We start from the raw sequence: 72,089 nt of genomic DNA, 5'->3' as shown, positions 1-72,089 counted from the left end.
CGTCACAGGCAGCCAAGTTGTTGTTCAAGCCTAATGGGTTTAGAGATGCTCCACTCCTGTTGCCCCTTAGGTAGAGATTGAATAGTTCTAGTTTCCTTCCCCCTTTGTAGTGTAATGATAACCATTGAAGGTCAGATGTTTGAGTGGTCCTTTGGGAAACACTAAGACCTAGTGCTATGCTGATCCATATAAGAAGACCGCCGGACGGGCGTCCTCTAGAACCTTGATGATGTACAGCCGGGACAAAGAAGGTCGAAAAACCCACTCTATGTCTTGGTTCCTGGCACCATGTTTCCTGTAGAAGACAGATGTCGTAAGGTGCCAGGAAGGCATTCCATTCCGGGATATCAAAGTTGCGTGCGAGACCAGCCACATTCCAGCTTAAGATCTTCAGAAAAGGTTCACCAGATATAAAGTTTTTAGGTGAATGGATAAGCAAAGGAGGGTTTACCACAGCCGGTACAGATGGTATTGGAAGAATCTCAGTCTGGAGAAAAACTGAGGTTACAGCTCTGTCAGGCGGGTTAGTCTCCACTAATTTACTTTGAACAGGTGGAGGGGGAATCGAGCATGGTAGAACTGTCCTCACTTCCATTCTATTGCAATCTAAAGTAATTGCTTTAGTCGGCACCATGTCACGGGGCAAGCTGTTCAGAGGGCCGCCTTGGCTAGTTAGAAGGCCGTGAGTTAGATTTCCAACAATGTCTACATCCTGAAGTGTCGTTGCTTTTTCCAGTTGTGGACAGACGGGGGACATAGAGAGTCAATTAACCTCCTCTAGGCCACCAAATCTATTGTAGGTTGAGAGGCCATTCCAGTGTAGGAGAGTATTCTTTTGCCTCATAGGATGGGTATTCCATGGGTGATGCTGCACCAATGACCAGTTATCAGCTTGGGTGTGGGCTTGTCGCGGAGGATAGAAATAAGATAGCGGCCTTGGTATGACTGAGGATTCTTCACTGGTTGGCCAGGAACAGATATGGTGTGCTGTGTGTGGGTCCTCGAAAGTCACAACTACACAGTCCCCTGGCTTTGATTTCTTTGTTGGACCCACCCAGGGTGTTCTGCGGACCATCAATACTCGACTTCTTCTACCATTGGGAATCGGCCTGTTAACGTTAAGCCAATGCATAATTTTATTTTTCAATGACCAGTGGTTTTCGTGTTGGTCAATATCGATCACGGGAACGCCTGTCAACACGACCACGTAGTCATTGGCCTCTGGGGGAAGATCTATGTAACCCCCTCTAAAATTATCTTTTGGACGGGGGCCCTGGGTTTCAACAGGATGAGGTCTAATAGGTACTCCTGGATTTGAATTTGCTTTTTGGAGCTTGGAGTTCCGTATGGGAACCTGTGGTTTAGGGGCCTGAGGTTTAGCGGTTGTGGAAACTTGGTCCACGGCCACAGTCCTCGGTTTAGGAACTGGCCTTGCAGCAACAGGAGCTGGAAGGGGGTGCTGCTCAGCTTGCAAGACGGGAGCTGACGATAGTGGGTCAATTGGGGACAAGCCCTGTTTTTCAAGACTTCTCAGGCCGAGAGTGGCCAGAGCAATAATGCTCTTCTCCATCTCGAGCAGATTGTTTTCTATCCTCGACAGTCTTAAGTCAAGTGGTGAGAGAAGTTTTTTTAATGTTTCCCAGACTTGGTCTATAAATTCCCTATCATTCCTACCTGGGTCCTGTGCCTGCGCACCCTCATCTTCTAGGGTGGTAGTAACTAGACCCTCTCCCTTGCTTTGGCATGGTGGCTGAGTGCTCGAGGAACACTCCAGTAAAACATTACGTGCCGGGGCGTTAGTCATTGTCAGATGGTGAGAGACTGCAACTTTTGCCTTCTTCCGAGAATAGGCTGAGCGTGATTGGCGTTTTCTTTTAGGTTGTGTGCCGCTAACGCAGGGAGAGATTGAGAGTGTTTCGGGAGGTGGATTGAGGGTAGGAGTCTGGGCGTGAGAGGATGCAGGGCAGTTGGTCCCTTCTACAATACGTAATTGCTCCAAGGGCGGAGTGGAGGTAGAAAGGATCGAGGGCTGGTGTACATCGACCTGAGTGATGATACTATTAGGGCGGGCAGGACGCTCTGGAGTAACAGAAGAGGCTATATGGCCTAGGGATGATTTTTTTGAGAGTGCAATTACTTGGGACAACCTTCGTGCAGCTACTAGTTCAAGGGATACCCGGGTTTGAAGTTTAGATATTTCTTCATCAATGGCTATGTTTGTGCGGGTAATGAAGTCGTCCATGGGGCCACAAATTTGTGAACCGCCTTTGGAGGCCTTGCTGCGTGTCACCCTAGTGCTCATAGTGTTTAAGGTGGAAAAAAGGTCGTCACTCAACTTACTAATTAGGATGTTACAGTTTAAGCTAGCCTATATCAGCACGGTAATACAATCAGCAGGTAGGAGGCAATCAGGGGGGTGGGCCACGGCCGTCCGCTGCCGTCCTCGAACGGCCTCAAACGGCCCGCTCTTCGCCCCGTGCTGCGTCCCGCGCTGCGGGAGTGTTGTGTTGTGATATAGTGGGCGTGATAGGCGGGGGGCGGGCCGGCGGGGAGAGCGGACCGGATGGTATGTCCGTGGTCTCGCAGGGACTCCTGGTTGTTGGAGTCCCTGCACACTCGCAGCCCACGCCTAGCCTCACGCCCTTACCTCCGCCTAAAGTGACCAGGTGCCGTTGGTTTGCAGAGTAACGCACTCCTGTGCGAAGCGGCTCCCGCGGAGCGGGAGCGGCGAGCTGTGTGGGCGGATCTGCCCTTAAAGTCCTCAGCGTGTAAGTTGTGCCTCTATCTCCAAGATTGTGAGTCCCAACAGGTGGTGAGGGAAAACGCCTTTTTCTGTCTCAGGCGGGCGGGGGGCGGGCCGGCGGGGAGAGCGGACCGGATGGTATGTCCGTGGTCTCGCAGGGACTACGCCCTTACCTCCGCCTAAAGTGACCAGGTGCCGTTGGTTTACAGAGTAACGCACTCCTGTGCGAAGCGGCTCCCGCGGAGCGGGAGCGGCGAGCTGTGTGGGCGGATCTGCCCTTAAAGTCCTCAGCGTGTAAGTTGTGCCTCTATCTCCAAGATTGTGAGTCCCAACAGGTGGTGAGGGAAAACGCCTTTTTCTGTCTCAGGCGGGCGGGGGGCGGGCCGGCGGGGAGAGCGGACCGGATGGTATGTCCGTGGTCTCGCAGGGACTCCTGGTTGTTGGAGTCCCTGCACACTCGCAGCCCACGCCTAGCCTCACGCCCTTACCTCCGCCTAAAGTGACCAGGTGCCGTTGGTTTGCAGAGTAACGCACTCCTGTGCGAAGCGGCTCCCGCGGAGCGGGAGCGGCGAGCTGTGTGGGCGGATCTGCCCTTAAAGTCCTCAGCGTGTAAGTTGTGCCTCTATCTCCAAGATTGTGAGTCCCAACAGGTGGTGAGGGAAAACGCCTTTTTCTGTCTCAGGCGGGCGGGGGGCGGGCCGGCGGGGAGAGCGGACCGGATGGTATGTCCGTGGTCTCGCAGGGACTCCTGGTTGTTGGAGTCCCTGCACACTCGCAGCCCACGCCTAGCCTCACGCCCTTACCTCCGCCTAAAGTGACCAGGTGCCGTTGGTTTGCAGAGTAACGCACTCCTGTGCGAAGCGGCTCCCGCGGAGCGGGAGCGGCGAGCTGTGTGGGCGGATCTGCCCTTAAAGTCCTCAGCGTGTAAGTTGTGCCTCTATCTCCAAGATTGTGAGAATGAAATACAAAGAACGAAGTGTTTTCCTACTGAAGATAATTGCTGGGCCAGAGTGTGTAATTCTATCCTATGTAGGAGCGTTCTTCTTTTCACAGGTTAATGTTCTGCATTTGATAATGATGAAACAAATGTGTTAACTGAGTAACTACTGCTTGAGAACCAAAAGACTAAATGCTCTGGAGCAGTGAACAACTCTGGGCATCCAAAATAATCTTAACTGTAAATGTGATACCGTGTCTAAAATTTTGATATAAGTCATAAATGAAACAAAATCTTTTATAAAAGGAACCGGTATTTTTCTACTTTGGTGTGGTATCTTTATTTTTGGTGGTAGTTCACTGAGTTGCTGCGGATGAGTTTGTAAGCACTACACAAAAGCCTTGGGGATGTTTTAGCTGTTCCCGCTCTGTGCCAAGCTACCCTATGTAGTCTAGGAATCTAGGTCTAACATACGCTAACAACTTTGAACCACTGCATTTTACGCCACTATACTCTACAACATTCTACTCTATGCCACTGCACTCTATGCCACTGCATTGCTATGTCACTCTACACCATTGCACTCTACATCACTGCGGTCTATACCATTCTATTCTACTCTGCACCACTGTCCTATAAGTCACTGCTCTCTGTGCCACTCTACTCTGCACCGCTCTACTCTGCACCACTTTACTCTGCACCACTCTATGCCTCTACACCACTCTACGCCTCTACACTTTATGCGACTGCACTCTATGCCACTGCACTCTGACACTCTACTCTGCATGACTGGAGTCCATGACACTGCACTCTGCTGCACTGTACGCCACTGCACCACTCTACTCTGTGTCAATGCACTCTACGCCACTCTACTCTGCATCACTCCACTGTATGTCACTGCACTCTACCCTGCACCACTCCACTCTACTTTGCATCCCTCCACTCTACGGTACTCCGTGCCAGTCTACTGTAAGCCACTCAAATATCTCTGCACTCCACGACACTCTACGCTATATCACTGCACTCTATGCCTCTTCAATGTACTCTGAAACAATCTACTCTATGCCACTGCAGTCTACGCGACTCTATTTCACTCTGCGTCACTCCACTCTACGACACACCACACTATGCCACTCTAATCTATACTGTTGCACTCTGTGCCTCTGCACTCTACACCACTTTACTCAAAACCAATACAATGTGCGCCATTGCACTCTATGTCATTCTACTCTGACCACTGCACTGTATGCCACTATACTGTACTCTACACCACTGCACTCTAGACCACTCTACACCATTGTATTCTGTCACTTTACCCTGCACCACTGTACGCCACTGCACTCTACATCAATGCACTCCACATAACTCTACACCAGTGCACTCTACGACACTCTACTCAGCAGCATTGCTCTCTCTGCCACTCATCTCTGTGCCACTTTACTCAATGTTACAGCACTCTACTCTGCACCACTCTATGCCACTGTACTGCACTCTATGCCAATGCACTCTATGCCAATCTACTGTGCACTACTGCTCTCTATGACACTGCACACTATTCCACTTCACTCTGCACCTCTCTACTCTACTCTGTACCTCTCTATTCTATGCCAGTGCACTTTACCCCACCCTACTATGCAGCACTGCACTCTATCCACTCCAGTCTGTGCCTCTCCCCTCCACTCTATGCCACTCCACTCTGTAACACTGCACTTTACACCACTACTCTGACACTCCCCTTTACTCTGCACCACTTCACTGTACTCTTAACCAAACTGCTCTATGCCACTGTACTCTATGCCAGTCTAATCCACTCTGCGCCACTCCACCTACTCTACCTTAGACCACTCTACTTTACACCACTGCACTCTACCCTGCACCACTTCACTCTACTCTGAAACAATCTCCACCATGCCACTGCACTTTATGCCACTCTGCTCCAATGCACTCTACACTGTGCCACTCTACATCTCTGCAGTCTACGCTATGCCACTGTACCTTAAACAACTGCACTTTACGCGAATGCACTCTACATCACTTTACTCAAAATCGATGAACCTTATGCCACGGCACCTAAGCCAACTACTCTGTACCACTGCACCTTGTGCCACCATACTCTACATCTACAACATTCCACTCTATGCGACTGCACTCTATGACACTGCATGTTATTTCACTGTACACCATTGCACTCTATGGCACTTCACTCTGTTACTGCACTCACCACCACTCTATTCTACTCTGTACCCTATGTCACTGCCCCACTCTCCTCTGCATCACTCTACTCTGTATCACTCTAAGACACTGCACTTTATGACCCTGAACTCTACAACCCTGCTTTCTGATAATTTTCTCTGCATGACTGCACTCAGTCACTGCACTCTACTCTGCACCATGCAACTCTACGCCTACTGTACTCTACAACACTGCACTCTACATCACTGTACTCTATGCCACTCTACAACTCTGCTCTCTACCCTGCACTACTCCACTATACCCTGCACCGCTCCACTCTATACTACTCCACTCTACATCACTGAAATCTAGTCTGCACCACTCTACTCTGCTCTAAGTCACTGCACTCTACAGAAATGCACTCTACACTACTTTACTCAAAACCAATGACCTCTACGCCAATCTACTCTGCTCCACTGTACTTTACCCCACTTCACTCTTGGCCACTCTAGTCCACTCTGCTACACTCCACTCTATAACACTTCACTCCAGATGTTCTATTCCATTAAACTCTGCTCCACTGACACTCTACTCCACTCAATGCCACTCAACTTTGCAGCACTCTGCTCCACTCAATCCCATTCTATGAGATTACTCCACTCTACTATACTCTACGCAACTCTCTATATGCCACTCCATGCCACTTTACTCCACTCTACTCTATGACACATTTCTCCACTCCACTCTATCGCACTCCACTCTATGACAATCTACTCCGCTTTAAGCCACTCTACTCTATAACAATCTCTTCAACTCTACATAACACCTTCTACACCACTCCACTCTGCACTACATCACTTCACAACACTCTGTCACTTCATTTTATGACACTTTACTCAACTCCAACAGTGTAATCCACATCATTTAACTCTACGCCCTTCCATTCTGACAGTATATGACACTACTTTCTCAACAACACTGTACGCTACTTCATGTCACTCCACTTCACTCCTCTCCACTCAACTCTGCTGTACGCCACTCCATAACACTCCACTCTACTCCACTTTACGACATTCCACTCCGCTCCAAGCCACTCTTCTTTACCCCACTAAATTGTAGCCATGCTAACCAGCAGCCACTCTGTTGTGCACATTGCTGGAACATATTGGTAAAGCAATTAGCTCTTTCAAAGGCGAGACCTATTGACTTTTCCAATGCTTGTTACTCTGTGTCACGAGGAGTGAGGCCTACAAGCTCACTCACCTTTCTTAAATTTTGCTACTGTGTGCTAACCCACCCTTGGTCTACATCAGTTAGATGTGGAGTGCTGCACAGCACAGGAGTAGTGACTTTGTGCTGGACGTATGTGTGTTGGGAAGGGTACAGGGATACAGTAGTAGAGTGTAGTACTTGAATGGTTAGTGCATATACTGAGTGTATGTATGTTTGTGAGGAATACATCACATGAGAGATGTAGTGCTGTGCAGTGCCTGCGCAATGGAAGCAGGTGCTGGGAGCATGTGTGCTTGCGCAAATTACAATACATGATCGATGTCTCTTACAGCGGCCCCTTGCTAGGAAATTGGAAACTACTTTTCAGACAAAATTGGTAAAATCTATTCTTCCTTTGAGACCCAACCTTCTTTAAATGATTCTTCTCAGGTCTCTATGGGACCTCGTCCAGAGGCTATGTCTCATCTAGGAGCTTTCGAACAATTGTCGGAATCTCAGGTTTTAAAGTCGATGGCGGAGGTTACATCCAGTTCCCCTTCGGACCCCTGCCCCTATATTATTTATTCTTGACTAGCCACTACATTATGTCCTCATTATCCAACTTTTTAATCAATCCCCAAAGGCAACATATCCTATGATTTGGAAGGAAGCAATACTTCTTCCTTTGGCTAAAAAAAATTTGGTATGGACGTATCTTTCCAACTATCAGCCTCCTTATGTGTCTAAAATTATGGAAAATTAGTGAACATCCAACTAACTAACTTTTTTGAAAATAATAAACTGTTGGATCCCTTTCAGACAGGTTTTTGCACCAATAATAGTATGGAGTCCACATTGTTAGCTTTATTAGATGACATCAGGTCAGTAGTTGTCGTCGTCTTGTGTTCTTTTGCTTTTATGATTTTAATGAATCGAATAAAGTGGTTTGACGTCAGCAGGTCAGTAGTTGATCACGGCAAGTCCGCGGCCCTGATCCTACTTGACCTGTCTGCAGCTTTCGATATTGTCTCCCACAGTTTTCTGATTAACATATTGTTATATTCTATTTACACTGCATTAGTTAGTTCCCATGGATGTTACACTGCATTAACTATCTCTCTCTGTGTCAGTGCTGTCATCAGTTCTGTGATGTCATTGTATCTGGTTCCACTTAGAATGTTATGCTTCAACTGGGTGAGCCAACTGTCTCTGAACACAGAAGTGCAGGGCAGATGATCCGCTGTGTAGTCTGTTATCAAATAAACTACTATTTCTGAACTCTTGCTGTGGAGTAGCTTACTACAGAATTTTTGGCGACGTTTTGACTACACAGCAGAACCCACATCTCTTCAATTTTTTTTTCATCTGCATCCAGTATTTTCTACATCAATTCTTCGAAGGAGTTCATCATCCTACATATTTCTCATTAAGTGGCGTTTTCTTCTGTCAAGCTCTACTTGGGTAAAGTAAGTTGCTTATGTATTGTACATTACAAGACTGTCGTCTACTCCTTCAAAATATTTACATTCTACTGTCTACCTTTCAAGAGAAGCTACCTTTCATAACCCCCGCACGTGCCCATTCCATGAGTACCCAACAGCCCTTCCCCGGCCTCCCCTCCCCCTGGATGCCCTTCCTTCCCTTTTGCAACAAAGTCAGCCAACAATATCGGTTATTCGTGGTGGTCGTTGTTGGCTGCAGTTTTATTAATATTAAAAACACATATTAAAAGAACACATACTGGTTATGCAATTTCTCATTTGCGAACTGTACCCATAAATCATACATGTCATATATAACTCATGACATCATCTTGTGAGCACAGGTGTCAGGGTCTTTTGTGTACTCCTCAGTTCGTAAATGGCACTGTGCAGAACCAGTTCCTTGTCAGTCCTTGGTGTTCCCGTGGTTGGTCGCGCACACCTTCTGCGTGTCGTGGAGGGGAGCTTTTCTTTCTGGAGTTAGGTCCTCAGCTCGCTACCATTTGCGCCCTGCCGTCCGTCCGGGTCTGGGCCGCGAGTGCCGTCTCCTCCTGCTACTCCCCTCCTTGGTGCGGCCACGTCACCCTGCCGTGCGGCATCCAAAAGTGAGTGGCCCTCCTCCTACACACCGCCCGCCGGTGTGTTTCCTTAGCTAACCATTGTAGGATTTCCGCAAACGCCCCTGCCATCATCCAGCCCTGCGACTTAGCTGTTCCTCAGGTGTGGGTGGGTGGGACTGCAGTTGATGCGTTGTTGCGCCGCTCTCCCAGCTCCTCGACGAAGTTGTGTCCTTGCTGGGAGAGGCGGCGACTTAAATCCCCTAAGCCCCTCCATAGGGTCTCTGGTGACCCCCCCTGATTGGGGGGTTCAAACGATGCCGGTGTGTCCATAGGTCGCCCGTTCGGGGTGCCCAGGTCAAGGGTCACTTCCGGCCAGAGCGGGCTGGAGCGCCCTCCACTTCCGCTGGTCTTCTTGGCGCTTTAAGGCGCCCAAAACCAGTTTTTTCCACCGGTAGGCACCGCATGGGTTATGGCGCCGGCCTCTAAGCCTCCCCCCCCCCTGCGGGAGGGTGCGGCGGCCTCTGCGATAACCCCCGCACGTGCCCATTCCATGAGTACCCAACAGCCCTTCCCCGGCCTCCCCTCCCCCTGGATGCCCTTCCTTCCCTTTTGCAACAAAGTCAGCCAACAATACCGGTTATTCGTGGTGGTCGTTGTTGGCCGCAGTTTTATTAATATTAAAAACACATATTAAAAGAACACATACTGGTTATGCAATTTCTCATTTGCGAACTGTACCCATAAATCATACATGTCATATATAACTCATGACACCATCTTGTGAGCACAGGTGTCAGGGTCTTTTGTGTACTCCTCAGTTCGTAAATGGCACTGTGCAGAACCAGTTCCTTGTCAGTCCTTGGTGTTCCCGTGGTTGGTCGCGCACGCCTTCTGCGTGTCGTGGAGGGGAGCTTTTCTTTCTGGAGTTAGGTCCCCAGCTCGCTACCATTTGCGCCCTGCCGTCCGCCGGGTCTGGGCCGCGAGTGCCGTCTCCTCCTGCTACTCCCCTCCTTGGTGCGGCCACGTCACCCTGCCGTGCGGCATCCAAAAGTGAGTGGCCCTCCTCCTACACACCGCCCGCCGGTGTGTTTCCTTAGCCAACCATTGTAGGATTTCCGCCACGCCGCAGGGAGGCTCACGTCTTTCTGCGGCTCCCCCCCCCCCCAGCCCCAGGTTCGTGGCTTCCCCTTCTGTTTTTTTTTTTTTTTTTTTTAATCTACAACCTGCCAGCACCATTGCTCCCCACAGGTTGTCTCAGAACACCTTCATCCCTCTGTCAGAGAGGTGCACCCCGTCCTGCCCATAAAGCTCCGGGCGTCCCGGGTGAATGAGGCCGTGCCTGATCGATTCCAGGCCATTGGTGTTGCAAAACTTGTGCATTGCGATGTTTAATTTTTTCCTTGCATTATCCACTGCTTTATTGGAGTCAGCGCCTCTCCAGTGCCTCCTGCTGATCATTTCAGACCAGACCACAGTTGTGGGGCCCAACCATGTCGTCGCCTTGGTGAGATCCCTCTGGATGGCCTGCCCCACCGCCTTGCGCCCGAGCTGCGTTAGGTCGTTGCCGCCGAGGTGAATGATCAGGACGTCCGGATGCCACGCTGAGTCTGCCAAGAGGCTGTCCAGAGTTGGCAGGAGCTGTTCCCATCTCATTCCCGGTTGCCCAATCCAACGGATGTATGTCGCTTTGGGTCTGTTCGCTGCTTTGTGCCCCGACTGCCGCCACCAAGACTCCATTCTGGACACCAATGAATGTCCCACCACCCAAACCAGCCGTGGGAGTCCCCCTGATGAGAGAAAGAATTCAGTTAAGGTGGCTTGCTGCGCACTAGGCTTGTTGTCTGTCGTGTGGGGAAGTGTACGTGGGAGGGGGGTGGCCCCCCCAGCACCCTGCCGTGCGGCATCCCAAAGTGACTGTCCCCCCCCCTCTCTTTTTTTTTTAAATTTTTACACTAGATGTGGTCGTATATATGACTTGTAGGCCCTGGATCGCCATCTGCCCACGGCCTGGATCCTGTCCTCCGGCATGCCATGCTGCAATGCCGTGGTTGCCGCTCCGATTCTGAAGGAGTGCGGGGCAAAAGATGCTGGGTGAAACCCGGCCTTCCTGAGGCCCTGGCGCATCACAGCCGTGAATTGAAACCTGCTCAGGTTCCTGCCATCCTGATGCTTGAAGAGGGGACCCTCGCCCGCCGGGCGGGCCACCATGTATTTGAATAGCCAGCACACTGCACAGAGCCCGGCTTCTGGGATGCAATGCAATCGTATCGTCACCCCTTTTCGAGCCTTATCCGTCTTGGACTGCCTCAATGTGATCTCTACCGCCCTTTCCAATGGTTTGATGTCCCCGGCCTGCAGGCAGTGCTGCACCGGGTCCGTCTTGTTGGGCGCCACTATTTCGCTGATGCGGAAAGCGCCAAAGAAAGCCGTGGTGAATGCAGCCCTAAACAGCAGTAATTCATATTTGTCTAAAATGATTCCCACTAACGCACCCAGTAGCTGGCCCAGCTTACCAAAGTCAATGGGGCGCCTGCTGTCTGTCTTTGTCCCCTCAACTCTCCTCCAACCCTTCAAGGCTGTCTTTAAATATAGCGAGGCCGTGGGATCCTCCCCTGTGTGAAGCTTGGCAAAGTGGGCAATGGCAGATAGGTGGGCCTGTGCCCATGACCTCGTTTTCTTTGCGCTGAATGCCCATTGCACGAACCTCTCTACTGCTGTTCGCGTCCCGCCTTGTCATCAAGTGACTTTATGCCCTCCACTCTCATTACTGTACTTGCGCCTCTCTTGTATCTCCTGGTGGCTTCTGGGGTGAGTGAGTGCCCTACCAGTCTGGATAGGTCTACCCCCCTAGGTCCCACAGGTGTGTCGGGAAAGGGGTCATCTCCTTTTCTGCCCCAGGAGTCAGTTCTCTGAATTGCTACATCCAGGACCGTGATAGTGCATCCGCCGCCGTGTTCTCTGCCCCCGGCACATGACGAGCCTCCAGCTCCAGATTCCCTTCCAGCTGTAATTTAATTAACTGCCTCATTAGCCTCAGTGTGTCAGGGCATCTCGCTGCGCCTCTGTTAATGGCCTGCACTACTCCCTTATTATCTGACCATAGGGTTCGTTTCATGTTTTTTATTTCCTGTTTCCAGATTGTCAGAGCCACTATTATTGGAAACAGCTCCAGGAATGTGATATTCTTGGTGAGCCCCTGCGCATGCCACCTGTTTGGCCACTGGCTCGCACACCAACGTTTCCCTAGGATTGCCCCGAAGCCCAGGCTCCCGGCTGCGTCAGTGAAAAGGGCTATCTGCTTGGCCCTCACCCATCCCTCTCTCCAAATCAACACCCCGTTAAAGTCCTGATGGAACTCGTCCCACATACACAGGTCCTGTTTTACCCCTGAACTCAACCGGATGTGGTAGTGTCTGTGGGTGACACCTGATGTCAGCTGTGTCAAGCGCCTGGAGAATACCCTGGCAGCGGGGATCACCCTCGCTGCAAAGTTCAGTTTCCCGATCACCCCTTGAATGTCACGGAGGGTGGCTTTGTTCCGGCCCCGCAACTTGCCCACATCCTCCCTGAATTCCCTCAACTTGTCTGCGGGCAGCTTGGCTGTCCCTGCGATGGAATCCAGTTCTATGCCTAGAAACGTGAGTCTCGTGGTTGGGCCTGTCGTTTTTTCAGCTGCTAGGGGGACCCCCAGGGACCTGACCAACCCCTCAAAGGCTGCTAGCGTGCTACCACACATGGGGGACCCTGCTGGCCCCTGTGTAAAGGAAGTCATCCAGGTAATGCAGTTTACTGCCTTCTTGATGACAGTCATGGAGGGCCCACTCCAAGAAAGTGGCGAACTGCTCAAAGTATGCGCATAATCTTTGCCCCTCTTGTATTACCGTAAATCAGGGGATTTTGTTGAAAAGTTATACCACTGTTCTCCAAATACTCCCTGATCTGCAAATATTTAGAAAAATTCTCTCTGGAAGCTGGTGTTGTGCCCGTAGTTGTTCAAAAGATTTGAGAGAACCATCAGAATACAGTTTTCCCACCACTCTTATTCCTCTCCCCCTCCAATTATACACCACTGTATCCCATAGATCAACTGGTAACAATATTGACGATACCAATGGTGTGTAACATGAAATTTTCTCGAAGCCAAACATGTCCCTGACTGCTCGCCAGACCTTGTACGCTGCTTCCAGGGTCTTGAACCGCGTTCGCTTGTAATAGCTCCATTCCAGATACAGGAATAAGCAATTTTTTGCTTTTACCCCCAATAGCATTTGATATATCGAGGGGCATTCCGCGAGTTGAGCCGGAGCTGCCCCTGTCAACAAAATGCCCATCCCTTGTAACATACATGCATAATAGTATAGTACAAAATCCGGTACCGACCATCCTCCTCGATTTTTTGGCAATATCATAAAGTGCCTAGCCCGTCGTGCTTTACGCCCTGACCACATGAAACGCATACAGGTTGCTTGAAGTTGTGCCAAGCTAACCTTAGCGACCTCCAAGGGTATGCAATGAAAAAGATATAGAATTTATGGGAGAATCATCATTTTTAATAGATTACATCGCTCCACTAGGGAGAGGTGCAAGCATTCGGCATGATCTAATTGTTTCTTTACTCCGACCAAAAGCTGATCCCAATTTGCTTTGACCAGAGTGGTTGTACATGCTTGAAGTTTAACCCCCAAATATACAACTTCTTGACACAGCCTTGGATCAGCATAATTCGGAATATTTGCACTTAATAACTGAGTTTTGGCAGAATTCAGCTTATAGCCAGATGACCTACCAAAAACTATAGCCAATTGTTCAATTGCCTGCATCGCTATAGCTGGATTTGGCGTGACTACTGCCACGTCGTCTGCGTATGCTAGTACCTTAAATTGGTAGGACTGTATAAGTAAAGGAGGTATAGGCGAACTGGTTTCTAGGATCCTTAAAAAAGGTTCAATGTATAAAGAAAATAAAAGAGGAGAACAAGGGCAACCTTGCCTAGTACTTCTGTAAATTTTTACCTCAGCCGACTCAAGTCCCATAGCATTAATACGAGCAACAGGTCGATGATAAAGTGTCTGCAATGATTTAATGAACTGTGGTCCAAAGCCGCGACTTCTCATAATGTCCCATAGGAAGCCCCATGTAACGCGGTCAAAAGCCTTCTCGGCATCTAATAAAATTAAAGAAAATGGTTCCTGAGTGACTTTCACATAATCAAAAAAAGTAATCACATGATTAACGTGATTTGTTGTACCGCGTTGAGGGATAAACCCATGCTGTGTTGTCGATACTAATCCTGAAATGACTAGGGAGAGTCTATTGGCTAAGATCTTTGAATATATTTTCCCATCTGCATTTAAAAGCGAAATGGACCGATATGATCCAGGCATATTCGCCGGCTTGCCCTTTTTGTGGAACACTACTATAGATGCCTCATTCCATGTTTTAGGGGCTACGCCTTTCTGTGCCGCTAGCATTGTTGACAAGAGATCAGTCTTAAGAGCAGGGAAAAAGGTTTTATATATTTCCAACGGCAGCTTATCTGGCCCCGCCGCCTTCCCCATCGCTACCCATTTACTGCTTTTTCCAGTTCTTCTAGTGAAATGGGAGCCTCAAATAGTTACATCTCATCAGCCAGAAGATCCCGCATACAATGTTGAGTGATCAAAGTGGCAGCCCCTACCTCATCATATACGTCATTTTGGTACAAAGTCTCATAAAACTGTCTAAACACCTCCAAGATTCCCTGATCGTCCTTAACAGAATCACCATTCACATCTAGTACTTCGTCTGTACGCTGGGCTGTCTCCCTTGATCTAACTTTTTGGGCGAGACATCTGCCACTTGCCTCGCCGTACTCATAATGAATTTGCTTCTTAATAAAAAACTTGTTTGCTGCCTCTTTAGACCAGCTCAAGTTTAGCCTTGCCTTAAGCCATGCCAAAGCCATAACCTGGTCCGCAGGGTCTATCCCAGCCTGAATACATTGCATAAGAGCTTCCTCGGCTGTTATCAGCTCCTGATATAATTATTTTGTTTTGGCTGCCTGCTTTTTTTGGTTATATAAACCGAAACTCAGCGCCTCTCCACGAAAAGCGGCCTTGAAGCAGTCCCACACACATCCCACACTACTACTCCCTCGGTTAGTATTAAAAAGGAATTTCATCCATTGTTTCATATGGTCAATAAATTGCTGTTCCAATAATAGTTTATGATCGAAAGAGAAGCCCCTTGGCCGCATAATTGATGCTATACTTGCTATGGACAGAACTACTGGCCCATGGTCCAAGGTGATTCTCGGATATACCTGAATCGTTGCCTGATTTAACAGTGATTGAGAAGTGAAAAAATTATCTAAAGCGTCCGATGGGGAAAAGAAAAAAAAGTGTATCCAGGTGCCCCCCCCCCTTAAAAAGGCCCACTCATCCACTAACCCATGATCGCCCGTTAATTCCTGTAATGCTTTAAACACACGCGGTTTCCTGCCAGTATACCTCAACTGTTCGTTGTTTAGGATATTAGGTGCTAAGTTTATATTCAAATCCCCGCATAGGATCAGTGGTGTGGGCCAAGTTGCTAATTCAACATTCAAAAACTCAAGAGTAGTTGCTTCATCTAAGTTTGCCCCATATACTACACAAATCGTAAATTCAATATGGCCCACAACACATTCTGTGTTTGCCCATCGACCTAGCCCATCAGATAATATCCTACCAGTATTGGCTAAATGTTTTTTTGCCAACAATTGCCACTCCTCTCGCGGCACCCGAGTATTTGGTACAGGTAATTAAGTTAAATCCCAGTTCTTCTAACATTTGTCTCTTTAACCATACTATATGAGTCTCTTGCAGACATACTATATCACATTGAAGAGCTCGTAGTTCCTGTGCGACTTGTCGTTTCTCTAGTGAGTTCAACCCCCTCACATTCAACGTGCCTACCCTAATCCCCCTACCTGCCATCTAGCCATATCTGATTTTCTTCCATTTGTCCACAATTTAATCAGAGAAACATTGCTGACTGCCCCACCAAAAAGACTCTCTCCCCACCTAGATCCATGTATTATTTTCTTTTTCCTGCCCAATTCCCTCCCACAACCCCCCATTCTCGTGCCCACCCCACCCTTCACCATCCCCCCACCCATCCACCACCCACAACGAGGCTTAAGGACCATGTCCTCTACGATGTGGACGTGCCTTCACCCATGCCCCACTGTTTGAATCCCCAGGCCCCCACCCTCTGGCTCTCTCCCACCTCACCCCAATCATAAGCCTTACATCAGGCACTCTATAAATTACAAACTCTGTTCCCCGTCCTTATTTTCATGTGAAACCATCAGGAATCCTATATTGGGTGAATACTCATATCTTTGCATATCTTTGTATATATCATCATCGAGTACTCTCCCTTAAATAAAAAGAAACATAGTAAATAAAAGAAAAAAACATTTTGGAAAACAAAGATAAGTCCTATGGGAGAGAGAGAGAGCCCCTACAATATAGCTGTATCATAACATTACGTTCCCGGTGCGTGTAAAACCCAACAATCCATTTCAAATATTAATACAAACACGTCTGATTTAAAGCCATTTCCATTAACTATTCAGTGTAGTACTCGAGTTTGGACTTTTTGATTGTTTATCAATTTCTTTTAAGTATGCCTGTGCCTCTGAGCAAGAAGTGAAATATCGGGTTTGGCCTCTACAAATCGTCTTCAGTTTAGCCGGATTGAGCAGGAAGCATTGAGCCCCCTTTGCTTGAAAAGGTGCAATTAGCTTCCGCAGTTGCCATCGCTCATGCACCGTCGTAGGGCAAAAGTCAGGGCGCACAAAGAACTCACATCCAGCGCCTTTCCGTTTTCGCTCAGGCCAGGCCAAATCATATAATGCCTCTCTCAATAGGTAGTTATTGAAGCAAATTCAAATTGCCCTGGGATATGCATTCTGATCATTACCACGTTGCCGTATCACAAATGGGATCCTTTGTGCCCTAATGACTTCGATATCCCAGTTCCAAGCATTAAGTTCAGGAAAGGCTTCGTTGAATAGCTGGATGATAAATTTGCGTGGGTCTGAGCCTTCTTTTCCTTCAGCAATACCTAAAATGCGCAAATTATTGCGCCTTGCCCGGTTCTCTAGGTCTGTGAGCTTCCAGTCCACATCTGACTTGGATTTTTGCAGGTTCTCAATAACTGTCTGTTGTTTGGCCAAGGTGTCTTCTGCTGAGGAAACTCGTTCTTCAACTTCTACAACCTGTGTAGTAACCTCCGCACAAGTTTTCACCAGGCGTCTAACTGTATTCTGGAGCTTTCTCACCGCTCCTTGTGTGCGCAGGCCCTCAGCTCTGGTCTCATTCCGATGCGCCATTATACTTTTATAAATCATTACTAGAGTTATTGAGTCCTCCTCAAAATCCTCCTCGTCCAAGTTAAACTGGGCCACTAATAGAAATTGATCATGCCATGAGTTTTCTTCCATCTCTTCCGTCTCTGCGACTCTCCTTACTGTTCCATGGGACAATGAATATCCAAGCTCCTCCTGGTCCTCCCGGTCTTCTTCACCAGGCGTAGCCCCCCAATCACCTGGGTTGCTAAGGCTGTCTTCATTGTTTTCTTTATCAGATGCCGTTGTTAAGTCTGACATAGAATAGAACTTGAAGTCCGAGCCAGTATACTCAGACTCACTACCTATCTCGGTTGCTGGACAATTACTGGATTCTATATTACCGGCTTCTCCTGTTATAACTCCACCATTTACCACTGCGGGCTCACTTAAAGAGTCCTCTCCCCTTGCTCCCCCTGCTTGGTCCATTGGAGCCAACTGCATTGAGTGCTTGGTAGTTGGGTTCGCACTCTCAACTATTGACGGCACATGCTGAGCGACCGCCGTCACTTGAGCATTTTGAGACTCCACAATTACCCCGGGTTTGGCTTTAATTCCTTTTTTAATAAATATTGCTGGAACGACCTGTTGTTTCAATGGAACATCTTGAGGCGGTTGAATTGGACACCCCTTCTGAGCCTGATACACACTCTGCCCTATTGAATTCAACGTATCAGCTGGTTACATTGCATTGCAGCTCCTATCGCCACTAGCAGTACTGTCCGGGGGGAATTTTCCGAAATTATTAGCTTCACCGCCCCCAGCACTATCCTGCACCACTGCCACAGTCACTGCCGCCCCCTCAGCGGGAGTACTCACGGAGGTGGTCGCAGCTGTTCCTCCGCGGTTCCTCGTGGCTCCTCTTCCCTTTGCCATTGTCTACATGATCAAAAATCCGACGGCTGCAAATGTTCAGATCAGACCGCGGACCGCAGAAAACAATTGCGTTGTCCAAACAACTCTCGAGCTCTTCTCCGGACACTCCACAAACCTCCACAGCCAAGTCCAGACACTACTCAACGTGCCGAACCAGGCTCTCTCCGAGCGAAACACAGCCGCACCTTAATGAGCCTGAGCCGCCGCAGCTGCAGCCCGTTGCAAAATTCCAACGAGCCTGTCAGTGTGAGGAGCCAGCCAGCCGACCAACCACCACAGAACGCCACTGCTGAAGGTTGCCAGGAACTGAAATGCACGTTAAACACCCGTGCTCTCCCCTCAGTTTTAGCCACTGCTTTCCATGGGTTAGTATCGCTTTGGGAACGGGAAAAACCAGAGGGGTTATTGAGGGTCTATTGAGGAGTAAAACGGAGCATAGCTTTGAGCACTTCACACGGCCACTGCTGCGGCCGCCATCTTGCCTCTCAGTCATTATTACCTTTCCCCGTTCATGATGATTCCCAGGGTCTTGGCTTACACGAAGCGTTATAAGTCAGACTTGATTCCGATTGCTCCTCTGTGGAGGGCTCAGGCGTGGTTTCCAGTTCTCCTGGAGATGTGTGGTGCGGTGCCGCTCCTTCTTCCCCAGAAGTGGAATCTCTTGCTGGATCCTCTCGTCAATCTGCATCCCCTGATTCTACCAGGCAATCTCCTTCTGCTAGCATGGCGAATTTCGGGGATCGCTGGACAGTCCCAGGCCTTTCACAAGACGCTTCCAAGTTTATCAGTGAAGCCTGGTCATCCAATACTCATAAACGCTACAGAGGATCCTGGAAGCGATGGTGTGACTGGTGTGTTCAACGGAATGTTGATCCCACTTCAGCGGATGTCTCTCTGATCATCAATTTTCTAGCTCCTCTTGCTTCCTCCGGTTTGGCTTATCGGACTGTTAATAACTTCTGTTCCGCCTATTCGGCGGGCCATCTTCATATTGCTGGTAAACCTGCGGGTGAACATCCTCTGATTTCCAAATTACTTAAGGGTATTCGTCTGGCGAAGCCTCCATGTCCTAAGTACGTCTCTTTATGGGATGTTTCCATTGTTTTGAAGTTTTTGGAGGCCTGGCCTTCCAATTCACTGCTATCCCGTAAACAACTGTCAGCCAAACTGACTATGTTATTATGCCTTGTTTCCTGCAAACGGGTGTCTGATGTCCGTGCTTTGGACTTGGCGGGTCACAGTTTTACACCTGAAGGTGTCACTTTTCTTATTTCCAGACGTACCAAAATGAATACTTCTTCGATTACTTATCCTTCCTTTCCTCATCATCCCAACCTTTGCGTTGTTCAATGTGTCAAGTATTATGAAGTAAGTACTGCTCCTTTCCGTTCAGATATGCAGGGTCAACTGTTGATTGCTTTGCAGAAGCCTTTTCGCCCTGTAACCCCAGCTACATTAGCTCGCTGGGTTAGATGGCTCATGTCTTATGGTGTAGTTTGCAGTAGCTCATTTTGACAGCTTGGCCCTGAAGAATGCCGGTGAATTGTCACCTGACGGCAGAAACATGTTGGCCCTAATACTTTCCACGCATACTGTACAGTGATTCTTTCACACTGTTACCACACTGTTTTTAATCTGACGCCTAGGTGAATACCATTAAACATTTTCTTCACCTTGGCGGTCATCTTAATTATCACCACTACACTTTTTGTTTTTTTGCACTGCACTATATCAGCACCACTTGCGGAGAGGACACATGCAATTTCTGAACTATGGCCTAGTGAAATAAAGCCAATACATTAAGGCTTGGATACACAGACCTGGTTCAAGATGTCCTAAATGACGAAGTTCCGCCATATGGGTGGGCTGATATGACTTATACAAGTACCTGACTGTGTCTCACCACAATGTGGTAGTTGATTTTTTGTAGTTCACTTATGGTAGGCTCCACTCAGCCCCTACGAGACCTTAACGTTTTTGTTGTTGTATAAGTATAGTTCAGTAGGGGTACGAACTTGAATGGTCATTAAATATAGTCCCTTAGACCCTCTTTTCACAGTTGTTTTTCCTCATGTCTGAAGCTGCCATTGATGTTTCCATTTTTGGTGCTCATTCGGCACGTGGGGCTATGGCTTCTAAGGCTTTTTCAATGGGTGTTACTTTATTTGACATCATGAAGGCCGCAAATTGGTCTTCTGATTCAGTGTTCAAAACCTTTTATTGCAAACCAATTGATCATATTGCTTCTGTGGTGGTGGATCAGCTTTGAACAAGCATAATCGGAGCCTCCTGTCCTGACATAGAATTCAAAATTTGCGAACATACGTGACAAGAATTTTCAATTCTATTAAGGACAAGGAGGAGAGGATTATCCCACCCGTTGTTATTGTTTTCTGCACATGTTATAATTTTAATGTTGCTATTCGCATATGGATTGTGTTTCTTACACTTCCTTGTTTTTTCTACCCCCCTATTTATGACTTCATTCTCTTTACTGGATGTGTATTACGGCTATATGTCTCTTTTCAGGTTCTGACCCGAAGTAGAGGTTTTCTGTTCCATCTGGCTTATCCTGCCTTTCGATTTTTTTTTTTCTGTTTCCGGAGCTCTTCGTCTGTCCGACTCCTTTGTTCTTTAGCGTGGACTACTGCTGCTGCTGATGGCTTCATGTTCCTGATGTTCAACGTTTCTTTTGGACTTCCTGTTTTAATTTGAACAGTTTTTCCTCACCAAAGAAAGAGGATGTGTTACTCTCTACATGACCTTTTATACTGTGGTCTCTATGGTTGACATGTGATACCCTGGTGTTCATGGGTACTGTTGTTTGTTTTTTATCTACAATTTTCTAATTGGCTGCTGAGCATTTCTACTAAAGAAATGAGAAAGCATAATCCTCGCCTCCTTGTCCTTAATAGAATTGAAAATTCTTGTCACGTATGTTCGCAAATTTTGATTGTCACTCATAATGCCTTGCAAGCACACACATAAACGCACTGAAAACGTGCAAAATGTAACATATAAGCAAACTCAAAATATGACAGATATAATACGGCAAAAAACACAGTTGATGGACAGAATGTAGAACAATGTCATACATTCACCCCAGTACAAGGATCTGGGCCTAAATCCATCGTTTTTTTGCACTCCACACCACCCTGGGTTAGACACTGGCTATATGCAAATAAGCTCTGACCCTGTGCCTCATGGGTAGCTTGACTCCAGTGGTGTGGAGAGCCTGGGACTCACGTCACCCCGAGTGTGCTGGGTATACCCTGTGCCTCATGGGAACAGTCCAGTCCGAACTACCAAGCCATGTCTTTCCCAGACCGGAATCAAGCATCCAAGGACCGGTTTCTGGCTATCAGCCTTCATCAGCCTGGATAGCTTGACTCCAGTGGTGTGGAGAGCCTGGGACTCACGTCTGAGTATACCCAGCACACTCGGGGTGAAAATTGCAAAAAACACAGTTGATGGACAGAATGTAGAACAATGTCATACTTTCACCCCAGTACAAGGATCTGTGCCTAAATCCATCGTTTTTTTGCACTCCACACCACCCTGGGTTAGACACTGGCTATATGCAAATCAGCTCTGACCCTGTGCCTCATGGGAACAGTCCAGTCCGAACTACCAAGCCATGTCTTTCCCAGACCGGAATCAAGCATCCAAGGACCGGTTTCTGGCTATCAGCCTTCATCAGCCTGGATAGCTTGACTCCAGTGGTGTGGAGAGCCTGGGACTCACGTCTGAGTATACCCAGCACACTCAGGGTGAAAATTGCAAAAAACACAGTTGATGGACAGAATGTAGAACAATGTCATACATTCACCCCAGTACAAGGATCTGGGCCTAAATCCATCGTTTTTTTGCACTCCACACCACCCTGGGTCAGACACTGGCTATATGCAAATCAGCTCTGACCCTGTGCCTCATGGGAACAGTCCAGTCCGAACTACCAAGCCATGTCTTTCCCAGACCGGAATCAAGCATCCAAGGACCGGTTTCTGGCTATCAGCCTTCATCAGCCTGGATAGCTTTACTCCAGTGGTGTGGAGAGCCTGGGACTCACGTCTGAGTATACCCAGCACACTCGGGGTGAAAATTGCAAAAAACACAGTTGATGGACAGAATGTAGAACAATGTCATACATTCACCCCAGTACAAGGATCTGGGCCTAAATCCATCTTTTTTTGCACTCCACACCACCCTGGGTTAGACACTGGCTATATGCAAATCAGCTCTGACCCTGTGCCTCATGGGAACAGTCCAGTCCGAACTACCAAGCCATGTCTTTCCCAGACCGGAATCAAGCATCCAAGGACCGGTTTCTGGCTATCAGCCTTCATCAGCCTGGATAGCTTGACTCCAGTGGTGTGGAGAGCCTTGGACTCACGTCTGAGTATACCCAGCACACTCGGGGTGAAAATTGCAAAAAACACAGTTGATGGACCGAATGTAGAACAATGTCATACATTCACCCCAGTACAAGGATCTGGGCCTAAATCCATTGTTTTTTTGCACTCCACACCACCCTGGGTTAGACACTGGCTATATGCAAATCAGCTCTGACCCTGTGCCTCATGGGAACAGTCCAGTCCGAACTACCAAGCCATGTCTTTCCCAGACCGGAATCAAGCATCCAAGGACCGGTTTCTGGCTATCAGCCTTCATCAGCCTGGATAGCTTGACTCCAGTGGTGTGGAGAGCCTGGGACTCACGTCTGAGTATACCCAGCACACTCGGGGTGACGTGAGTCCCAGGCTCTCCACACCACTGGAGCCAAGCTACCCATGAGGCACAGGGTCAGAGCTGATTTGCATATAGCCAGTGTCTATCCCAGGGTGATGTGGAGTTCAAAAAAACGATGGATTTAGGCCCAGATCCTTGTACTGGGGTGAATGTATGACATTGTTCTACATTCTGTCCATCAACTCTGTTTCTTGCAATTTTCACCCCGAGTGTGCTGGGTATGCTCATACGTGAGTCCCAGGCTCTTCACACCACTGGAGTCAAGCTATCCAGGCTGATGAAGGCTGATAGCCAGAAACCGGTCCTCGGATGCTTGATTCCGGTCTGGGAAAGACATGGCTTGGTAGTTCGGACTGGACTGGTCCCATGAGGCACAGGGTCAGAGCTGATTTGCATATAGCCAGTGTCTAACCCAGGGTGGTGTGGAGTGCAAAAAAACGATGGATTTAGGCCCAGATCCTTGTACTGGGGTGAATGTATGACATTGTTCTACAGTCTGTCCATCAACTGTGTTTTTTGCAAGATATAATATGGCAGCAGAAGGGTAAATTGTACTTACGAAAACCAACGTACATTTTAAATTGCTAAGATGTATTTCTAAATAGAGACTTGAACAAGTTCAGAAAAATTTCCAAATAGATTAGACAACCTGTAAACTAATGTCACATTACTTTAAAATTTTCAAGATGCCCCTATTTCGAGTTAAACAAATAGAATTCAATCTGATAAATATTTTGATCCAACATACAAAACAGCTGTGTCTAGTGCTCACAGCAGTCTTACTTTGCCTTTGTTCTGCCTTCTAAACCGCACCATTCAGAAATGGCCGACAAGTCTGCGTGGTCGCTTCCTACAAAACGGTTTCTTTCTTTCTTGTCCGTTTTTCCTTTCAGTGGCGACGAGGGGCTACTGCTGTGTCCTTGGTGTACTGAGACTGGTGTCTTTATTTCCTGGTGGTGGCCAGCTCGGATTTCAAAGGTGGCTGCTTGGAAGTCATGGCGAAGGAGGCTCTGCTGTGGAAGAAACGGATGTCTATCGTCTACGCGGGTGGGGTCTGGGTTGTGGTGAGCTGCTTCGGCTACAAATACATAAAAGATGAGTGGTGGACGAAGAAGGCTATTCCCGTTACAGGTGAGAGTCTAACAGGCAACACTGTGAAAGAAGAGGCAGCGCAAGCACAAGTTGGACACGAAGTGTCGATACAGGAATGAGACACATGATGTTAGATAAAGCTCTTGAAACTTTTTTTACTCTTACACAAACGTGTTCTGATGGGAATATATTTAGCTTTATTTCATAGACTACGTGACCAAATAGAAGTTTGAGCTAAAGTGTTGACTCCATTTTAGGGTTTTTCCGTTAGCTTAAACGAAAAAAAAACGGAGTTTAAGCTCTGCCCAACTCAAAATACCGCACTCTTTTGCAGCACCCCGTTGTAAAATATAGATCTTGTTTTATTTTGGAACCCAAGAGGCTGACAAAACAGCGAAAGCTGTCTCTGAGTCAGAGCCGCAATTTGCAAGGACACACACACCACTGCCTTCTCTTTGTCACTGCACTGCTAGGCAATCTGTTGAGCTGGCACCAGTGGGAAGAATAGCGAGCCTGCACTGGTGAGCAGTGTAAGGACCCGGTACCGGTCGATAGTGCGAGTAGTGTGAAGAGCCTGCATTGTTGCAGGCGTGATGAGCACGCATTGGCTTGCGGTATGAGTAGACCGCGTTGGCTGGCTGTGTAAGGAGTAGACTGTGGTTGGCAGTGGGAGAAGCTGGCATTGATGTCCAATGTAGGAGTGGACACTGGTGGGAAGTGAAAGAAGCTGGCACTGGTGTTTGGTGTGAGTAGCATGAATGGGTGGGCAGAGTAAAGAACAGGAGGGCAGAGTAAGTGCAGGTCTCTGTGGCAGTGGCGTAACGAAAATTGAGGGGGCCCCCCTGCAAAGCACATGGAGGGGCCCCCCCCTGCCCGCGGCGCGGCCCACCATGCCTCCCCGGCGGCGCAGCCCACCATGTACCACTTTGCCCTACCACCCAGAAATGTAGCATATTTTGCTTTGAAACCTCCAACATTTAAATTAAATGCCTCATTGCTGTCAGCACCACCCCTGCTGCTTGGCATCCTATTCCTCACCACCCTTTGCCCAAGCCTTCCATTTTGCCCAAATATGCCAACCTTACGGAGTCGGCTGTCCTATTTTTACACCATGTTGCTGTGTTATGTGACTGCACCCCTTCCTCTCTTGCGGGGTTCCTATGAGTAATAGAAGGCTGGTCCCTCACGCTCTGCAATTAGTGCTCAGTAGCCTAATGTCATTTACATTGCAGTTCCAGGCCCCAGAAATGCACGCCAAAGTAGCTGAAGATTCAACCAGTGCGTGGCTCGCATCTCTCCCAGGATACACACTCCTGGCACCTGCAGCTGACCCGTGATAATTCTTTATTTCCCTTATTTTACATATCACTTGTAGTCAGCTTTTTCAGTAAATAGGCATGCATTAATTGGCCAGATATCCATATTGCGGGAAGGGCAATGACCAGAGTGCTTTTGACTCATGAACATGGCTTTCTGCCAGTACATTAACATTTTTCGTGTGAACCAGCTAGGTTTAAGTGTAGGTCATTGTCTTTCTGTAGTTTTGGCTCCCGGTTATATGCATATTTGGACTTGTTGTCTAAAGGGACCATTGTTTAGAAAATATTTATGAATGAATGAGGTGGTTGTATATCACATCACGATGTATCTACCTCCTCACTGCTTTAAATGAAAAGGCAGTGCCAGGCTCTACGGACAAAAGTTGTTTACCACGGTACGACATGTGGCTAGGAGGTCGTCTTTTTTGGTGAAAACTTGGAGCACTATGATGTAAGTTATTGGGGTCATTTACTTTTAAGAGTCTGACAGCAGTGCAGGGATTTCCATATATTAAAGGGATGTTTGAATTTAGCTTAGTCATGGCATTATATACTCCTCAGAGACTTATAATATATATCCTCATAATGTATGACACATACTTTATCCCATTTCTGCTAATTATAATAATAATAACCTTTTAAGCCTCTGAGGAGTGACACAGGGCATCTTCACGCAGGCACCTCCTGCATCACAAAATGTCAGCACATACAATATCACACCCTTGGACCCCCAAAATTCCCCAAGTCAAACTCTCCCTCCCCCTTTGATGCCTTCATGTGAGCCACTGAGCCATCTCCTGAGATCGGTGGCCCACCCTTCACCCCCTGCAGTATACATCTCTTCTGGATTTCCATCCACACCCATGTCATGGTACCATTGTCTTCCTATTATTTCCTGTCTCCTCCCCTGCAAGCTCCTCGTGCTTAGTTTGAATCACTGTCTCTAAGCGTCCTATCCCTCCCTTGGCTGCCTTGCCTCCTGCCTCTACATCCTTTCCTTCCCCTCCTGTCTCCACAGCTCTATTGTTTCCTGTCATTACTCTCTTTCTGCGACATTTAGTGTTGACTAACATGTCAGAATGACAACCGGTATGCTCGCAACCTGCCTGACTCTCTCTCCTCACCATAATGCACTCGCAGCTGACATTGTTCCACCTACACCTATGCACGTTGTTGAACTTGTATTCTCAATACTGTACCAGTTTTTGCACTTAATTTGTAATGGCTCTATCCCTTTAGGCTACTTGCCTTCAATGCTCTCATTACCCAGCCTGCTGCATAGATGCAGACACCCACTGCCACTAAAAATCTCTACACTGATTATACAGCGCTCTGAAAAGGGCTTGGGTGGACTTTGCGCTATATAAATCCTTAAATATATACGCAAACAAAGAAATACATATATATACATACATAAATACTTCAGAAGTCGACGTAGAAATCCATCATGCTCTGGGTTTCTGACAAGGTAGTAATTAAAACTCTGGCTCGCGTGTTTATTGTGGTGAATCTCCGACTAAAAGAGGTATTTACATGTATGTTCATGGTCTTTTAGAAAACTGAGTGATGCGTGTCGTCGTTCAATCTCGCAATGACCAATAATCAGCTATTACCGGATATTTTGGAAAGCATGGCTTACTTATGCTTTTGGGAGCATCCTTGGTGGTTTTTTTATTTCAAAGTATTTTAATCCACTCTTCCCTTTAAAAATGCGGTCAAATACATGATTGGCACCAGGCTATGGGCAGCCCGGTCTTACTAAAGTGTACAACTATCCACAATGTGATTCTTTATCCGAAATGAGGGGGGTGGGGAGTTAAGGATTATTTGGACCTCCTCCTCGGCCCCTACTTGGCTATGAGTGACAAAACATGTTAGTTATGGCACATTACAAGGTGGCCTAATGCAGCACTGTTTTTTTGTAGCATTTATCCCAACGGGATAAGGTATCACCTTGGAATCAATTCTTCCCCCCCACTCCCTAGGCCTGCCCCCCTCTTGAGAACCTCGTATTTAAAGGAACAGACGTACAGTGTGCGTGCAATGAAGGAAATGTTTCTGGGACAGAACGGGATGGGTGTAGTGATTTCACTCTCTCAAGAAAGAACGTCCGGGTACACAGTGCTGCGGGTTGAGCGCTGAGGCAAGTAGTGTGCGATGTTCTAAGGAAATGTACTGGGTCTTTGTCACACATATCTGCAGTGAGGTAATAAAGGGTATGGCCCCGTCCCCCCCACCCCATATCCCCTTCTCTCCACCTGCCTCCTCCCTCCATGTCACTCGGTAAAGATTTTTGGAATGAGTTACACATGCACAAACACTGCCAACGTCTGTACCCACCTCCATGCCTCTCCCCCTCTCTCAATAAGGCCCCTGACAGCGCCTACACACAGATAGCCTCTCCCTCCTGTCGATGCGCCGTGCCGGCCTCCCAAGGAGAGGGCAGCCTCGCCTATGGCTGTCAGCCTGTTGGAATCCGCTGACAGAACCGGTTCCGAAACTGGGGTCTCCCTCTTCCCCATGCTTGCAGAAGGCATCACAGATCTCTGGAATTCCTTGATGGAAAAACCTCAGTCGGTACACTCATTCTCCTGAGCTGGGCCTGGCACCCTTCCCAGCCTCTCCCCGCCCCGTCACCCACTGCTGCCAAGTCCTCTGCGACTTCCCAATTCTGCCATCGGATTGCACACTGAAAGCCGACAGACGGACAGACAGATGAACAATGTTTTATACTAGTGTGGCCTTCTATACCGCGTTTAGATACAGCGAATCACGGAGACATTTATTTGTGTCTAATTAACATAGACCAATGTAACCTGGCACTTATTTCATTGACCTGCCAGACACTGCCATCAATTTCTCTCTTGTGTGTGCTGTGGGTTAGAGGCCGGTGGGGTGGTGTTTGTTGAAATTAAAACCAGCACTTCGGTTAAAACGTAGGATAAGGATGTTGCACTCTAATAGTTCAATGCAAGCTATACACAGAAGTGCAAACGTCTAATATGCCTCATCATAACTGACGAAGTATGAATCTCATTTTCTTGTACAGTGGAATTGTAATTTGTTATTGATGGCAAAGTTGGACTGTGGAGGCAGGCACTTACTTCGGAGTGTTCGGATTCGGAATCGGAGTCGACACAGACAGTCACAGTAAAGTCCTGAGCGTGGGCGGGCCTGGCTGCTTTGTCTGTTGCTGGAATCGAAGTTCGTTGTTCTTCTCTGTTGTCCCGCACCCCTGATGCCACACGCACCTTACTGAACTGAGTGCTTACTGTTTATTGGCCCGCCGGCTATTGCGCATGAGTGTTGTGCGTGCGTGCCCTGGGGCTGCCTGGCATTGCTCGCCACTCAGCAGCAGCCAGCCCTCGCCCTGCTGCCCACGCCCCCCACGCTGCATGCGCATACGCGGCGGCGGGCAGAACGGAAAGTGAAAGAATAAGTCAGTCAGGCAGGACTACTCAACTCGGACTCTGAGTGAAAGTGAAAGTGTGTGCGCGCCACGCATCCACCCTCCCGCCGCAATTTCATCGATTGGAATCGGGCGGGCTCACTCAGTGTAATAATAACATTAAAGTGCCTCACAGTCCGAGTCCGACACTCACAGGCCACGGCCGCAACCACCCCCCCCCCCCCCCCACCATTTCGGACTTGCTCTCGGGGCCCCGGGCCCCCGCACCATCGAAGACTCGGGCCCCAGCCGGGGCCCGGCACGCACCATTTAGAAGACTCCCAGGGGCCCCGGCCGGGCCGCACCATTTCGAAGAATCCTCTCCCAGGGGCCCTGGCCGTGGCCCGCACCATTTCAAATACTCATAGGTGCCCCTGCCGGCCGGGGCCAGCGCTGCGCACCATTTAGGAGCCACAGCAGTATTGTATTACTTACGTGAGGAGGGGCCCGGCCGGGGCCCCCCGGAGCACGAGGCCCCCCGCAATGCGGGGCCTGCAGGGGCTTGTGTTACGCCCCTGCTCCGTGGGTAGTGTCAAGGGCTTGCACCTGTGCGTAGTGTGAAGTGCTGCAGCATTGAACAGTGGAAAAGGGTGGGACTGGTGGGCAGTTTCTTTACTGTTGGGTGCTTTTATAAGTTGGCACTGGTAAGCGGTGTGTCCGGCTTGCAAAGGTAGTCCGTGTAGATGGTTCTAGGAAATGTAAGAAGCTGGCACCGGTGGGAGGATGTGGGCTGTGGGAGGATCTGGCATTAGAGGACAAATAGGAGCTACCAAGGGTATACAATGTATTGTTTTTTGAGGCAACAAATTCACTACTGATTTTCAAGACATTTGTTATACAAGACAGAAAGCCCATGGGAGACAGGTGACAACAGACCAACACACTCGAAGAAAGCTACAGAAAGAGAAGCCAGATCTCGCCTTTGGCATCACTTTAATATATACTTCACGTTTTGTTGTTGTTTTGTTTTGGAATAACATTCAATTTCCTTGTGTATAATAATAATAAATTCTTTATTCGGTTTTTATCATTGTAAAACCATAAAAGCAACAATATGAAATAACAGCGTAATACATACATTTAAAAAAAAAAAAAATATCTGAAGAAAGGAGATTCACTCAATTTTTTAAAGGTTCTTCCGGTGGCTAATAATACATTTTAAAAAGTTCAATATATGATAACAGGTGCGCTCAGAGTCTAACATCTGTAATGAAATCATAGCCGGACGGCATTGTCTGAAACCCCAAAATTTTAGTAATGGAAATAACCAGATTTTCCTGTGAGGATGGAAATATTTACAGAATAGTATCGTGTGCATGCACGTTTGTGAGGAAATCTCATCGCATGGACATAAAGTCAGTTTTGGTTCCCAATTGTTCGCTTGTGGGAAGGCCACTAATCTGTGAAAAAGATTGAGTCTAAATCTGGTCAGGAGCATCTTGTCATATGAACTAATTTCCAGTGCAAGGTAAGGCTGAATTTGTGGCGTTAACTGTACCATATTTGCGTGTTGCACAGATTGTTTATTTGAAAGCAGAGTAATTCTGAGTGTCTCTAGGTGGCTCATTGCTTTCTGTTTCAGCTCTTTCTTGCTTAGCTCGGTCAGAGTTGCTGGGGTGAGATAAAATCTTTCTAGGCCCATGTCTGTGAAGAACCGTTTGACATAGGTAAGCCAGGCTATTCTGTGCGCGTGGTCCAGTGCCATTGAATCCTCTAGAATGGCCTTGGTCAACATTTTCTTGTCGGATAACCAAATACGCCTCCAGAGTAGCAATGGCTGAACTTTTATTAAGTCCTCTATGTAAGGGATTCCCAGTTCCATATGACATGCATATGTGGATGAACACTTAGGGGCAGATAGAAGATATCTCGTAAACGAGTTCTCAGCTGTTTGGAGAGATCTAATGTCAGCATGTCCCCAGACACCGGCCCCGTATAAAGCGATGGATTGGCATTTTGCAGAATAGATTTTTAGCATCTCGACTGGTGGTCTCCTTCCGAGTCTTTGTGAGAAGTTCATCAGGGCAATAATGGCTCTCCTAAAAAGATGTCTCCTGGACTCAATGGCTGCTTTCCAGTTTAGTCTTTCGTCAATCATTATGCCCAGGTAGGGGTACTGTGGAGTTCTCTCAAGTTTTTGGTTGTTTAAGATGATGTTCTTTGTTCGTTTTCTCCCTCCACCTGCCACCATAACGAAAGTTTTTTTAACATGTATGTGCAAATCTAGTATGCCCATGAATTTGGCGTATTTATCCAGGGATTTCTGGAGTTCTATAGGTGTGCGAGCTAAAATAACTGCGTCATCCGCGTAGAGCAGTGCCGGAATCGTGCGTTGTTTTAGTCTTGGCAGATCCTGCCCCCCGCTCAGCATCTTCTCTTCCAGCCCGTTTGTGTACAGGGAGAAGAGGAAGGGGGCTAGGACGCAGCCCTGCCTGACTCCTCGCTCTACCTTGAATGACGCAGTAAGCTCTCCCTTTGTCCCATAGCGCGCACTCGCAGAAGCGTCCGTATATAATTCCCTTAAAAAGTCCAGGAGTGGGGGATCCACCCCCATATTTCGCAAAAGGGTCCATAGCTTCAAGTGGGAGACGCAATCGAAGGCAGAGGACAGGTCCACGTACACCATGTACATTGTCCCCTGCTTCGCGTGGATGTACTTAGACGTGATTAAACTTAAGTTGAGGGCCTGTTCTACGGTTCCAAACCCTTCTCTGAACCCGAATTGTAAGTCCGATAGAATCTTTCTATCATCTGCCCATTGTTGGAGTTGTTCCAGGATTGCTCTGCCAACTACTTTTCCTACGGAATCTAATAAGGAAATCGGGCGATAATTTCCTTGTGTAGCTATGTATCTTTGCTGAGAATAATAGACCTATGCACCCAATATTTCTCTAAAAGATCATTCATACTGTGAAAAAGCCCGAGCACCGATCTTTGTTGTTAAGCATTGAGTTGCATAAAAGAGGTTGGGCAAAATCGCATCCTTTACGGACTAAGAAAGTGAAACAATTTCCTTACCCAGGCCTACTGTTCTTGTATTATCAACATTGTCCACTTAGTGGCACTAAAGAGTCACTTTCCAATCTAAAAACGAAGTAATTGCTTATATCCGATAAGTGGGTATTGAGCACAAAACTAAGTAAGCATAGGTATAGGGAAAAAGATGAGGGGGACTCGGGATTAGAAGTCTCTAGGAAGTATGGATGGCGTGTGGTCTACAACTGATAGGTTGTCCATGTGCTCACAGTCCAGAGTGAATATTTACTTGGTATTCGGGAGCCGGTAGGTTGCACCCCTGGGCGTCTCATAGTAATGATCGGGTCACCCAATTCTACATGAATTATACATCAAAGAACAGCTAATATAACCAGCTCTGGCTAAAAAAAAAGAGCTTATACAATTTCTAGAAGAGCCTCTTGTAACCGGTGATGAGCACTTAAAAGCCACAGTTTAATAGCATTCTTAATAATGATTATTTAAATCCAGACTCTCCCACTTCTGCCTGCATTTGGACAGTCCTATAGAGACTGCAGCAGGGCAAAAATAGGGGGGGGGGGGCATAATGATCATGTAGGGTTTCGTACCAGGCAGTACTCACAACTCTCTTGCATTTCTGGCACTTCACTGGTGGTGACCCTCCACCACTTTGAAAAACTCGACATTCTTGAAAACACTGGACAACGCCTAACAACAACACAGACAACCTCCCGTGCGGCGCTTCACAGCGAGTCAGTTTCCTATGGAGGCCTTTACGTGCCCTACTGGGGTGTGCTCACTTGTGTCTGTCTCCTAAGTGGCACGAGTTAGCAAATACTCACACCGCGTGGAGCATGTTTATTAAATGTTTTTCTTTCTTATTATTATTGCGTTAGTCCTCTCCTGCTGTCCTTAATAGCCGGATTCAAATTGCTCTGGCAGGCGAGGGCCAGAGGGGAGCGGTGCCAGCGAAGCGAGTTTAAGAGCATCCCGGACCATCGCCACAGGCTGGTTGTACATCAGTGAAGGCCTTTGGGTGGCTAATTAGATTTCTCCTTAAACAAGCTGCTGTCTGAGGCCTAATTAAGTTGTGTGCACGCGAGGATGAAGCGGGGCTGGGGGGGTTGGCGCGGCCCTGAAAGTAACTTCAGAAAGAGAAAGTGTTCTCCTGGGGCGGGTTGTCACGGCCCTGAAAGTGACGGCGCGCGCACACTAGCGAGTGGCAAATGGCAGCTGTGCATGTCACGCGCTCTCTTTTGCGCGTGGTAGCACGCTGGTCGCGGCTTTGGTAGCACTTCTCCAAGCAGCTACTAAATGTCTCGGCCAGATCAGTGCATGGGCTGAATCAGGCCGAGACCTAAAAACAGAGTTTAAGCTCTGCCCACCTCAAAGTAACGCACTCTTTTGCCGCACCCCGTTGTAAAATATGGATGCCTTTATGATTTGTTGTTATATACCACAATATTAAAGGTTAGTAGCAAATGTAACAATTATTATTATTGAACTCCACTTAGTGTAGTCAGCACAGACAGGCTAGCTGGAATTATGAGAGTCTGCGGCTTGAACGATTTCCACATAATTGTGGATTTACCATAATTGCCTCATATCCTCTGTAGTGTCTTGTGAGTTAGAGAAGATGGGACCCTTTTGGTCCCTGATGGACTCCGTAGAACAGGGATGTAAATACTTGGACATGAGGGTAGAATTCATGCTGTAGAATGTTTCAGTTAACAGCTACATGCTGAGGAATAAAGACGTGCAATACCAAGCTCCATGTGTTGGGTGATCACTTACATGTACCCGGGGTGGGAAGGACGCTACATCCACCACCTTCAAACTAATTTGCATATATTTTACATTCAATGCTTCTTGCTTAAACTTATAGGAATTTTCTTAAAAAACGAATGCCGCAAGTGGTGCACTCAGTGGACATCTATTTGCTGGGGTTAACTAGTTATGTTATAAATTGATGTAGTGGTTTTATCCAGCTCTTCAAACTTAAGTGATACCGAAGCACCGGGAGCCTGTGGAATTTTGGTGCTCCACAAATAAACTTGGTCAACATGTAAATACAATAACAATTAATACTTTAGAGTTAAACGTAAATTTGAATTTAAAAGTATTTATTGAGCGCTCGTACACCAGGCGGTTTCATGGCGCTATTGAGGAGAATTATTGATTCCTGAGTTAGAGGGTAGAGCGGTTTAGATTTTAAAAACCTGTGAAAACAGATTAGTTTTCAAGATGCTGCGTAACTCCAGGTAGGATGGTGTTGATCTCATTTGGAGAGGTAGAGAATTCCAAAATTGCGGAGCAAGGACGGAGAACTTAGAGCCTCCCATTCTGCTCTTTTTGAACCTGGGCACCACCAAGAGGGACAGAGAGGAAAAACGCAGTTGTCTGCTGGGGATATAGGGTACGATTTTAGACTTGATAAAAGACGGAGCTGTTCCCGCAAGGGCCTGGAACGTAATGCATCCCATCTTAAAAAGGGCCCTTTCTCTAATAGGGAGCCAATGGAGGGATCTTAGGAGGGGAGTAGTGTGGTATGAGTTGGGTAAGCCATAGACCAGGCGGGCAGCTTGGTTCTGCACCAGTTGGAGCCGCCGGATGGCGTACGCGGGGGCGCCATTGTACAGGACGTTCCCGAAATCTAAGCGGGAGAGGACCATAGCCATCAGGATCAATTTAAGGGCTGAAAAGGAAAAAAAAAACGTGAGATCTTTCGGATAGTGCGCAAAATAAAAAAACAAGAGGAAACCACCGAGCTGATCTGAGAGCGTAAAGTGAGTTGTTGGTTGAGGGTGATCCCCAATGTCTTAACAGAGGGAGAAGAAGGGGAGGGACCAAAAGAGGGGGGCCAAAAAATAGGAGACCAAGGGTTGAGTTTACCGCCAGTGAGAAGAAGCTCGGTCTTATCAGGGTTGAGCTTGAGATGGTTAAAGCTCATCCAATCCCTGATAAAGACCATCACTGACTGAAAATTATAAATAGAATCAGAGAGATTAAAAATGAGCTGGAGGTCATCGGTGTAATTAAACACCGTGACCTCCATCCTCTGCAAGGCGAAAATAAGCGGAAAGATATACAAATTAAAAAGAAGGGGGGAGAGAGAAGATCCCTGAGGGACACCACATTGCACTTTACGGGCCTCGGAGGAAAAATTCGCCAGATGGACTGCCTGTGAACGATCGCTCAAAAATGAGCTGAGCCAGTCCAGGGCAGATCCTCCAATGCCTGCCGCCTCGACACGGGAAAGAAGGATGGTGTGATCCACAGTGTCGAAGGCGGCCGACAAATCAAGAAGAACCAGTGCCTGTGGAAAATTAGTATCTTGCCCCTCTCTGAGCGTGTCTATAACAGAGACCACCACTTTTTCGGTGAAATGGAGAGGGCGGAACCCTGCTTGGCACGGTGCGAGATAGCCGCTGTCCTCGATGAAAGAACTGAGGACTTTAGTGGCGTGGCGTTCAAGAACTTTGGCCAGGTAAGGGAGAAGAGAAATGGGCCGATAATTTACTAGCGCTGTTGGATCTGCGCCTGTTTTTTTTAAGATTGGGATGATGGTGGCTGATTTGTGACATGGAGGGACAATTCCTAACTTAAGGGTCTCATTGAGAAAGGTGAGGGGGGGGAGGGCAAGTTAGGAAGATGTCGCGCAAGATGTGAGCCGGGCAGATGTCGGAAGGGGAACCAGACTTGACGCAAGGGAGCAGGGAGAGGAAGATTTCTTTAGACAGCGGAGCTATATGGTCAAGGTGATAGGTGGTGGGTCAGGGTTTAGGAAAGCTGGGGAGGGAAGAGGAATGTTGACCATAATGTCTGCAATTTTGTTAATAAAAAAGTTATTCAGCGAGTCGCACAGGGGCTGGGAAGGTACCGGCTTGGATGTGGTCCTGTTCGAAGAGGCCAATTCGAAGACTGTGGCGAAAATTTCTTTGGGTTGGTTCTCTGCTCGGAGGATCTTATTCGAGAAATAGCAAGTTTTGGCGTCTAGGATGGCTTTCTTGTACTCGGCCTGGATGGAGGAGTACAATAATTTGGTGGCGGTGCAGTAAGTGCGTCTCCAAGCACGTTCTGCAAAGCGGACAACCAATTTTTTCTCCTTTAGTTCTGGACTGAACCATTTGTTGACGTCATGGGCGCGTCTTACCCTAATGCACATTAGGCTTCACAATAAAGTCTGAGAAGTATTAAAATGAAAATCCTGAAAGTTCATTACAAGTTTAAAGGCATTGCAGAGAGCAAATAAATGGCTAATTCAGTTATTCATTTGTTATATCTGTATATGAAGCTCAGAATAAAATGCACTCCATGAACTAGCATAACATAGTAAGTCATAAATCAAGGATCAGTCGGACAGAGTGTTGCCTGCTAAACTTTATGCGAAAGTGAACCCAACACCCTCTGAGTGAAGCTCATTTTGTAGGGTAAAATATATTAAGTTCTATGCATTTTGGTGTGAACGTGCATAGGCCCCAAAGTCCTAGCACATCATATTACAGTTTAAAATCACATTTGTCAGCACTGCGGCAGAGCCTTTTACAATACAGTTTCCATCCCTGGTGCGATTTGCCAAAAAATATGCACTCTTGTAAAAATCCTGCGATTTTCACAAAAGTGCCCGCAACATATGTTTTAAAAAAAAAACTTGGCATTCACCCACTACTGGCTCTGTGCTGCCACTGAGACAGTAAAGGGAGGGTGAGCACCGACCAGCAGGCAGCAGAGTTGTTAAATTCCTCTGTCACCCGTCTTGGAAACACACAGAGCCTCCTCCTGTGCGATTTAGCCTGCAGCCACCTCACCCATTAGTGTGCCCCCTTCATACTCTGAAGGCCCCTGCTGCCCAGTACGCACAGGTTGTTTGATGCCAAAAACAGTAGGTTTCATATTGTAATCTACTCTCTTTGGCATCAGACACCCTCCAGTTCCAGGCGCTGTGCTGCTGGAGACTCTTTAACGTTACAGACTGTGATATAGCCCAGTCTACAGCAGTGACCGAGCACAGGCCTTCCCTAATTTTGTGGCGGACACATTTTTTGCCCACCACAAAAATACAGTGAATTTTGAGGTATTGGGCCTCAAATGTTGCTTTTTTTGGGCACGAAATTTGCACCCAAAGCTTCAAAATCTTGGAGGGTCAGAATAGGTTAGGCCTTGAGAATACATCAATCAAACAGCATTTGTAAAGGCAACACTGTCACCCCTATCTCGGTGCTGTGTCTCAGTCGAAGAGCCAGGTCTCTTTCTGAAGTATGCCAGCTGGGGGTTGTAGGGAGCTAGGGGCTGGGGAGGTTGTTCCAGGTCTTGGCAGTGATGAAGGAGCGGCCACCGCTGCAATGGATGTCGAGGTGTGTGTGCGAGGGCGATTGAAGAGGAGCGCAGGTGTCTAGCAGGTTGGTGGAAGTTCAGTCATTGTTTAAGGTAGTAGGTCCTAGGTCGTGGAGAGCTTTGTAGGTTTGCATGAGGATCTTGAACTGGTATATTTTCTGGATGGGGGGCCAGTGGCGGTCTCCCAGGTGGGGGGGTGATGTAAGTACGCTTGGGGAGATCCAGGGTGAGTCTGGCTGCAGTGTTTTGTATGGTCTGGAGTCTAGTGAGAACCTGGGTGGAGATGTCCGCCTAGAGGGCGTTGCCGTAGTCGAAAGCATTCAACTTGCTAGCACCACATGAGAATGAAGCTTGAGAACGATTCATCATGTTGTACATAAGAGAATGATATTCTGTTCAAAACATTGCCTACAAAGTATCTCCTTTTTTTTTTTTTAATCGAGGCCTACATTATTTATATTAAAATAAACACAGTGTCCCAGTTAGATATCTCAAATTCCTTATGGTAATACATGTAAGCATTTTCCTTGAAACCACATCACCAAGATTCCTGTATTCAGGTGTTTAATATGTATGTGCGAAATTTAGTTTATGAAATTTCATGTAAATACCGCATAATACTTGGCAGCTCACGAAATTCACTTTGCAATATCTTGTTTGAATATTTAACATTTGAGGAAACCTCACATTCAAGTGTCATGCAAGATACCAGCAAAGGGACTGGTTTGAGGTGAAAAAGTATCCCCTTCAACATTTTCTTTTGCTTGTACAGCCTCCTTCAGAAGAACATTTTTTGCAAAAGTTGTAGCCGGGCAATTTGGAAATTTGGTATAATGCAAAAAATGTTTATTTCTCAAATTTTGTAGGCATAGTAAAACATGTAATGCAGGCCTTCTGTTAAATCGATACTAATGATGTGTACGTTTTCCCCAACAATAATAATCGGTATTAAAATGACAAAACAAATAAAGGTGCAACTGAATGAGTTGCATTACGACGAAAAAGTGCTGTTTTTTGCTGCAAATTTGGTTCTACATTGCAACATAAATGCAGTGGCCTTCAAACCTAGAGCATTGAAAGGCTTAGTTTGCTAAAGCAGCATTCAAACGTGTGATCTTCCAGTTGTCCTTGGATAACTACAAAAGGAACATTAACTACTGTTTATTACAGCTTATACAATATTTATCTCCGTAGTAAAACTATTCATTTAATATTAAATAGTAAACCACGTAATCTCAATAATAATTTAAAGGAATAAAATCTTCAGAAATAACATTTCTGTAGCTAAACCAGTGTGTATTTGCTCTGAATATCAATCAAGCTTATGTAGGGTGCATTGCATAAGTTTATGTAAACATTTTTATTAAGGCTAACACACAAAAAATCACTGCTAGCTTGATGTAAGAAATAATATATCGTTATGAATGTGGCAAACATGGCAAGGCAAGAAAAAACAGAATCCAAAAGCTTAAAAAAAAAAAACTCACACACACCCAACACCTGCAAGTTGTCACTGTTCAAACATGATTGAAGTAATCCCTTTCTGATTAAATATTGGCTTCATGAACGCATGCTAACTTCACCCGTAATATAGAATTAAGAGTTTGCCCAAATAACTTTCATTCCAGCAACCACTGTTAGGCGTTCCCAGTTGTAAGTTTGGAGTTTGGTTTTCCTCCTTTTTAGGGAACATTTGTAAAACACACAACCAGCTGTAACCTCCTCTGGGTTTCTGGATTTTTTAGGTCGAGGACCGTAGGCTGCGCTTGCGCAGTCTCGGTCAGAGAATTAATGTTTTCAAGAGTGGGGCTTGAACCCGCCCCTCTTCTCCATTGACTGGCTTCCTAAACGGAGGCCAGCCATTGGAGGAGAGGGGCGTCACTCCGTTCAAGCCCCGTCTTTTTCCGATTCGGGGGCATGTTTTTTGCGTTCTTTCTCGCCGTGACGTCATCAGTCACTCAACAAAAAACACGCCCCCCAGTCGCAAAATGGCGGCTTGTTTCTCTGAGGCATTTCTGCTTTGCCTCGGAGAAACGTGGTGGTGTGGAGCGCTCCTCAGGGAGACCGGCGTGCTGGCAGCTGAGAGGCCCTGCTGGCTCGGGTGAAGCATTTTTAAGATTGCCCCTGAAATCACCACCGCCGGTCCCGAGTAAACAACCAGATTCAAATTACCCGCGAGCCGTGATGAACGAGTTGCCCAGCAGGATGTCAGCATCACACCGAATAGAAGAGTTGCGCTCGACTCAGGAGGAGCCCTCCTGTTCCCCCGTGCAGCGCCCTCAAAGTCACCTAACCCAGAGACCGGAGGTGCCTCGCACCGGCACCCGCCTCAATCTCCCAAGGTAATTCTTAGCGCAGTGCTGCATTGGGCGGGGAACGGGCTGCGGGTCGGAGGTTGCCCAGGCAGCAATTCTTAGACCGGGCCGCCGGGGACTGTATTAATTTGATAGAAGGACCTGTGGGGTCACTCACCTGATCGCGGGGTCTCTCCCCCCTCCCCTGGTAACATACGTGCCCAGCATGGCCTTGTGATACCGGGACCTTTTATTCCTGAACTTGGGGTAAATTAAAAGCATTTAAATAACCTAACCCCCGCATGATTAACTCCAGAGTCCATACTGTGGAGAAGTGTGACTCAATGGTTAGAGCGGCAGACCCTGATGCAGAGGTCTGGCCTGGGACCAGGGTTCAATTCCCGCCTCGGCGGGTCTTGGGCTCAATTTCCTCGGACCTGATCATTCTCGCCTCGGTGCCTATTCTAATCATGGGTCCCACTCTGCAACTCTGGGCAGTAGCTTGCTTAATCTCCACAATGGCCCCAACAGCGCTGGGATGCTTCACCTTGGGGGAGCCCAGGAGTGGGCATTTCACAGGGAAAAGCCAGGAAGGGTTCCACAGCGGTATGCGTACAGCGCCAAGACACCTCATGATATAAGTGCGCTATACATGTACAAATTCATTTCATTTCATACTGCAGCTTTGCCGGGTTCAAGACAGCAGCTCTCCTGCCCCCTCCCCGCCTGTGTGCCCAGGCATGGCCAGGCACGGCCGGCTCTAGACTGCTCCTGGCGCCCACATGCAGCTTCCTGTGTGCTGGTTGCAGCCAGGGGGTGCCCGGTGCCTCTAGCGAGTTTGCACTCGCATGCTGGCCCGTGGTACTGCACTCGGTACCCAGAGAGGAGCCGAAAGGGCTCGGTGCTCTGTGGGCGGCTGGGTGGCGCTACCCTCCTCCTGCTGTTACCTCCGAGTGTGTATCACCAGCTGTGAGACTCGTTCGGTGCCAGGAGTGCAGGAATGTGTTTTCCACCCTGCTCGAGTACCCCATCGCATCAACGGAGAAGCGGTACTGGACAGGCTAGTGGCTAAGCTTGTCCCTTTAAAACTGATCAGAGCGGAGTTATGATCCTAGCTGCCCTATCTTCTTGACAGAATTGTGTGATCCTGAGCAGATCACTAGGATCTGCAAACAGCTGATCGCACAGCACAGACTGAAAGTGTCGTAAGCATAAAAATAGACCGGACTGTATTTGCCCCGCACGTAAGCGCCTAGAGGCCACTCACTTTGCTGTGTTGCTCTATACAGGTGTTCACCCTCTTATACAATAGTGCCACTGCTTGTCATCCCGGTTTTTCTGTGCCTCTGTTCCCCCGGTTTTTCTGTGCCGCTGTTCCCTCGGTTTTTCTGTGCCTCTGTTCCCTGCTTGTCATCCAGGTTTTTCTGTGCCTCTGTTCCCTGCTTGTCATCCCGGTTTATCTGTGTCTGTGTGTGCGTGGCTCTGTCTGTGTGTCGTGGTTAATAAAGTTGAGGGGGTGGTGGGGCTGCCACAGCAATCTTTCCCTTCCTCTTCAGGGAGCCGTCTTGGAAGCGAAGAATGGAGACATGTGCAAATTGTTGTTAATTAGTGTTTCCAGTACTTGCATTTTTTAAATTTATTTTTTTAAATTTTATGCGTTTTTATATAGCGCGGACTTTACCCAGAGGTGTCAAAGCGCTTCACAATGGGAACAGTAGCGTTACAAGAGGAGAAAATTACATGTTACAAATTGTATTATCTCCGCCCCTGCTCCCACGTACCCAAACCCCACAAAGAAATAGTTGTGACTCGGTGCAGACTTTCTCCAACGCAGGCTGAGTTGGCCCTGCCAGGCTTGAAACAACGGAGAAGCGGTACTGGACAGGCTAGTGGCTAAGTTTGTCCCTTTAAAACTGATCAGAGCGGAGTTATGATCCTAGCTGCCCTATCTTCTTGACAGAATTGTGTGATCCTGAGCAGATCACTTGGATCTGCAAACAGCTGATCGCACAGTACAGCCTGAAAGTGTCGTAAGCATAAAAATAGACCGGACTGTATTTGCCCTGCTCGTAAGCGCCTAGAGGCCACTCACGCTGTGTTGCCCTGTACAGGTGTTCACCCTCGCATACAATAGTGCCACTGCTTGTCATCCCGGTTTTTCTGTGCCTCTGTTCCCCCGGTTTTTCTGTGCCTCTGTTCCCTGCTTGTCATCCCGGTTTTTCTGTGCCTCTCTTCCCTGCTTGTCATCCCGGTTTTTCTGTGTCTGTGTGTGCGTGGCTCTGTCTGTGTGTGCGTGGCTCTGTCTGTGTGTGTGTGGCTCTGTGTGGCTCTCTGTCTCTGTGTGTGGCTCTCTGTGACTGGCCCTGTGTGTGTGTGTGTGGCTCTGTGTGACTGGCTCTGTGTGTGTGTGTGTGGCTCTGTGTGTGTGTGTGGCTCTGTGTGTGTGTGTGTGGCTCTGTGTGACTGGCTCTGTGTGTGTGTGTGTGGCTCTGTGTGTGTGTGTGTGTGTGTGTGTGTGTGGCTCTGTGTGTGTGTGTGTGTGTGTGGCTGTGTGTGTGTGTGGCTCTCTGTGTATGTGTGTGTGGCTCTCTGTGTGTGTGTGGCTCTGTGTGTGTGTGTGTGTGTGTGGCTCTGTGTGTGTGTGTGTGTATGTATGTGTGTGGCTCTGTGTATGTGTGTGGCTCTGTGTGTGTGTGGCTCTGTGTGTGTGTGTGTGTGGCTCTGTGTCCGCTAATACTCTCTACTACTCTCTAATGCTCACCTATTGCCATTATAAATGACCATCCCATTTATTTATGTTTTTAAAAAAAACAAAAAATGAAAAAAATGCCATTTGCAATGCCAATAGCTCTAACTTTAACAAAGCCGAGGCCATTGCATTGCAAATGCTTGTTTAGATAGGGCTTTATGCAAATGTTTGTTTTCAGAAGAACAGGATATATCAAACCAGTGTATTGAAAAGTCTTTGCGTTTGTGAATAGGCTTCAGAATTGCATTCTTGGTATGATGACACAAACTTAACAAAAGCTGGCTATACGTTATCGCTGCCTGCAGTGTCAGAAAAAGGCTACGGTTGTGTGTTTTTTTTTCTTTACCAGGGAATCAAGGAATATGCAAAGGTTGGGTAGATTCCACATTAACCTAAACTCATTGTGCTGATAAGGATGGTGTATAATCTTAGCAGGTGTATGAACAATGGTCAAGGGGGGCAGAAGGGAAACAATAAGTGGGTTATGGTTCACATAATTTGCACCCAGGAACACGTCCTCAGTATTTCAAAAGACCTACTGATGGACAGTTCTGCCCATGAAAAGTAGGTGTCATGACATTTTGGCTGGACTCTCTCATGTATGTTAAGTAAATGTATGTTATAGTTTCCCAGCTCAGTCCCCTTATGATCCGGTTGGGCCAATGTGGGTATACTTGTTAAATGATTGTCAAACAGACCTAAGTCTTGAATTCACAATGAACCCCCCCCCCACATTAATGTCCTTCACTAAGAGAATCTGACTCTCCTCACAGGGGGTCTCCACTACAGTTATCACAATGACTAAAGAAAGCTTGATTCATGTTGAAAGACCTACTTTGGCATGCCCCAAACTGGAGGGACAGAAAGTACTGAATAACATACAAAACCATAGTCCATGTTTCTTGGAAGAGGATAATGTAATACTTATTGATCAAGGGAAGCCCTTCAGGCTGCTTCAGTTTTAAATAGATCCCAGCGATATTCTAGCTCATGATGTTAACTGAATTTGGAAAGAACTTAATCATTAGAGCTGGTCGGGTCCCTGAATGCGCTGGGTAGCTATTGGATTGAGGCCTGTACGATCAGCGATAGTGAACTGGTTGTCAGTCAACTTTGGCTGGGTTTTGTATTGCTGCCACTTTGGTATGGAGAATCAATTTGTGACTCAAGGTATAAGGCAGACAGCTGTTAATCAGTGTGTGAATTGAGTTGGATGATAAATCAGCCAGTGCTTTGATTTTCTGGGTTTATAGAATTAGAAGTGTACGGGTTAAGAAATTATGAGACCATGCATAGTAGCAATAGATTTGAGATGGGCCAACAGATTGCACACATAACTAGGATTTATAAAGTTAATCAATACTCCGTTTCCTTCCTTGGCTATTCTGAATTTGTCAACCCATGCAACCATTTGACAAAATAATCTGCAAGTATTGAAACTTAAGTTTGAAGATAACCAATGTATGACTTTTTTCTTTAATTGTTCTCTGTCTTCATCCAAGACAGGATTGAGTCAAGGTATATTACGAAAATCCGTTCATATGGGCAAGCAGATGGCAGTAGATTTAGGGTACTCGGCTGGCAAGTTGATTTGGCCGAGGAGGGAGAATGCAGATGTACTCTCTACTGGTGATTGAAGAGTATTGCAAAGAGCACAGTTAGTAGGGCCATCAGACAGATGATAGGTATTCATAACTAGAGCTTGCTCCTGTAGCAAGTTAGTGATGGCAGTTGGGTCAAATATGGACGAGACAGTGACGTGGGCTGAGCACAAGATGGAACACAAAGATGAGCATTATGAGAAGGCTCCGCTTCATTGCCCTTTACTGCAGTAGACAACATTGGGCCTGATTGAGGTCTTGGCGGAGGGGAATACTCGGTCACAAACTTGATGGAGATCCCGTCCGCCTTATTACGATCCCATGATATCCTAAGACGATCGTAATAAGATGGACGGAATATTCGTTATTTTTGTGACTGAGTAATCCCTCCGCCAAGACTTAAATCAGACTCTTTGTCTAAATGGCCAGTAGATGATCAAAAAAAGACTGCCGTTGTGCCTTCAGTAACACACTGAACTTAAGGCAGAGATGATCCAATTGTGCAGGCTCAGCAATAGGAGGGGATGTTAAAATCTTTGAAGTGTTAACACATTTGTCAATCTTTTCTGCAGCACACACCCCTTTTTTTCATTTCACCACTGGTTCTACTGAGGCGTCAAAACCATAGATCCTTGAAAACATGTGGAGCTAAGTTCAATGGGGTCAGAGGAGCCAATGCATGGAGCTTATCAATTCTGGTCTCTCGTGAGACTTTGTCTGGATTCATCTTGTGGGCTTGCTCAAATTCTTAATCTAGTAGGATAATTGAGGAAGCGAGTTCAGCTGTCTCCAGGTTTCACTGTACTTTTAAGTCAGCGCCTTTTGACAACGTGAAGCACAGTAGACACTGCCTCTCAATCAAAACAAGCTTTATTCAGTATGTAAAAACAACCATAAAAGAAATACCGGTTGCATAAAAGAAGAAAACACATTACAAGCAAGAATGGAAACACAGCAAAAAGTTGTTTAGAAAGCTTTTTGCCAAGTTCCATAGAACAAGTTTTCTTCATCCAGTGGTGCATGCTGACATTAAAATGCAATACTGTTCAGTACATTTACTGCTTTGAATAAAAAGTGCAATGTTAAAGTAGACCTTGTTATCATTAAGATCAAGCAAAAATTTCAAGCCAGCTTTATGTGACCTAATATTATGCATTATAAAAAGGGGTTTTAAAAATGACATCTAAAATTAGAATAAAGATCGCAAAATAGCATAAAATGGATTGTACTTTGCATGGTCTGTCCATCACAAGGACATGGTGGGGGTCAAATCAGGGGGACATAAATTCATGATATGGACAGCAACTAAGTGGTGAACAATTCTGAGTCTCAATCTAGTTAATACAAAAGCGATGCAATGGGGTTGTGACCCGATGTAGATAACTTTTGAAACCCTGCTCAGATTGAAGTGTTTGATGAAAGATAACAGTTGGTTTTTCCTAGTCCAATCTCATACGAGATTTCATTCTGTATTTCATAAAATTGACCGTAATAGACAATTTCTTTAGTAGTTTTGTTAGTTATTTTTTTTTGTCCTCCTATAACCTCCATACTATTGTAAAAGCATCCTCTCGATGACAGCAACCCAAATGCTTATATCTTAGAGGGTCTGATCTCAGCTGATGTTCTATGGGGGCAAACCCATATTGCACATTGTAGACTGACCGAGAGGTGTAATCATTGGACTATTCATTGGTCAATTCTACCCACCGTCCACATTACTCCTGATCTAATAATCCCCCCAAAAAGCCAGGCTCTCTTCTATCTCTAAAACAATTAACCTTTTGATCTAATTCTTTAAAGTATCTGAGTTCCCCCATTCCTTCCAGGATGGGGGGTCTGCCTGACGACACCTTTTACAAATTTCTCTCCTTGCCAGAAGAATCAAATAAAACACCAATTTACCCTGTTCAACTGTGATATCCCCCTCCCCCTCTAATGGCTGTACTATCCCAAAAAATATGAATACAAGGCTTACCTCAATTTCTTTACCAAGTATCTCAGTCAAGGTCTTACCCACATTCTTCCAATAATCCTCCAACACTGAATAGGTTAAAAACATATGGATGTACAGCTTGATTCTCCTCCTCCCCTCATTTTGGATGTCTTGAGCGGAGACCAGTATATTCTATTAATGGAAAAGAGGTGGCTCTTTCTTAGTGCAGCGGATTTAATTAAACAATATAATTTTTCCAAAGATACTTGCCATAATGTTTGGAGCTCTTCGTCTGACAAGCACTCGTCCCAGACCTTTCGGCGGGGTCCAGTTTCCTATCCGCCATCTCCAGTAAATAATTGTACCAAAGTGCGATTTCCTCCTTCCTTGGGTTTACGTCCTGGAGGTCCTCTTCCATTGCACAGTCTCCTGGGAATTGCCAGTTTTGATGTACACACCATGTGGATATTTGATAATATTTAAATGTGTATAGGCTGTTTTTAGTTAGATGGCTCCAGGCATCCCACGAAAGACAGCTGTTTCCTTTTGACTATTTCACCCCATCTCTTCACCCCTTCCTCTTTCAAAGGTTGAGATAAAACGTCATTTAAGCATTACGGAGTATCTGGGGAGTCCCACACCGGTGCCCACTCGCTGTAATAGGGAATGCCTAAGATACTACAACAGTCAAAACATGGTTTGGCAGCCGCATGTAAAACCTTCAGGCGAACTTTAAAAAAAAATTGGGGGGCACCAAATTTATACATGAAACCCTTGTCAGAACTCTCGTGTAACATAGCCTTGAACATGTGGCCCGTCAGATGATCATCTGGCCTATTTAAGAGCATTCTGCTATTTTGCAGTTGGTATGCCCAACAATATATCTGTAGGTCTGGTAGACTCAAACCTCTGTGTGCCAGTTTTCGTCTGAGCTTTTTCCAGGAGAGTCTGACCCCCTTACCAGCCCAAACAAAAAAAGAGACCTTACCTTGAATTTTGTTTAAGAAAATGTTGTCAAAAGTCAAGGGGATATTATTAAAAAGGTAAGTAAACTTCGGCAGAACAAACATTTTAATCAGATTTATTCTGCCATCTTTTTAGAAGTATGTTGACTTCTTTAGATACTCGGGCTACGTTTGTTTTAGGGAGTTCAGACAGCTCTTGGGTAATTTTTAATTCCCAAATAACTTATCTCCTTTGACATCCTGGAACCCTGCACTTCTGAGTTCCATGTCATGATCTCAGTTTCACTGTTATTGATCTCATAACCTGACAGTTTGCCAAGGATCTGTACTTCCCTTAATAAACTTGGTAGGGCTTGGTTAACATTAGATGTAAAAAGGATTAGGTCGTCCGCATATAGGGCGAGTTTCCTTGAAAAAACATTAATTAGAAAGGGCTGTATTTCGATATTTAGCCTTAGATTTTCAGCAAAGGGCTCAATGTATAGATCAAAGAGTGTCTGAGACAGCTGTCAGCCCTGTCTGGTACCTCGCCCTATTGATATTGGAACTGAAAGGCTCCCATTTACTAATATTTGAGCTTGTAGTTCACTATATATTTTCCCCAACAGATCTCTAAAGGTGCGGTCAAATCCAAAAGCCTCTAATACACTTGACAGATAACACCAATTAACACGATCAAAGGCTTTTGCAGCGTCCAATGTTATTATTGTTAATGGGGCTCCAGCCGCAGTTGCCAGATATATTGCACCAATTAGGGAGATGACAAGATTCTTCATCTGCCGCCCGGGGAGGAAACCCTTCTGATCGTCATGTATTATTGCCCCTGTTATTTTACTTAATCATGCGTTAATGATACCGGTAAAGGTTTTGTAGTCCGAGTTCAATAAAGATATCGGGCGATATGATTGGCTTTGGGTGGGGTCTATACCAGGTTTTAAGATCAAGGTGATGATTGCCTCTTTCCAGGTGTCCGGTAATGGAGAACGACTCCTCAAAATATCATTAAACAATTTCAACCATATAGGGATGATTTCATCCATCAACAGGTAGATCTAATTTGCAATCAAATCTGGGCCAGCTGCCTTGCCTTTTTTGATTTTCTTAATAGCTTCCATAATTTCACTCCCTGTTATGTCTTGATTAAGTAGTGTTAATCCTTCGCGGCTCACTTTAGGATGCTGTTTCTGAGCCAGCCAAAGATCTACAGCTGTTTTATCTGGATCTAAATCCTCCCTATACAATTCTTGGAAGAATTTAAAAAAATCCCTCTCAATATCACTCTTATTATCCGAGAACTGAGTATTCTAATCCTGGTTATAAAGTTTTGAGACCTGTCCATTCTGCTCTTTATAGCCAACAGTTTACCGCATTCTTCACCCTGGCCAAACTCTCTCATTCTACTTGCTTCCCAGTTCTATAGCATAATTCCTTCTAATGTTAACCTATGTTTACATTGTTGATCTTCCAGTATACCCTTCAATTTATCTTTTTCTTCCCCCGGAACTTGACCGGACTTTAATCTTGCTTCAGATTTTCTCAACCGCTCCTCCAATGAAGCTGTCTTCTCTTTTTCTGATTTAACCTACCCTGCAGCCGCCCATTCAGCATTCCTCTCGGCCATGGTTTGAAGTCCCAAACCACATGAATAGATGCAGATTCTAGATTTTGATTAAAAAAAGGCTGCCGCATCTAGTTTAATTTTTATCATTATTTCAGTTTGGGCATCAGTCTTCTATCTAATGTCCACCTCTTACCCAATGGGGTAGAGGGGAGCTCCATTCTCCATTCTATTGCACCATGGTCTGATATGTGTATGGGCAGGTATTCCACTTTCTTGACCTTTTCTAATTCCAAACAATCCATAAAAATGTAGTCTATCCTGGAGTAATGACCATTCTTTTTGCTGAAGAAGGAGTAGTCCCTCACATTCCCCATTTTTTTTCGCCATACATCACATAGATTTAAGTTATCTAACATAGCTGAAAGGCAGGCTCTTACACGGGGCGCATACATTTGTGTGTGAGGGGAAGATCTATCCAGCTCATTATTCAATAAAAGGTTGAAATCTCCACCTATTATCAATGGGGCCTCGAAATCTAGCAGGGCGGAACAAAGATTGTTCAGAAAACTAACCTCATCCTCATTTGGGCCATAATAACTAGCTAACGTGTATGTACTGCCTCAAGTTTTTATCTCTGCAACAACCCAACATCCTTTAGTATCTGCCTGTGTTCTACCTAGTTCTATTCCTGAATTATTTTTAATAACTATTGCCACACCTTTAGAACAACATTGTTGGTCCGTAGCTATTACCTTTTTTACCCATTTCTGCTTGTTAAATAGTGCCATACACTCTGACCTCATTAGATGAGTCTTCTGAAGCATTAAAACATTCATAGGGGTGTTTTTAAAACCAGTCTCTGTCGCCTTTTCACTCTGAGACCAATTATATTCCAACATAATATGCCCAAACGCTCACTTCCTTTGTTCAGGTTTCTATCCCCCATCATTAGATTCCCTGGTTCTTCTATTTTCAATAGCATTGGCTGACACTTTTTCCATTGTTTTTTCTTTTTTAACCCTATGCTCCCCACCGTACACCCCTCCACCACCACTGTGCTCCCCATCCCATCCACCCTCCTCCCCTGGGAACTCTCCCTGCCTACTTATTGGCTGTCGCCAATTCGAGCTGCACACCCACACCCGTCTTCCATATCAACATCTATTATACTGGTTTCCCCGCATCTATTTATATTACTCTATTTCTTTGTTAATCTATTTGCTTTCTCATAGAGCAACTCAGCTAACCGCTTGCCTTACAGCTTATCAGGAATTCATCTACCTCCTCCGGGGAGTGAAAGCTGTACATTTTATTGGCTCTCATCACTTTAAGGTATGCTGGGAACCTCAGCTGGACTTGAGCTCCCAGTTGCCTAAGGGAGTCCATCCTTTTACCTAGCTCCCATCTTCTGTCTTCTGTAATTCTTGAAATGTCTGATCTTATTTTGAAAGAACAATCCTGGACCTGAGTAGCTGTTGATTTTAAGGCAGCCCCTAGTAGTGAGGGAATACGACAGTATATTTACCAGGATTTTCCTGGGCTTTTTACGACCAGGATTAAGCCTGAAAGGGTCTTGATGGACTCGCTGAATTTCTGCGTCCCAGACAGAGGCAGAAGCAATTTGAGGAAAGGATTTAGTCAGAATATCTGTCGCAAAGGCTTTTATGTCCTCTTCTTCTGCACCCTCTTTAATATCAAGAATCCGAATATTGTTCTTCCTCAAATTGTTTTCCATCCTCTCTAATCTGTCTGATATGTCCTTTTCTTTTGTTCTAAGCCTATCCCATTCTTGGGTATGATCTTGCACGTCTTTCCCAAGCTCTAGCATTTTATTTTCTAAGTCCTCTGTGCATTTTGTTAATACTGCTAAATTCTCCTCCAAGCTACTGCACGTTTCTTGAATTTTTTTCTGGTTACTTTCTGAAGTGCCAAAACGCTCTTTAATCTCTGCAGAGAGCTGGCTCAGTAAGTCTTTTACAGCATTTAAACCTGTCATATCCAAATCTTTAGCTCCCTCTTTAGGTCGTATAGGTTGTTTAGTTGTGTATCCTCAGCCTGATCAATCTCTTTTGACACTAGTGTATTTTCGGATGCCTCATTAATAGCTGAGTTACTGTTGCTCAAGGGTGAGTACTTATTTGAAACCGAGATAGTATAAGCAGGTGTCGATGAGAGTAAGGTAAAAGTTTCGATGTTTTGTAAAGCAGGCTCCGTCTGTACCTCCTTAAGGGTAGGCGGGTCCATGCTACTCTGCGGGCTGACCTGTGGATTTAAATTAAAATAGGACCGTAGTGAGGGTGTCACTCTGGTCGCTGGCGGAACAGATTTCTTCTTTTTAGGTTTCGCCTAAGTAAAAGCTGCGCACGCAGCTTTTCACGAAGGTGAAATCCTAATGAGAACAGTATGTGGCTTGGTCACCGGCTCTCTGTTCCATTGGCTAGCTCCATAAATGGAGGCTAGCCATTGGAACAGAGATCTGTCCGTCATGGCCGGACCAGATTCGTGGGCGTTCCCGCGGTTTCTTCCCTCTCCGCCCCTCTGTGCGCGTCATCTCGGCGGTGGGCGGGGTTTTTTTTATTTTTATTTTTAGGTTTGTTTTCTTCATTCCAGGCCGACCGCCGCCGGAAGAAGTCCAGGTGAGTGCCTTTCCCGCCCCCCCCTCCCGCTGTCCGTTCCCACCCCCCCCCCTCCCGCTGTCCGTGTGCCCGTAGGTGCTTGTTTTATTTTTTGTTAAACTTTTCTATGAATCGCTTAGTGTCTGTGGGGTTATTCTCGTCTAAGGAAAGAGCGCCCGCCCCTCGCCGACACACCAGATCCGAAAGGTTCACAAAAGTGCAAGCTAGGAACGGGGCATTTAGATGGTCCGGTTTTAAATGCTGTATTAATAACTAACACAGCTGAGAATTTCATGTCCGTGATGAGTGCGGCCCTTTGTGGCGGCCACCTGCTGAGCGCAGCTGTTGGGTGAACTCTCCGGGTGCGGTCGCTCCCCATCTGTGTTCAGACATTGTGTCCAGTGATGTAGCAGGCGTTTGTGGCCCTTCTGCGTGAAAATGGGGAGGTGGCTGGCACAGAAGCCGGGTGCGGCGCTAGTAGCAGTGTCGGCTGCGGGGACATGGCGCTCCACAGCGGAGAATGCAGTGTGAAGGAGGTCCAATGGCGGAGTCCAGAATTAGCCCAGCCCCCTCATGTCCGAATGAAATGTGCGTTTTTTAGCCTCTTGTGTTAAGCGAAGGTATTAAATCTCCAAAACCAATACTTTGGTGAACATTATAGAAGAAAGGAAGCTGAAATCCCGGGTCATGGCTAGCATTCCAGTACAGAGGCTACAGCAGCATGATGTAAATCCCTAAACCACCCACCAAAAATAAAATACAAAACCTGAGAAAACGACGGGCGGGAACGGGCTGATTCAAACTGAGTTGTGCTTAACGAAAGCTCTATAATACAATGGCAGTACAATTTTTTGATCTTGGGCGTGATTGTCACCCACGTGTAACACGTTCCTTTGTGTGATGAGGTGCTCGTGTGTGCGAGAAGCACGGAAGGTCCCAATTCGAAATTGAGGACGTGGGACAAGAAATTTTGTAATTTTTCTTCGCGAGCCAATAAAACGTGTTCCTAACCACCCCCTCCGCCACCCAGTTCCGCAGTTGTCCATTAGCAGGTGTTTCAGTGCCGCCAACCACCCTTGCTCCGGGACATGACCGGTTCTGGGAGCTTTAGTATTGGTTGGTTTTAATCTAGCACACCAGGCACCAATTACAAAAGCGGAGACCAGGAAAGTGAGGGGTGGAACAGTCGGTAACCGTATGACACCAACCGAAGAGGAACTTTGGGTGGGGTCCGTTCCTGAACTGCCTTGAAATGGCCATGCTTTGATTTCACTTGTCTTCCGCTCAGCGTCAACCCTATCTGGCACCTTTTTCTATGTGCCCCCTCCCCGATTTGCAGCTTCCGCTGTTATAATTATTCTACTTCTAAGTAAAGAAGTATGGGTCCTCCTGAAATCCAATTTATTAATTACACAGGGACCAGCCGGGCACTCAGATCGGGGTGCGGGTTAACGGGGGCGTAGCTTCTGGGGGTGTTTTGGGTGCTGCGCCCCCTTATCAAAAAAAGTTGGGTCGCCGGAGGAAGTCCAGTTCCAGGTGAGTGCTTTCCATGTGTCTGTTCGTTCCCGCACCCCCCTCCCGCTGTCCGTTTTTTTCCCGCACCCCCTCCCGTGCCTTTCCCTCCCCCCCTCCCACTTTGTGCATTTTGCATAAGGTACTGCAGTGCATTTTGTATCTTGTGATGCCGAAAGTTGAGTGTATGTTATGCCTTGTGAAGTGGGTGACTGCTGTGTATCTGTGTGCCTTGTGAGACAGGCATTGTGAGACTTCGACCTTCATTGAGGTTGGCAATGTAAATAACAATGCCATTTATTTATAAGTAAAAAAAAAAGAAATGTCATGAGCAATGCCAATAGCTCTAACTTTTCCAAAGGCTAAACCATTGCATTGTAAATGCTTGTTTTCTTTTGCAGATGTTTTCCTCCCTGCTTTAGTAGCAGAGTTTTTACTTCTGATTTTGCCTTGCGGGGGTTAGGGGATGGTCTACTTGTCCCTCCACCTTGGGGTCCTCAACCTTGCCAAGGAAGTAGTTCGATCTCAATTTGTATCTTCTTTACCAAGCCACTTCTTTGGCTATATTTCCCTCTTTCCTCCACAAAGCCTTCTTCTAGAACCAGATTTATGGACTCACTCCCTAACTCCGCCCCTTTTTCATGTGACTCCTTACTCATATGAAGTGAACAGCAGGTGGTCATACCATACCCCAGAATTACCTCTTTAGTCTGCTTTGCGTAATTATCATGCTGTAAGTACTGTGGTTGCAACCTTGTACCCCTGTTCGTTGTGTGCCGCCCTTCCTAACCCCCCTCCTGGGAGTCACAAACGTAGATTCCACCACTGCTGCCACCCTGAGCTTTTCCTAGATATGAAAACAGGGAACAAAAGCGGAGTGCAGCTCGGGACTCTCCGAGTGCACCCGCTGCCCTAAGAACCTCCGGGCCAATCCACATCCAGCCCCCACCTCTAACAACCAAGCCCGGACCTACCGTGGGGCAGCAGGGGAAACGTTGCAGGCTGCAGCGGTCCGGGGTGGAGAGGGATGATGATGGATATGATGATCGGCTGTAAGCAGTGCCGGCGGCTGCAGCAACCGCCGCCGCTACTGCAGAGCAAACCTCAATGAACCGCAGTGAACTGCCTCGACAACCTCAACCCTCACGGACCGACAAAAAAACAAGGTCAGGAGGTGAAGGTGCCGGCTCCGGCGCGGCCAGAACTATTGAAGACCCAAACATGCGGCGAAAACCAAACTCGCAGTCATTCCATCTTAGCACGGGTGTGAGAGCAGCTTCCGACCAGCTCGCTAGCTAGCCGCCATGTTCCCTCGTGGGCGTGCTTCATTTTCACATTACCTGTTAGTTGTATAATTAATATCTCAATCATGGGATACTCAAAGCCTTGTCCAGTGACATACAATCTAAAATGATTGCCTTCGTAAAACCGGTCTCTTCTTTGGCCCAAATAGACATCCTTAGCAACAAGGGGTGTATTGTAATTAAATCCACTAGATCCTGTAACCCTACTCCCGATATATTATTTCAGTAGAGGCAGAGGCAGGTCAGCATAGTAAGCGCTTCAGAGAATAATTTTCCTTGGCCTGCAGAGCCTTGCTTTTGCAGAAGCCGAAAAACTCCAGCTCCATAAATCGCGGCGGCGACCACTTTGGCCGTATAAATGGCTAACATGTATCTAATTGGTCGATAGCCTAGTTTTGCTGCAAACCAAAAAAGCCTATGAGTGCTTCTATTTATCTTTTATCGAACATTTGTGATTTCATGAGACTGACCCACTCCCAAATAGCAAAAGGTGTCATCAGTATTTACTTGGCTTAGGCTCGCAGATCATTGTGTATGTCTTTGATGTATTAACCACCAATTTCCTTGCCAAAATAAAATCTCCAAAAGTAATAATTAGTTGCTTGTAGGACCTTCTCCGCCCCATTAATAAACAATGAAAAAAGTAGTGGAGGAAGGACACAGCCTTGTCGTATATCTCGTTTTACATTGAAGTTCATTTTGCATTTGCTCCGGGGTCCAAATTGCACTTTGCTTGACAAATTTGAATTTTGTATTTGTAGAGCGCAACCTTCATCCCAAAGGACATCATGGCGCTAGGATGGCATACAATGTAGTGTGGGAAAAGAGAGTATTTGATTGCGGCGCAGGTTATTTTAAATGACTTGGTATCTGGGGAACAAGAAGGATTTTAGCTTCTTTCTATAAAGCAGATAGTCATCTGTCAGGTGTGAGTCAATAGGGAGGTCAATCCACTGAACTGCAGCTGATTTAGAAAAGGAGCTATCTCCCATCCTGACTTTAGTGGTGCATTTAACTTTGGCCAGGACCTGATGGCGAGATCTCAAATTGCGTGATGGGGCGTGGAATTACATTCTGCAAGACAAATTGGGTAGGCCTTTTATGTGTAAGGTTCTGTGAGCATAGCATAGGAACTTAAATTTAGCTCTTTGGTGCACTGGCAGCCAGTGCAGTTACTTCATGCTGTTGGATTCTGAACTGTATCTGTTTTTATTGCAGATCAATCTTGCAGCAGCATTTTGGACTGCTTGAAGACTAGAGAAAAGGTAGTCGTCCCTGCTCACATAAAGTGCATTTCCGTAGTCCAGTCTGCTCAGAAAAAGGGCCTGCGTGACCATTTTCCTGCAATTCAAAGGAATCCAGGGAAAGAGTTTCAATATGGTGAAATGTTTTCCACATAACGTGTGTACTTGATCCTGCATGGATAGGGTATCATCAGATAGGATGCCCAGATTTTTTGCAACTAGTTTGGGTTCAGGGGCAGGAGAAGATGAAGTGTGGGCAGGGATCGAGTGGCGATCCTGCCTTAACCTCGGTCATAGTTTTAGCTACCTGCTCTTCTGAGAAGGGGGCCAGAGTGGCCAGGTGGATCTGAGCCAGGGGATGGGGTGTCTCATTAACCTTGCAAGAGCCGTTTACTGGTCCAGTGGATCCTCATCCCCCAGGTCCCGTTGAGTGATGCAGTGGCCCCTTCCCCTTCCCCTGGGACACTGCTTTGTTCCCTGCCCTGGAGAGTGCGAGCAGGAAATATAGATTATTTCTTGGTACAATCTTCCAGACAGGGAACAGAACTTTGCTCCCCCCAGGGTAGGAGCAAAGGAAAGTAGCCGGCTCATGCCTGCACCCATGAAGGATGCTGGCCGGAGAGCTGACATAGGCCATGTGGGCCTTGGGCCCTCCCCAACCTCCAACAAGTAGTCATGTATTAGGTGCCCCAGGTGGATACCAGGGTATCTTCTTTCAAAAGGAAATAACTTTAAAAAGAAATTGCCAGCACCTTGTATGTGTGCTAGCTGGGGAGCCGACTGTGGTTCCCAACATTTAGATGTGTTGTGGGTGCCGCAAAAACAACAAAGATATCAATTGTAAAGAATGGAATACTTTGACGTGATTTACTTAAATTCTCTGTCCCAAAAGTGACAGCAGAGAATAAATTTGTAATAACTCACAAGACATAAGGTAAGAAGATAAGACTTTATTGTCTATAAGGCTTCCGCCAGCACGACATGCAAGCACAAAATGGCAGTGGACTCTCGGGCGCTCGAGCCACCAACTGTCAAACACATTACGTAGGCAGCAGCGCGAGAACAGTGCCTCGCGCATTGCTCACAGTACGAGCGCGAGGCAGGCAAGCTCACTACATATCTCCTTTCCCTAAAAGGAGAAGAAAAGGAAGAGAAGAGAAGAGCTGGAGGAAGAGAGAAGATGAGGAAAACAAAAGGGTCAAAGAGAATAATCAACGGAATCTAATAGGAACCCTTATGGCTCTGGTGCTCCTCCTCATCACCGAGGATTGAGGAGCTGATGGCTGTACACTGGTACCACTTGGGAAATCATCACAAGAAACATTCTCAGCACTATTAGAGCTCAACAGGTTGTCATCAAAACTTTTAACTTTTACCACCTTGTTGACATTCCACCAGTGCTGTCCATTGACATGAACAGCATTACCACAGACTTTGTCGACCTTAACAATATCACCGAACTTTGCATCGCCTTTCTTTACAAACCCTTGTTTCTTAATCCTTATACAGGCCCCCACAACAAATGTTCTGCATCTCACCCGTTTCCTTTCATCAAAGTATTCTTTCTGTTTGGATTGTGCTTTTTCATTTTTTCTCCTGACCTGCTCATCAATCTCTTGGGGAGAGGAATGGGATTTGAACCATTTGGACATCCATGCTGGCCTAAATTCAGTGCATGGTTTCCTGCCCCTGAGTAATTCAAAGGGTGACACCCCTGTGGATGAATGTGGGGTGGTCCTGTAGAACCACAGCATGGCTCTCACACTCTGGGGAACCTCTTTGTTGTGAACAATGGCCCATTTGACACAATCACCAATGACTCTGAGTCTTTCCACCAAACCATTGGTTTGAGGGTGGTAAAGGAAACTTCTGTAATGAGTGATGACAGACTCTTTAAGGAACTCTTCCACTTCTGTGGACACAAACTGGACACCATTGTCGGAAATGATGGAAAGGGGAAACCCTTCTCTCATGAAAATTTCTTTCATGAAGCCAATGATCTCTTTCGAGTCAACTTTGGATACAAACTTAGCCTCTGGCCATTTTGTGTAATAATCCATCATAACAATGGCAAATTTACACTGATGGGGTAAACTATGGAATGGTTCTAGCACATCGATGCCAAGTTTCTCCCACGGCGCACCTGGAAGAGGTATAGGCGTGAGCGGTGGACTGGCTGTGCGAAAACTTTTATCACTAGAAGAACAGATAGTGCATTCTTGCACCATGGCATCAATATCTTTATCCATCTGGGGCCACCAGAAGTACTCTCTTACCCTACGTTTAGTGAGTGTAGCTCCAAGATGTCCTTCGTGGGCCTTGGCTAAAAGTGTGGCTCTGATTTTCTCTGGGGGAACCAACTTCTCTGTCCTAAAAACTAGACCATCTTCGATAGAAAGCTCATCACTCACTTTCACATAGGGTTGTAACTCAATACCAACATTTCTTTCCCTCGGCCAACCTTGGACAATGTGTTTTTTAACTTCTTTCAGAGCTTGATCACTTTCCAAAGCTTCCCTCCAACCTTCTTGCCCCACAGAACATACATGTAACAATTCAACACTAGCAATAATACAGTCTCCATCATCATCATAACAACAGTCATCATTATCCAGAGTGGTTTTGCTAGTGGAGGAGGGTAGACGTGACAAAGCGTCGGCTCTCACATTTTTCCCACCAGCAATGTGGACAACATCAAAATTGAATTGCAATAACTTAGATGCAAGGCGTGCAATACGGGGTGTAGCACTACGTCCTTTCGTATTACCTAGAATAGACACTAAAGGTTTATGGTCTGTTTGGAGAGTGAATTTGCGCCCCCACAGATAATTTTTGAACTTCTCAATGCCCCACCAACATGCAAGGAGCTCTTTCTCAATCACGGAGTAATGCGTTTCCGCTTCTCTAAGTACCCTGGATGCAAACCCAATGGTATGTTCATTTCCACAAACATCCTGTGTCAATACAGCTCCCAATCCATACTGGCATCAACAGTCAAAGTGCAGGGGACATCCTGCACGTAAGGTTTCAAAGCACTGACAGTGCACAATTTATCCTTGATCCAATCAAACGCTTTACTACACTCTTCATCCCACACAAATTCACTTTTGTCTTGTAACAACTTGGAAATTGGGTGAATGTTGGTGGCGTAGTCTTGGATAAATCGTGAATAGAACTCTGTTAGGCCTAAAAGTGATTTTACTCCTGCTTTGTCTTTAGGAGCTGATGCGTCTACAATTGCTTGGACCAAACTGGGTTTTGGTGTGACGCCTTCACTAGAAATGGTGTGACCCAGATATTCCACACAGTCTTTAGAGAATACGCACTTATCTCTCTTAAGTACAACTCCATGCTCATGGAAAATTGACAATATTTTAGATAACACCTGGTCATGTTCCTGCTGATCCTTAGCATATATGAGGACGTCATCTTGATATGGCAACACTTTTGATTCCTTTGAGGAGGTTGACCATGACTCTCTGGAAAACAGAGGCTGCCGACTCAAGGCCAAAAGGCATGCGACAGAATTGATACAATCCAGATGGTGTGTTGAACGCAGTGAAGTGGCGTGACTCCTTGTCAAGTTCGATTTGGTGGTATGCAGAGGCCAAGTCGAGTTTGGTGAAAACTTTAGCCCCTGCAACTACACCTAGCATTTCTGTGATGTTGGGTAATGGGTGTGAGTCCACCCAAATCACTTTGTTTAAGCTGCGCAGATCAATGCAGATTCTGAGATCATTGTTTTTCTTCCTTGCTACAACCAAAGCCGAAGACCAATCCGAGGATTCAATCGGTTCTATTACACCTCTTTTATGCATAGACAAGAGTTCTTTTTCTAGATCATTCCGGATGCTGAAAGGTACACTCCTTATTTTGTGTTTGACAGGCACAGCATCATCCTTTATTTTTATCTTGTGCTTGAACCCTTTAATTTTTCCAAGTTCACCAGAAAATACTCTTGGGAATTTATTGAGGAGTTCTTCCACATGTGTTTGGTCACGAATAACTAAAATTTGTTCCTTTGCTCCAGGACGTAGCATCATACTGAACAAACCTTGATGGAACCATCCAAGAATGTCTAATCCATTGACAGCCACATATATTTTCCCATATATGTGCCTGTTCTTGAACACCAGGACATCTTCAAAATACCCTAGAAGTTCAATGCTTCTCCCTTCATAGGATACTGGTTCGCGATCAGGTGGTTGCAAAGGTCTATTTCCCCATTTCTCTTTGAATAAGGATTCACTGATCATTGTTATCCTGGCACCTGAATCCACTAAAAGTCTCAGATTTTTATCGCCAACACAAATGATAGCATAAGGATCAACACAGTCATCAGGATTCCCTGTTATTATGTCACCTTCTTTTACCACGAGAACCATGTCTTTAAGTTCACATAGTGCGTCATCACTGTCACTTTCACTTGAGTCCTTTATAGATGCAACTTGGTTAGGACTTTTCTTGTTTCTCTGGCAGACTTTGTCAAAATGCCCCAATTTGCCACATTTTCGACATGTGGCATTCCTCGCAGGACATGGCCTTCCACTTCTAGCATGTGAAGGATAACCGCACCTGAAGCAGATATCAGTTCTCTTGAAAAAATTGTTCTGCTGAAAATCTTTTTTCCTCGCCACATTTTTAAAGCGAACAGGAGTCACCACTTCAATATTTTTACTTTCAAGTTCTCTGATGGAGGATTGTGACGTTTCAATACTTTTTGCTATGCGGATGGATTCATCTAAGGTTGGATTTTCCAAAGATAATAGTTTCTGTCTGATGGCTTTATCCAGGCATTTACTAATGAATTGATCACGCACTAGTTGTTCACTGAAATTTTCGAATTCGCATTCTGCAACCATTTTCCTCAAGGCAGTAACATACGTGTCGACATCTTCTTCTGTTTTTTGTGCTCTCTTGAAGAACTTATGCCTTAGGACTACGACACTGGGTTGCTTGTCATACCTTAACTTAAGTTTTCTAACCGTGTTTTGATACTCATCAGTCTCTTCACCGCCTTCATCAATAACATCAGGTAAGTGTTTGAGAGTTTCTCTACCCTCAAAACCCAAAGAGTGAAGAAGCAAAACATTTTTCCTTTCAGCTCTAAACCTGTGTGCACCAATGGCACCCAAGTAGTTCTCGAAGGCATCAAACCATTTTCTCCATGCCACAGGTGGTTCCCCAGGAGTATCCAAGAAAGGAGCCGGAGGGTGAATTGACTGCATCATTTTCTATGAAGTAAAAACAGCGAGTAGTAGACCATAAACCACAGCAGTTTATTATATATAGTCACCCAGCAGCTAGACTGCTGTCAGAAGACACAACTGTGACTGAACTACATAGAAGCAAAGTCCAATATGCTGGGCCAGGCAATGTCAATAATATTGCTAACTTGTCATAAGTTTAAAGCCTGTGTGTGGATTCCCTTTGAATTCTCAAGTTATATTTTCCCTCCTGATGTGTATATATATATATATATATATATATATATATATATATATATATATGTCGTGCTTTAGAATGCAGTTTCCTCAAATGAGTGATAAAGACCACATCAATATTTTCTCTATAGTCCAACACTAGCTTGTGCAGCAGAACACTGGTTCTTTACATTATATTTCCATAGAGCATAGATACACGGTGAAATGGTAACTTCCCCTTTAAGAAGACTAAGAGGAAGCCATCTGCCGGGAAACTAATGTGGTAGGCGTTGACTTCCTCACGCTCGACTTACGTGAAGGTGCGCAATCGCCTCAGGCAGAGGGAGGAAGAGGCAGGACCAGCGTCGTCAAGAAAGCGCGCCGATTTCTCTTTTCCGATGTTTAGTCACTGCGCAGGAAACACAGCGAGGCGTCGATTTTCCAGTCAATTTCGCCACCATGCGAGGTAAACCCTTCTCAGCGTTAGTCAACACAGCGGGTCCGTTGCGGAAGCCTTAGGCCCTCGTCGCCAAAAAGTGAGTGTAATAATTCACAAGACATAAGGTAAGAAGATAAGACTTTATTGTCTATAAGGCTTCCGCCAGCACGACATGCAAGCACAAAATGGCAGTGGACTCTCGGGCGCTCGAGCCACCAACTGTCAAACACATTACGTAGGCAGCAGCGCGAGAACAGTGCCTCGCGCATTGCTCACAGTACGAGCGCGAGGCAGGCAAGCTCACTACAAAATTCTTCTCTGCTGTCACTGTTGGGACAGAGAATTTAAGTAAATCACTTCAAAGTATTCCTTCTTTACAATGTATTCCCTTGTTAGCCTCTTACCTTTCAACATAGTGTATACCCAAGCTCGCAAGGGATTATTGGGTTGTCCTTTTCTTTTGACAACAACAACAAACACAAAAAGCATGAGCCGCTCATTTATAATTCGCAAAAACCACTCATTTATTATTCACTCTTCATACAAGGAATGCCTTGTAAAGTCCGAGGGCTTTTGTTAAGTTATATTTTTTCTTCCTGGCCCTAGAAGAGGTAGGGGCATCCATCAACACTTTTATAATGTTGTGGTGGGCTTCAGAGAGTGTAGTAGGCCCCAGCAACATTAAAAAAGCGATAGTAAGTCTCCTGAGGCATTGAATCGATGACCCCAGGAAAGCTTACTGTAATTTTATTTTTAAGTACTCCAGGCTAAATGCCTCCAAGGCTTGTTGAATTTTTGTTTTTAGTAGGATTTATTGAAAATATTTTATGACAATCACTTATAATAAACATTGCAGTGTGTGAATTTATAAAATATACATGATTTTAGTTATTGGTTACTTTTGAACAAAGACAATAGTTCTGCGTTATATATGTTGAAGTGCTGACCTCTTGATCAAGCTACTAGACCCCTTTTATATTTTGGTGTTCTGACGTGTTGAAAAAGTCAGTGGGTCTGCCTTTTTTAAAATGACTACCTTTATATTGTGGGTGGGTCTAAAATGGGCGCAGGGCCTAGTTTTTGACTGTGCACAGTGGGGTTGGTTGCCCTTGGGGGGGTTGAGGTCCAAACTCTTGCTGCAGACAGCGATGGGCATTTTACTCTGCGTTAAACAGGGAAATTGTAGGAAAAAACAAAGGTTAAAGTGACATTATAGCTAGGAACTGTAATAATATTTTACTACTCATTAAAAAAAAATCTTGGAAATTCACTGACTGGGTAGCAAGTTATAGTTACTTTAGGGCATGAGTAATAGTTACATGAGATAATTAGAACAGGTGAAATTCAGTGGTTTTGTTTGTATAAAACAGTATGTTTTAACTCCTTCGGTGCTCATGACGGCTCCCAGCTGTCATGAGTCACAGTAGAACGTCAGAACGTTGCCGCTCCGCCCACACGCGGTTAATTCCCCGCCTGTGAGGGAGAATTATCAGTGGGCGGAGTTCTGACAGCTCCCACCCGTCATAAGCACACGCCCACCATGATTTATGATGGCCGGGAGCCATCATGAGTACCTGAGCGCCCAGCCCCGCCCCCCTCGCACTGAGGCGAAATTTGCGCCGCGGCGAAGGGGTTAACTGACATTTTCACCTCACTTATGTGAAAGGGTGGCCAAGAAAAGGAGGGGGGAGGGGGGGGGGGGGGGTTCGGGTCTTGATCCATCATATTCCCATGTTAATTCCCATAGAATATGTTGGGAAGTGATGCAGAAATACAGCTGAATGGAATTACACCAAATTTGGCAAAATTAAAATTTTTACTCCGAAAGCGTGCTTTTCATTGTTTGGTCTGATTCCGTTCAGCCGTTTGTGTTTACAGAGGTGCTCGGTGAAATCATGAAAGGGCTAATAGTTTAGTGATATCTGGATGGTAGATCTTGAGGGATGCCCACAGTACCATAATTTAACAAACAAAAAAAAGGTCCTCTAATTGGTCAATGGAGCTTTTTTCCCCAGTCTGCATATTTGGCACTGGTCCTGCAGCACTGAGGAATTTGATTGGCTGACAGCAACATGGAGAAAAATCTTCAGGCTTCCATTATTGGACTCAGGGACTCTGTCCTGTAATGGCCTGCACACTGGCTGTTGGTAACTGGTTTTGGTCTATGACCAGCTGACAGCAACATGGAGAAAAATCTTCAGGCTTCCATTATTGGACTCAGGGACTCTGTCCTGTAATAGCCTGCACACTTGCTGTTGGTAACTGGTTTTGGTCTATGACCACAACCTTCTCATTTAATTAAAAAAAATTGTTCTTCAGTACTGCAGTAGCAGTACAAGTACTAGTAGTTCACTTGGGCATCACTGGGTAGCGCAGTTTCGGGTGTTGGGATCACGGTTCTAGGGTTGGCCAGACTCTATGTCCAACTCAACATGCGCCCAACACCCCACAGGTGCCCAAATTCTGACCAGACCCTGCACACATCCTTCTGATGGTGTCCAACCCCATGCTGCATATTGCCTTCGGCCATGTTCCACGGAGGGTTGGGGGTCAGATAGATATATTTGTGTGTGTTTTACACACACATGCATCATCTTCACAGTTGTCCATTGCAGGCGTACCGTACCCATTTTATGACGCCCCTTAAGAATCACTTTGAAAGCCGCCACTGCATGATGCATCACATGTCTTTGCAGATCCATAACTCTAGACCATTAACTTTTCTTTGTCAATCATAATGGTTCATTGGAAATAGTGATGCAAAAGCTGGTGACTCTGCAATGTTTAACCTATTATTTTTTTCTTCTCAGATCATGAAGAACAGCACGAATTTTCTGAGGCTAAGCCACTAATTAAAGAAGTGGAGATTCGACCTTTTTTTGAACAAAAAGTGGTATATAAAGAGAATTTCATACCCTACACAACCCGTATTTACAATTTCATGAACTCAATCTTTGGCAACCGTCCAGAAAAATAACTGAATGTACGGGCGTGGACTCTGACTTTGGACATCTTGCACATGGACTAATTTGCTATTATCATTGGAGTAACCAGCGCCGAACATTTGAATTATGTACATTTTCATATAGGATTTAATTCAAATTTGCTGTAGAATGATTCATGAACTGCCTCTTGCTTGCTACAGTTTGCCATTTCTAATTAAAGATGTACTTTTTGGTAAATTCTACAAAGTCACATCGAACTTTAGAAATAAACATCTTTGAAAATGTTGGTGTATATTGAAATATGTTCCCTTTCCTACTTAAAGTGGTTTTAACCGGGGTGGGTTCTTTGGGGGCGGGGGAGGGGCACCGGAGGGCCACCAAATTCGAATGTAGATGCTGTTCACCTAGATTTTTTTTTGTATTTTTTAGGAGCATAGTCTGTACCTTTTGCCTGAAAACAAATTTAGACTAATTGTACCGAAAATAAAACATTTTTTGTACGTTTGTATGTCAGAAGAGGTCATTGAGCACGTTAGAGGAATCACGTGCCGTTTCTGATACTTAATTTTCATTTTTTTGACAGAATAAGCTAACACATTTTATAACTGTGAGTCTCTCAAAGTAAATGATCACACATTCTTCACCAGTGTTGACTGAGAAATAGAGGTCACATAAACTTAGTACATGCACAAGACGGCAGGTAGTATGTAGAAAAAGAAGCGTCCTATGTACAGGTTATACTTGCTGAGGTTTCTGAGTGATCCGGAGTAGCCAACTACTTGAGTTCTAGTGAGTTTGAGGAGTAAACCAAGAATAACCACATCTAATTGCAACCCTGATACTTTGTGATGTCCCCGGATATTTTTATTCAGTGTACGGCCAGACCACATTAAACGTAATAATCCACAATTGGTCGTTTTGCATCTTGGATTAGAGATTGAGATCTATTACTGATGGCCAGTTAGATCATTTCTAGATAGAAATTTATAAACCGGTAACCTACATTAACCCGCTACCATAGAACAGTCACAAAAGTCATTTAGTTTGGCTTCCATGAGCCCATGGTTCGAGTCTGCTCTAAGCCTTGCTAGTAGTGGGGAAACTGTACCACATCATTATTGAAAATAGTGTAAATATTTTTAAGCAAACACCTCCCACCTCTGTTAATTGATAAAACATGAAAGAACAGGTTTGTGGCTCTTGAGGTGCAACAATCCACAGAATTTTATAGTAGCTATTAACAAGTCAACAACCATTGACCTCATTGCCTTTGCTAACAGTGCTCAACGTCTTCCCTAGATTTAAGTGCAAAGTTGACAAACATATCTTTTTTTAAAAAAAATGTATTCTCTTTATTGGATTTTCATTACCATCAAGACATTATCTGTCTCGCAGGGCAGTGCATTCAGAAAAGAAAAACAAAAATAAAAACAAATATTGATTATAACTTAAGTGATTGGCCATGCATTTAACAAATCTTGTCTAGGTCTCAACACATACTTGTAATTGTACACTTAAGATAACATTTCAGCACAACATTATAAGGGTTCCCTCAGGTGGTATGTGTGTGTAGGAGAGTAGGATCTGCTTACCCCACTTTTTGCTGGTTTTTCACTAATTTGTCGACTTTAGTCTGGCTGGGGCCCTGCTAACCAGGACCCCAGCCTAGCTGCTTCCTCACTAATTTGATTGCATGTACATTAGGTACACTCCATATTGGTTACTGGGTTACCCGTGTGAGTCCCTAGCATATGGTACCTTAGGCACCAAGGGCATAGGTACCCCAGAGGCCTACCAGGGCTGAAGCATGTATTATGCCACCCCTGGGAAGCCTTCCAAAATGGCACCACAGGTCTGCTACTGCAGCCTGGGTAAGGTGGTGCTTGCACCCCTTACTAAGATATAGGCTACCTATATCTACCTTTACTAACAGACACATATAAACCTATAAGTCACTCCTATGGCAGACCTTGACAATCCTGAAGGCATAGTGCTTGGTATTGTGTGAGAGGGTTCCCAAGCATGAGCTAAGCCCCTCTGCAGGTTTCAAAATCACTTCTGTTCTGTGATACAGCCATACCATATACTCTTAAGTGCATTAAAACCTTGCAGTAAATGCTAACTTTGGAATGGCTGCATCAAAACATGTCATGTTTGGTGTCAAACACTTTGAAATCCTACCCCCGCCAGTCCTGGAGGCGGGGGTAGAATTCCACCCTTCTAGAGAAAGAAGATATGTACACACTTACCTGACCGGTAATAGTTTAAGAGCCCCAGCATCACAAAATGGATGCTGCTGCCACAGACACGAGTCTGACCTCCTGCTGCTGGAAGATACTCCAGCAGGGGAAGTCCTGGACAATAGGTTTCCTGTCATAGGGAGGTGTAACCACCTCCCCAGACAGGCTTTAGTGTATTGGGGCTGGGCGGGTGCATTCAGTGAATGCTTTTCAAACAGTGCTGTGGGCACACTTGGTGGCCCTGTGCATACCCCAGTTCAAACCGGTTGCAGGGGCACTCAGCCCCTGCTCTGGCGCGAAACTGGACAAAGGGGAATGGGTGTAACCACCCCTTCCCCAGGTTCTCCCATAGGTTGGACCTTTGAGTTAGTCCAACCCCTAAACTTAGTATAAGTATAGGAACCCTGTCCTTAGGACTTTAAGATTACCCTGGACGAAACTCTGCAACATATATCCTGGAACTTTGACATTCTATTTCGACTAGAAGACGGAAGAATCTCCCTTGGGGTCAAGGAGTATCTCCCCTGTTCAAACAGGCACCAAAGAAGCATCTTGCCGGTCTGCATTTCCAAGGCTCCAGCTGGATCCCGAAGGATTTGCGACACAGGACATGAACTTCCAGACATCTCCGAGGCCGACACAAGATCACAGCAAAGCTGAGACCTGTAGCCATCACGAGAGACCTGGGACTGGAACTCCTGGACACCGTGCACATTTGCTAGTGCAACTACTTCCCGAGCTTTCCCGAAGTTGTGCATTGGGCTAATCTTAGTCCAAGCCCTGAGCACCATCTGCACCGAAGATTGTGGACCTACACTCCACGAGTATTCCTTGGGCCCACTTCTAGCATTTCTGCTTGAGGCCCCTTCGCGATCCCTGGTCCGTCGATTGGTTGGTCCCCACAAAGGTAACTCTTTCATTTCTTGGACTTCCCTGGTTGCTCCAGACGTGCCCTGACTCCCCTCCAAAGGGTGAGTTCCTCAGACCTTGCTGGTCTGCTCCGAAGCCAATCTTTGCATTCTGTGTGGGTTGCTGTTGCCAAGGCTTCTTGGGTCCAATCTGGATACGGACACCGCAGCACTCGACATCCGACGTGGGACAGCTCAAATCCAGCTCCTGGTTGTCATCGACGCCTCGTGGTCCTCGTGGCTGAAGAGTCAAGGTTCACCTTCTGCACCTGAAATCACCAGACATCGGTGGGCATCTTCTTCCTGCCTCCCTGGTCACTGGCAAGTGACCCAGACTCTGTCCCCTCTGCTTCCAGGTTTTTCAGATCTTCGATCCACCCTGGGATCCCTCCCGACACTTTCCACCTGGTCCCCTGCAGCACTTCTTTGCAGCTTGCCATAGGAAACGACCACGAAACCCAACACGAAAAGACACCTATGCACCCGGCTTTCCTGGGTGGGGTAACACTAGAACTACGGTGCTCCCGTGGGTCTTGACTCTCAAACTGTCCAGTTCTCAAGGGGTTTGCTCCTAGTCCACTCCTAAGTGTCCCTAACCTTTAAAAATCGAATCGCAACTTTCTCAATAGAAGTCAATGGTGATTCGCAGCTGTGTTTAGACACTAGCACGCATCGCCCGTGGGTCTCCTGCGTCCCTACCTTGGGTGGTTCCTGGTTGCCCCAGCGGTTCTACAGTCCCTAGGCCTGGTCTCTATGACTGTAGTGGTACTTATACCACTTTCTTAGTATATGGTTTGTGACGCCCCTAGGGCTAAACGTATATTGTGCTAATTTACTGTGTGCTAAATAAGTTTACTTTGTGTACTTTTGCCTCTAGCCTCATAAAGAGACTAGAGGGATGTGTTTAGATTAAATACATTTATTTTATATATATATACCTGGTGTGGTTCCCCTTTCATTTGATCATTCACGAGATTATAGACTGGTAAAACAAGCTGCTTTACATTCCTTCAAGACTTAGCCTGAAGGCTGCTCTCCACAGATACCACTCTAATAGCTTTCTATATAGGTTGTCTTTAAACCTACCATCATTGAGGGTCGTTTGGACTAGTGCAAGGTGCCCACTAGAATAGTGGACAGCATATGCCAGGCCAACTTCTCATATTGGGGTGCAGCGTGTGGGATTCCAGCTTGCCATTGTTTTACCAGATAATCTCAAGTGTGTGATCATTTGAAAACCACTAAAGGTACCAGAGGTACATATAATACAAGCCTAAATACAGTAAGTTCCACTGAACTTAGAGTTGTGTGTCAAGGGCTTAAGCACACCCTTTCTACAACTCAAGAGAGGTTTCGTAGGTAAACAAGTATTGTAGGTAGTTTATACACCACACCTCACTAGTCATGACTTCAAAGGCAGGACCTAGTGGATCTCTGCCAGATGTCGGTCAAGTACAGACATCCAAATATGACACATTCCCTTTCCAATAGTTAAGGGCTCTGTGTGCTATGAGGAAATTGAAGCCAGGACAGAATCCAATACCCAACGCCTCATAGAGGCATTGCTGCGTGATGGCTTTGGACAGGCTACAAAACCTAGAAGGGTAGGCAGTGGGGTGGGTACAGCAGAGGAGGAAGAGCCCAGTGGGAAACCCCACCAGGACTCGGACTCTGATGCTGGCCAGGCAGGTGACAATGACCTTGACCTGGACAATCCAGCTCCTACTGGAGATGAAGAAGGCCAAAGGGGCCCTCTCTTTGTCCCACCAGGAAGAGTAGGGGGTGTGCCTAGAAGACCCAGATCACCTTCAGTGGAATCTGATCGTTCTGGCACATCTATAAGGACCTCTGTCTCTTCTCATAGGAGGGTCACCTCACAGGAGAAGAGATACCATCAGGTGAGAATGGAAGAAGCTCAACTGAGGATAAGGAGACAAATAGTAGCCTTAGAAAGGGAGTCCCTGGAGCTTGAAAAAGTTAGAAAAAAGATGGGGTTAGAACCCCATGGTGGCAGCAACTTCCCTAGCGGTAGGGAAAGGCCTTATGACCATAGAAACTTAAACAAGATTGTCCCTCCCTATTAGAGTGGGGATGACATCCACAAATGGATAACAGCACTGGAGAGGGCCTGCAACTTGCAGAAGGTACCCCAGGAGCAGTGGGCAGCAATGTTGTGGCTCTCCTTTGCAGACAAAAGTAAAGACCAGCTCCTCACGGTCAGAGAAGAGGATGTTGATGATTACAAAGTCCTAAGAGTGCTCTAATAGATTGGTTTGGCCTAACCACTGAGCAGTATAGAATACAATTCAGAGATACCCAAAAGACACAGACTCATGACTGGGTTGACTTCGTTGATTGTGCTACTAAGGCTCTGGAGGGCTGGTTACTGGGCAGTAAAATGTGTGACTATACAGGATTGCATAATCTAATCATGAGGAAGCAGATTCTTAAGAACTGTCAAAATCAGCTGTTGCATCCGCACCTGGTAGACTCTCATCTGACCTCTCCCCAAGAATTGGGAAAGAAGGCAGACAAATAGGTCAGAACCAGGGTGAAGCAGAAGGTACCGAACCAGGGTGGTGACCAAAAGAAGCAAGAGCAAAAAGGTGGGTAGAAGGGTAAAGACCAGCAACCTTCACGAGGTCTCCAAAAAGCTTCTAATGGTGGGAATTCCCAATCTACTAAGAAAGACAAAGGCCAAAAGAAGCCATGGTGTAAAGTCTGTAAACAGAATAGCCATTGGACAAGTGACTGCACCAAGAAGGATGAGGCTCCAGCCACCATTGCCCCCAAGGCAACTGTTCCCCCTAGTTCAGCTTCAAATTGTGGTTCTCAGCAGAAGGGTGTAGTAGGGTTAACCCGGGGAACTGAGATGGGCTCTGGCCTAGTCAGAGTACCAACAGGCTGTGTTGGTATGTGATGGAGGCATGGATATGATGGTAACGCCAGACTTGTGGACCCTGGACAGATCATACTTGGTGAGATGTAACAAGTGACCAATGCTAGCAATGTCAGGACCAACCATGCCCTGGCAGTTGTTAAATTCTCCTGGGGAGGGGTAACTGGCCTCAAGAAGGTTGTGGTAAGTGCAGACCTCCCTGTTGAATGCTTGCTTGGAAATTACTTAGAAACTTCAACCTGGTCTGAAGTGGAGTTTAGGACACATGCAGAAATGTTAGGAATCTCAGCACATGTCCTTGCTGTGACTAGGTCCCAGGTCAAAAAGCCTAACACTGAACAGGCCCTGGATCCTGGAAAAATGGACCAGGTGCCTTCCAGGAAAAGGATCAGTAGGGTTAATGCAGTGCCTTCCCCCCTAACTCAGTGATGATCAGTCTCTTGAGGCAGATGATTGTGAGCCTGAAGAAGGAACTGTCCCAGAGGAGCTTGAGCCTGATCAGATTGAGTTCTTGGGGACAGGGGGCCCATCTAGGGCAGATCCGAGTCAGGAGCAGCTGAGCTGCCCTTCTCCTGAAACCCTCAGACAGCAAACTGCTGCTGGGAATGCTAGTGGTACCCATAGGAATTATTGGGATGATGGACTCCTATACTCCGAGAGTAGAGACGCCAAGCCTGGTACAGTTCAGGGGCTTTCTATTGACACTAGCCCATGATATTCCTTTAGCAGGACACCTGGGCCAGAACAAGACTTGGGACTGAATTGTCCCTCACTTTCACTGGCCCCACCTGTCTGAAGACACATAGGAGTTTTGTCACTCCTGTGTAACCTGTCAAGCCAGTGGTAAGGCAGGTGGCACTACAAAGGCCCCCCTGATACCACTACCCGTGGTGTGGGTTCCCTTTGAGAGAGTGGGGATTGACATTGGTGGACCAATGGATCCTCAGACAGCATCTGGGCACAGGTTTATCCTAGTGGTGGTGGACCATGCCATTAGGTACCCAGAAGCTATTCCCCTTAGGACCACTACAGCACCTATTGTGGCAAGAGCCCGCTTGGGAGTGTTCTCAATAGTGGGTTTCCCTAAGGAGGTAATATCTGACAGAGGTACTAACTTTGTCTAGCTACTTAACTGCAATGTGGAAGGAGTGTGGAGTGAACTACAAATTCACCACACCCTACCACCCTCAGTGCAGTGGTTTAGTTGAAAGTTTCAACAAAACCTTAAAGGGTATGATCAAGGGTCTCCCAGAAAAGCTCAGGCGGAGATGGGACATCCTGCTACCCTGCCTTTAGTTTGCATACATGGAGGTTCCTCAGAAGGGGATTGGCTACAGCCCTTTTGAACTTCTGTTTGGGCATCCTGTAAGAGGACCATTATGTCTGGCGAAGGAGGGATGGGAGTTACCTCTCAAACCCCCTAAACCGGAAATTGTGGACTATGTACTTGGTCTCCACTCCAGGATGGCTGAGTACATGAAAAAGGCAACTAAAAACCTTGAGGCTAGCCAGGAATTACAGAAAGCCTGGCCTGACCAAAAGGCTGTACTGACTGTTTACCAGCCAGGACAGGAGGCGTGGTTGTTGGAGCCTGTGGCCCCAGCAGCTCTCCAAGACAAGTGGAGTGGACCCCACACTATTGTTGAACAGAAAGGAGAGGTTACCTATTTGATAGATCTTGGAACTCCCAGGAGCCCCCATAGGGTGCTTCATGTCAACAGACTGAAACCATATGTTGACAGGGCAGACATGGGCTTGCTCATGGCTGCTGATGAAGGACAGGAGGAAGAGAGTGACCCTCTCTCAGAACCCTGATGATGGATCAGTAGATGGAGTAAAATGTGTTAAATATGAAGAAAAAATTAAAACTTTTTGAATCTCATGCCTTTTTACATGCTGGAATATTTAAAAGTAGGAGTAATTCCATCTGGTCTCAGAGTTCGTAACGCGCCAGCATTATTTATTGAAATCCGCAAGTTCCTGGAGCGGTGGTCACTGATTTCAAACCACTGCTCCAGGGACTGGATGATGTTAATTATCGAGAGCACAAAAGAACTTATGGGGGTTTTAAGTGAAGACATTTCAGCTCTGGAAGAAAAATTACAATCCTCAAGTGCAGTTGAGGTAGCCAAAAAGAAGTTAGATAAAATCCAAACAGATATGAAGGATTTTGACACATAT

General features: G+C 46.2%; 1 protein-coding gene across 1 annotated transcript; it reads left to right on the top strand.

Annotated features, from left to right (window-relative positions):
• The first annotated feature begins 24,042 nt into the window (after positions 1-24,042).
• SMIM26 (small integral membrane protein 26) lies at positions 24,043-64,145 on the top strand. The gene is made up of 2 exons (XM_086925321.1): positions 24,043-24,235; positions 63,727-64,145. The coding sequence occupies exons 1-2, from the start codon at positions 24,100-24,102 to the stop codon at positions 63,891-63,893; spliced, it is 303 nt and encodes a 100-aa protein (XP_086781447.1). The 5' UTR covers positions 24,043-24,099; the 3' UTR covers positions 63,894-64,145.
• The last annotated feature ends 7,944 nt before the right edge of the window (positions 64,146-72,089 follow it).

Source organism: Lissotriton vulgaris, chromosome 6 (assembly GCF_964263255.1).
Source record: "Lissotriton vulgaris chromosome 6, aLisVul1.2, whole genome shotgun sequence".
Lineage (NCBI taxonomy): Eukaryota > Metazoa > Chordata > Amphibia > Caudata > Salamandridae > Lissotriton > Lissotriton vulgaris.
The sequence above is the reverse complement of the archived record's forward strand: the minus strand, read 5'-3'. Positions and strand labels throughout refer to the sequence as shown.

Coding starts and splice junctions, on each gene's coding strand:
- SMIM26 (XM_086925321.1), top strand. CDS start 24,100: ATGGCGAAGGAGGCTCTGCTGTGGAAGAAACGGATGTCTATCGTCTAC. Junction 24,236..63,726: donor GAAGGCTATTCCCGTTACAG/GTGAGAGTCTAA, acceptor TTTTCTTCTCAG/ATCATGAAGAACAGCACGAA.